General features: G+C 43.6%; 1 non-coding gene across 1 annotated transcript; it reads left to right on the top strand.

The window, feature by feature from the left end:
• Positions 1-52,417: 52,417 nt before the first annotated feature.
• On the top strand, positions 52,418-52,522 carry LOC113919064. The gene has a single exon (XR_003518802.1). It is a non-coding gene; the product is annotated as a U6 spliceosomal RNA (small nuclear RNA).
• The last annotated feature ends 19,567 nt before the right edge of the window (positions 52,523-72,089 follow it).

The raw sequence follows: 72,089 nt of genomic DNA, 5'->3' as shown, positions 1-72,089 counted from the left end.
CAGCTGCACTAAATAACTCCCACTGTCAACTGAAAACAGAATTGAGGGAATTGGGGAATGCCCCAAACAGTCCCATATATACATAGTGGAGTCTAGTTCCCACTTCCTAAGCATGTCTTCTGTTAATGCCGTTCTATCGCACATCATCTTTCAGCTGCCCTGTTGGGTAGAAATTCATTGGCCCCATTTTACAAATAAGGGAAGGAGGCTCTCTCAGAGGTGGAAGATCTTGCTCAATATCACACAACTAAGGAGTTGTAAAGTTGGGATGAATATCTCTTCCACCTGGTTCCAAATAAAACTACTCCACGGTTCATATCATCCTCTATAATCAATAGCAAATGTTTTAGCTGGTAACCCCTTCCCAATATGGCCAGACAGACTGGCGGAAAGCAAACATTTGGCCTGAACATCTCCTTCTTCCCATCTGGCTGCTCCAAAAAGAAACTGTTACCCCTCATTCCAAGTGCACCAGCTCATCCCTGATGAATAGAGACTACCTGGACAATTCCAGTCTTCTTTTTGGCCTTAGTGGTATGTGCCATGCTGTTTTTCCATGTGATGAATAAATAACAATAATAAAAGTTAATAGTAGTAGTGAAAAAAAAACTATCTTAATAATGACAAGACAATTTCTTGCAACATTTATCTAAAGGGAGAATGGAATATCGTATATTAAGTACCCAGTGATATAGCTTGTTGCAAGCACAGTTTAAGAGGAAATTAAAAATGCCCTTGAAGCAACACAGTGAGGGTCATGACAGCTCCTTCCTTTCCCATTGAGGCAAAATTGAAATATCATTGGAAACTAGACAAATTAGTACCTCCCCAAAATTTTGGAGGAATTCCCTCTACTTACAATGGGGAGATGAGTCCCTGTTCCTTAATAATCCCTGTAATAAATCCCTCTTGCTCATGGTGCATGATCCTTTTAATGCATTGTTGAATTCTGTTTGCTAATACTCTGTTGAGAAATCTTGCCTCTGTGTTCATGGGGGATATTGGCCTATAATTTTCTTTTTCTTTCTTTCTTTCTTTCTTTCTTTCTTTCTTTCTTTCTTTCTTTCTTTCTTTCTTTCTTCTTTCTTTCTTTCTTTCTTTCTTTCTTTCTTTCTTTCTTTCTTTCTTTCTTTCTCTCTCTCTCTCTCTCTCTCTCTCTCTCTTCCTTCCTTCCTTCCCTTCCTTCCTTCCTTCCTTCCTTCTTTCCTTCTTTCTTTCTTTTTCTTTCTTTCTTTCTTTCTTTCTTTCTTTCTTTCTTTCTTTCTTTCTTTCTTTCTCTCTCTCTCTCTCTCTCTCTCTCTCTCTTTCTTTCTTTCTTTCTTTCTTTTTTGTAGTGTCGTTTTATGATTTTGGTATCAAGGTAATGCTGACCTCATAAAATTGGTTTGGAAGTGTTCCTTCCTCTACTATTTTTTGAAATAGTTTGTGAAGGATTGGTATTAATTCTTCTTGAAATGTTTGGTAGAATTCACCAGTGAAGTCACCTGGTCTTGGACTTTTGTTTGTTAGGAGGTTTCTGATTACAGGTTCGGTCTCCTTACTAGTAATCAGATTTTCTATTTCTTCATGATTCTATCTTGATAGGTTGTATGTTTCTAGTAATTTCTTCATTTCTTCAAGGTTGTGCAATTTGTGACATATAATTGTTTGTAGTAGTTTCTTATAATCTTTTGTATTTCTGTTGCATAACTTGTTAGCAAAATGGCAAAGATAGACAGGAAAAAAGTGAGCAGAGGTGTTTATGTATCCTCATGCCAGAGAACAGGGTCAGTGCTGATCAGAAAATGGCTTTCTGAAGTAACCAGGATTTCTGCTCCATTGTGTGTTAGTCTCTCTCTCTCTGTCTCACTCTCTCCTCTCTCTTTTGTGGGTTTGTGCTTTTTATTTATTTGTTTGTTTTATTGAAGTACAATTAACATGTAGTGTTATATTAGTTTCAGGTGCAGTATCTCTTTGTATTGGTACTGTCCAATAGAAATACAATGCATACCAGATAAATAATTTAAAATCTCTAGAAGCAACACTTTTAAAAAGGTAAAATGAAACAGGTGAAATTAATTCCAATAGAATATTTTAATATATCCAAAATATTATCATTTCAACATGTTGCCAATGCTTTTAAATATAAATGAGATATTCTACATTCTCTTTTTTGTACCATGTCTTTGAAATCTCACACTCACAGTACATTTCAATTTGGACTAGACATATTTCAGGGGTTCAATATCTACAGTAGCTAGTGGATTCCATATTGGACGATACAACTCTATATTCAGCAGAGATGGTAAATGCACTGGCCCAGAGTGGAAGTAAACAGGATATGGAGTGTTCATCTTGGGATTTTTTTTAGGCCGCCATTGGAAAAGAGAGAAACCAGAAAAACTGGGAATAGTAGTTGTTCACAGTCAACTTCTGATGTAAGAACTACACATTGCTTCAAATTACTCAGAAATGTTTTTCTTTATCTATTCAGGACAGAAAAAAATAAACAAAAGCAGATAACCCAGAGAAACTTTCTCAGGTAAATGTTTGCAAGACATGTGAAGTTTGGTTAGGAGCTGTGCGTATCCATTCACTCTGCAACTGGAGACAACTTGCCATAAGGATAATTGTGCCATCGTATAGGTAGAAGGTAATGGGATGAGAAAGAACCCATGTGCCCATTTGTTTGAAAATTCCAGAAATACACACACACACACACACACACACACACACACACAGTTACAAAGTTCTGCATCACTCAAAAAGAAACAATGCAAAAGCAAGAGCACATAATTGAGAGAGTTATTACAGGTAACCCAATATAAGAAGTTATAGAACCTATGAAACAAGAGATGAAAGAAGATGTAGAAGAAAAGGAGGTTGAATTTTAGTCCTTAGATAAAAATGGAGCTAATTGAAAAAAAGGAAAGTGTTCAAAAAATATAAAAAAATCAATGAAAGATTAGAAAGATGAAGGAGAAATTAATAAATAGGATGGAGATAAGAGACCCAACTTATAAACAATTGGTGATACCAAAAGAGAATCACAATTTAACCAGAAACAAAAATCAAACCCTAACAATAAAAGACAACAAAGCAAACCTATAAAGTTTTGGGGCAAAATGTATGACCCAGTGATTCTCTACCAAATAGGTTGTCAACAGAAATATTTTCTTAGACAGTAAACCATACCCATTATTATTGCCACAATGATGCTGCAAAACAAGCAAACCACAAACCCTTGGTAAGATATAACAATAAACATTTATTTTGGTTTGCAAGATCATGAGTTGGCTGGGGAATTCTGCTGATGTGAGCTAGGCTACCTCACATGCTGGTGGCCTCGGCAGGACACCAGGGTCCGCTTGACTGATCTCCATGTGTCTCATCCTCCAACGTGCTAGCTTGGTCTCACGGTAGTAGCAGGGGTTCCAAAGAGGCAACAGACACACATGTGCTTTCTAGCCTCTGTTTGCATAAAGTTTGCTCTCGTGCCATAGGTCAGGGCAAGTCACGCGACTGAGCCAGAGTCAGAATGGGAGGGGACTACAAAATTCCTGGCAAAGGAGGCCAGTTAGTGGAGCCATCAACGCAATCACTCCACCTGTCGGTGCCCTGCAGCCACAGACCACCATGAATTCACCTGGACAACTTGGGTTTATTACTCATCTCAGTGAGGGTGAACACAGCCTGAAAAACCTTGAAGGGTCTCAGCAAGAGGGTATCAGAAAAAAAACTTGTGATAAGATTTGGGCTTGGGTTAAGTGATTTTGGGATGTGGGGCTTTGATGTGGATTGATGCTCTCGGGAAGCAGAGGTAATGCTAGGACTGGGTAGCTTAATAAATCTTATCTAGAAGGAGGAAAGACCAGACAAGGCTAAAACTAAAGAAATTGGTTAAGAAGCAGCAGTCAATCATATTAGCCAAGACAGGGAGATGTCTGGTCATCTTTGCGGTGTGGACAGTGGTCATGTTTTGTGTTCAGACATGACCGTGAAGTGTCTAGATCCATCAGTCAGAGAGTGACCTGGTCAGATACTTATTTTGTGCAAAATCATTTATGGTCCAATAGGAGAACACTAAGCCCCACTGCAATGCCAGCCTACTCCAGAAGGTCAGCAGCTCCTTTTCTTCTTTTTATATCACACACACTACCAGTGATTGCGGAAATGTTACTTAGTGCTTTCCTCAGTCATCCCAAGAGGTGATTCAAAATAAAGAGCTCCAAAAAAGCACCAACAGTGAGCACTGAACTCAGTTAAACACAGAGCTATGTTCAAATAAATGTTATAAATATGGCGACAGAGAGAGTGACGTCACCAATTATGGCGCTATAGGTGTTTCCCGACATCGCTCCCCCCTCACAAGAACAACTAACATTTATGCAAGAACAAGGCACTGCTGAAAGAATGCTAGAACACCAGGGTAAGGCTTAAGCACCCTCCTCCACCACTGAGACCAAGACAGACGGCATTAGAAGGGTAAAAGGAACGGGTACACATTGGTAGCATTGCCCCTCCCCCAGGCCAGTGCAGCCGCATGCCGAGAGGTTTCCCTGAGCTTCTTGTCCCTCCAGCGGGAAAAGAGAACACAAAGGGGACAACCGGCCTCTCCAGCACTGTGGGTTACTGTGCGGGAGCCACTACTCTGATCTCACCCCACAAGGATTGCAGGGGAATCTTCAAGCCCCAACCATGGGGAGTCTGTGATGGAAAAGTGGGGGAGGGGCCCGCAATAACCAGCACACAGATCTTGGCCGACCAAGTGCATACCTGCAGTCCCGACCAATGACTTTGTTCATCTGCAGATCCAAACTGGGGGTGACTCTGACCAGGGAACTCAGTAGGGTGCCGCTCTGCCTCATCTGGATCCTCAGGCAAGAAGTTCTGCCAGCCAGCCCCTGAGCCAGTTTGCCCATGCCCAAGCAAGGTGCTGAGTCACAGCTCCAGCCACGGTGGAGAGTGCCTTCCTGCCCCATCGGACCAGAGGGGCTGGTGACAACTCCTGGAAGCTGTGCTCAAGTCAAGAGGGGGACGGAAAGGTGATGACCACAAGAACCAAGCCAACCCAGGGCATGGAGGCTTCCGCTGCTATGAGGACTCAGGATTTACTCCCAACTTTCCCTGCATACAGCTCACTACACTGATTATATTGTACATTACATGCCTGGTGCTTACTTACCTTACAACTGGAAGTTCAGACCCTCTGACCCCCCTTTCTCCCATTCCCCCTGCCCCCCACCTCTGCTAACCACAAGTCTGATCTCTTTTTCTAGGAATTGTTTTGTTTTGTTTTTAAGATCCCACATATAAGTGAGATCAGACAGTATTTGTCTTTCTTGGACTTATTTTGCCAGCATAATGCTTTCAAAGTCTATTCAGGTCATCACGAATGGTATAGACTTTCCTCATTTTGCATGGCTGAGTAATATTCCACTGTGTATCTATACCACCACTTCTTTATCCATTCATTCATTGGTGGATACTCACATTGTTGTTTCCATGTCTGAGTTATTGTAAATAATGCTGCTATGAAAAATGGGGGTACAGGTATCTTCTTGAGTTAGTGTTTCATTTCTTTTGGAAATATTCCCAGAAGTGGAACTGTTGCATTATATGGTAGGTCTGTTTTTAATGCCTTGAGGATCCTCCATCCTGTTTTCCACAGTGCTTGTACGCATTTACAATCCCACCGACAGTGCCTAGGGTCCCTTTTCCCTCTCTCAATGCCAGAATTTTTTATCTCCTGTCTTTTTAAAGATGGCCATTCTAACATGTGTGAGGTATCTCATTTTGGTTTGAGTTTATATTTTCCTTGGATGTTTGGAGAATTATAGGTGCCAATTTTTTTTTTTTTTTAATTTCATGAACACTACTCAGAGTGCCAAAAAACAGAACAAACACCTTCCAAATGGTTGGGGGAAATAAAAGCAAAAAGAAAAAAAAAATGTAGCATAAAATAAAAACGAGGAAAATAACTAAAAAGCATTTTTTTAGTCATAAAACAAAATGGGTGAAGTAAGACCAAACATATTGACTACCCTCCGCCTCCTTTTCACACTCCTGCCGCAGCATTAGCTGGTGCCCTGGGTTGCTCTCTGTCCCTGCAACCTTGCAAGCAGCCTGCTAATTGGTCTCTCCTCCCTCTGACCAGATCATGGAGGGGGGCCATCAACACACTGTTGATGACGGGTCCTGCAATAACGTAAGAACAGGACTTGAGTGAAGCATTTGAAATTTAAGCAAGTTGGCAGGGCTATTTTATGTCTGTTAAAACTACTACTTAAAAACTGATGCCTGTATTTTGTACGGTTTTTACTGCATTTTTCCAGTAAACCACTTTTATTATATTTTCTAAAAATATCAGTCTGTAATACATTAGGAAAAGAAAATGGGCGTCGGCCCCTCACCACAGATGATTCAAGGAGCCCCCATGTAGACCACATCAGAAGGAGTTCTCCAGACCACAAGTCAGAATCTGCCTGCAACGTTCAATAGTCCCCTCTCTCCCCTAACAATGATTCTTACCTCTTTTTCCTGCCTCCACACCACTCCTAGGAGCATAAGCCTACCAATCTCGCCTCTTATTGCACAGGGATTCTCAAAGGAGCTAGGGTAAAGTGGGGGCAGGAGTCCTATCTACCAAAGGGAGAGAGGAGAGAGAGAAACATCTCAGACCTGGGAGGGAGGGGCAGGGAATGTACCCTTGGAAAGAAAAGGGGAATGTACCCCTTTCCCCTCTCCTTGAGACTCCCTGGCCCGAAGGACAATGACGTCAGAGCTCCTTAGCTCTGCTCCCACTGTGCTTTACCTTCTTCCCCCACTACCTTGGGCCTCTCCCGGCCCTGCCCACCGCACCCCTGAGCTCAGGCCCCCCGACACTGCTCTCCAAACACCCTCGCACTTACCCACTGGCACCTCTCTCCCTCTTCACAGACCACCCTCCCTTTCCCCTGAACCACCTGACTGTCCCAGCCTGCTCCTCCGGGAAGCCCCACCTCCAATGTCACACTCCCTTGTTCCCTCCATTCTCCCCGCGGCGACCTTCGAGGCAAAAACTCTCAATACACACCTTCAACGTCAACCCTGAGACTTCAATTTTAGAATTTTTTTCTAAGAGCAAAATCGGGGATTCCTGCACAGATTTACCGGTAAAATTCTTAAATTCAGAATAATAAGAGATTATCTGAATAACTAAGGTGTATCTATACAATAGAATATATATAGCTGTCAAAAATGATGAAAGATACAAAATACCATGAAAGTGTGTTTACAGTACACTGTTAGGTAAAGAAGCAGACCACAAAACAGAATCTGTGTGCACTTAAAGAGGATGATCTTGTTACTAAAATATAGTGATAGATACAGGTGCAGACAGAGGCAGAGACACAGATATGGACCAAATGTTGTTTCCGTGCTATGGGATTTTAGGCAGTTTTCATTTTTATTCTTCCTATTTTTTTTTTTAGCAGAAACATTATTTTTTCAATTAGAAAAAAAATGTTTAGAATGGATTTAATTGTGGCCCAGGTGCGTTGCCATGGAGCTGTGCAGTGTTCTAGAAGAGCGCTCCCCTCTTGCCTTTGACAGTTTAGGTGGCCGGCTCCACCCCCACCGTGTCTGTAGAGCTAAACTAAACGTATCCAATTGCCAAAAGACAAACACTGGACAAATAGGCTTCTATACCACTTCCCGGGAAATGGAAAATTAAATTGATCCTAATGACCAGGTTGGGCTGGCCCATGAAACTGAGGCTTCAGGACCCTGTCTGGATGAAGTGTGAGTTGAACCTGGTCAAGGGAAAGGTGCACCAGCCCCACTGGAAGCGTTCATTATGCCTGATGGACCCTTCGCTAAGCAGTCGTCCCCGGTTCCCCCAGTGCAGGCGAAGGCTGTGATGATTTATCCAGTTGGTATTGATTCTTTCCAGGTAATTCAGAGAGAGAGTTTTTCTTGAAACTGTCTGGGAAATGGAGCAAGTCCCCGAGATGGGCATATTAGCAGCGATGATTTTTCACTTAGTTGCTATGTGTTCATGTCTCTCTATAATAGTAATAGTCTCTGAAATATGTACCCTGGCTTTCCCCTGAAGAGGACACAGTTCTTTCACACATATTGAGCCCCATTTTCCCATTTCTCAAGTTCTTCTCCAAGAGCATGAGTACTTCGGAAGACACATTAGTTCTGTAAAGCATCTAGACTTCTATTTACTGACAGATGGTTCTTGCTGAAGAAGGGGAGGCAGTTTCACACCAGCTGACTGTTTTGGCTTCCCAAGACTCTCATTTTTCTGCATAAATCATGTGTGAAAGAGCTGATGGCAGGTGTACCATCACATAGTTGTAGAAATGGAGGAGTCGTGAACCACACCAGTAGCCTAGCACTGCAAACCTATGTATTTAGTTGAACGGTGGCTTCCAGAAGATGCACCCAGAACACGTCCTCATTTGGAAGAAGGGTCTTTGCAGATGTCATTAAGGTAAAAATTTCCAGATGAGCTCATCCTAGATCACGGTGGGCCCTAAATCCAATGACAGGTCATTAGATGGCAAGAGAAAGTGAAATTGACACGGAAATGAGGGAGGAAGAAGCCCGTGGAAAGGCAAAGGCAGAGACCCAAGTGATGTGGCCACAAGCTAGTGAAGGCCAGGAGACACCAGAAGCTGGAGGAGGCCGGAAATGATTCTCCCCTAGCACCCCTGGAAGGAGCGGGGCCCCACCAACAACTCCATTCCGGCCTCCAATGCTTTAAGAGAAAAAATTTCTGTTATTTTAAGCCACCAAGTAGATGGTAATTTTTTATAACCGCCCTGGGAAACTCATACACTCATTAAATCATGATTCTAGAGTACAGCAGACAGATCCAAACACATCATAGGCGTTCATGGAACTCTACGTGTGTTCACAAGCATGTGTTTCCGCTTAATTTTTCAACCCTGACTTTTCTTTATACATAGGCCCCCAAACTTGTGGCCTGGACAAGACAGAGCTAAAAAATGTGAACCTAAAAATGGTTGCCTGTCTTAAGCAGGGTCTGAGTTTTGAAACGTAAGGAGATAGGATGCTTTTTCTCTCTCCCAGCCCACCTCGCCCCTCACTCACCTGAGGGACGCCACCCCCAATATTCACCTGCATCAACCAGTCTTGGAGGGCAGCATGCATAGACGTTGAGGACATGGGCTATGCAGTGGACCAGACTTGCCATTCCCTGAATTGTGTGACTTTGACCAGGTTGCTTAACCTCTCCGAGCTTCAGTTTCTTTAGTTGTAAATTTGGATGACGTGCGTGAGAAGCTCAGCCTAGGGCCAGGCATACAGTACTCAGCTTTGGAAGTGCCCCATCAGCATTAAAGTAGATCTGTGAAGGCGGGATAGACAAAAAGATGGATACAGAGACTGAAAGCAGTACACAGCTGGAAGAAGTGCAACACAACACAACACAGCTCTGACCACAGCTGTGGTGGTTCTTTGAGGCTTGGAGGTAAGTCAGGGATTTTGGGAAGTGAAAAACAGGAGGAGTTGGAGGAATGGCTAAAGTAGATAGGGAAAGCAGGAAGAACCGCCACCAAATGGAGAAACCCAAGGAAAGGCATCTAAGGACTTTGGTATTGATAGGAAGGCGAAGCAGAGAGTCAGGACAAGCTATTGCCCTTGGTGTCCCTGGGGGATGTCACACTGGGGTGAGAAGATACCAGATGTCAGGAGGAAAGAGGGAGAGCCATCGGGCAGTTGTCTTATGCCCTGCAGCATATGGCTGCCTGGGGAGGCCAGGAGGGCTCTACAGCATGAAGCTAGAGGTGTTCCCGGGATGTTCCAGGGCTGAGGGAGAAAGCTCAAGGGACAATTAGGCAGTGACCAGACTCAAGGGAATCCTAGAAACAGGCTCCTGCAAAACAAAAAACAAACCAAAACAGAAAACCTACCAAGCCCACAAGAAAAAAAGGTCACCATGAGAGAAAGCAAGCTTCAAGGATCTGTCACAGCACAAAGCCCCCCAGTCAAGTGAGAACTAGCCCGATCTTCTACATCCTTTCCCCCACTCTCTCCAACACCACTGGGAAGTGAAATGTCACTTCTGGGTGGCAGGGAAGGAGCACAGGATGAGAAGAGCAGGCTGGGACCCCTCACCTTCCCCACCTGGCAGCTTCTTTGCGGAAACAGCCCAATCCAGGGGAATAGCAAAGATTTGCTGCCAAGCCAAGCCAAGTTGGGATTTGTTTATTTCACAAGGAGGACCATTCTCATCTCTGAATCAAAAGTGTATGTAGGATTTGAAGTGGCTTTATGACTATTATCTAAAAGATAATGTTGCAGCTTTACTACACTGCTAGTCACAGTTGTGCAATATACTTTTACCTTTTCTTAAAAATAGCAAACATTTCATAAAAGCTCAGAAAACAAAGTAAAAGGCCACAAACACCCACCATTCAGATTTAACAGATGTTAATATTTGTATAATCTGCTTCATCTCTCTTTTTTTTTTGAAAGATTTTATTTATGTATTTGAGAGAGAGTGCACGAGGAGGGGGTGAAGGGGGAGGGGCAGAGGGAGAGGGAGAAACAGACTTCCCGCTGAGCGTGGAGCTGGATGCAGACTCCCCACCCACACAACACCACCCCCCATGGGCCTGGGCCAGATCCCTGGAACATGACCTGAGCCAAAGGTAGATGTTTAACTGACTGAGCCCCCCAGGAGCCTCTCTCTCTCTCTCTCTCTCTCTCTCTCTCAAGTAGATAGTTATTCCTAGTATAGCCAAGGCCCCTTTCCCGTCCTTCCCTCGCCTTTAGTCCTTGAGACGGTAATCTCTATCCCCAAGTTGGAAAATACAATTCCCATGCATGTTTTCATAACTTAATTGTGCATGTGTGTCTTTTATAAGTTGCTACAGAGTGAGTGGGTAGGAAGACATAGGGCGCCTGGGTGGCTCAGTCGTTAAGCGTCTGCCTTCGGCTCAGGTCATGATCCCAGGGTCCTGGGATCGAGTCCCACATCGGGCTCCCTGCTCGGCGTGAGGCCTGCTCTCCCTCTCCCACTCCCCCTGCTTGTGTTCCTGCTCTCCCTATCTCTCTCTCTGTCAAATAAATAAAATCTTTAAAAAAAAAAAAAAAGGAAGACATAAGAGAAGAGGGGGACTGGTTGGAAGACCAGCATAGTATCCTGAAGGGTAATGTTCACGGCCACAGGCAGGGACAGGCCGTGTCACCCAGGATGATGTGGAGTGGGGAAGAGGGGCCAGCCCAGAATGAGGAGACCTGAAGGAGCCTCCAGAGGAGCTGTCTGCCCCCACAGGAAGGTGCCAGGAACGAGTATCATCAAACCAGGGGAGAAGAGCCCTCCACTGATTCCCAGCTCCAAGTGCTGGCTCCAAGCACCCATGGGATTTGTTGCCCCAGACTAGTCTCACCTGGGTGGGATTTTACCATCCCAAGACGTTTGACAATGTCTAGACACAGTTTTGATCACCACAACTTGGGGGATGCCGCTGTCCTCTATGGGGGGAGACTGGGGCTGCTTCTACTCATCCTACAAAGCACAGGACAACCTCCACAACAATAAATCATTTGGTCCCAAACGGCCCTAGCGCTGCAGCTGAAGAGCCCTCCCTTATGCTAATGTTTACCAAATTAAAGATTTGAGCTGGCAAACTTTATTTTTGAGGGCTGCTGAGAATCATTTCATCGTGTTGAGTGGGATAGAAGTTGTGAAAAGGAAGAAAAATTCCACCAAGAGTTTAAAGCTACGGTATTTACAGAAATCCCTGGGATTCGCTCTATGTAATTGGAAGGGTTGGCTGGCGACATTTGTATTTCCTCATCCCCAGTTACTGCGGAAGGAGTTGCTGGTGTGGGTTTTAGAGTCAGCCTGCTTTGGGTTCAAGACCTACCTCGGTCTTTTACCAGCCGTGGATAGCAGCCAGTTTCCGTCAGGGAAGGAGACCCACTGTGGCATTAGGGATGAAGGCATCGGGAGAAGCCTCCGACCTTACACAGTTGTGCGAGTGGCTGGAGATGTGAGGGTCCAAGAGGGTGAATGGGAGGATGGGTGCCAAGTCACTGACCGAACCGCCCCCCACAAAGCGCTGGCCTGGGGGGACTGGTCAGGGCCGGGAGTGAGAAGCCCAGCAGTTCCAGCTGCAGGCCTGGGCCACCAGGGAGTACCACAGGTAGGCATGGCACGTGAAGGCTTTGTCCTGTCTCCAGCATGGTACCGGGGCTGCCGGTGGTCAGAGGGACCAGCAGCAAGGAAGAAGTGGACATGGACCATGCATAGAAGAGGGTTCTGGGAATCCGATTCCAGCTTGGCCAAGTGGTCATCGTACAAAAACCACCCTAGGTGTGACCTTGGGGGAGTTACTTGACTTCTGTGAGTCTCCGTTTCCTCTTCTGCACGCTGGTGAGAATACTATCGTAATATTAATACGTGCCTCATATGTATTCTCCTTACCTGTACAGGTAAGGAGAACAGCCCCTGATGCATAGTAAGTGCTGGACAATCTTACCTATTGTCATTGTTGTTGTTGACTCAAGATATACTTGGAAGCTGGTGTTCCTTTGGAGCGTTCAGCTTGCAAAGTTTCATGGGCTGACCTTGACCTCCACAGAGAAACTCTAGTACAGCTCAGTAAAGCAGCTCCCTCCACAGGCAGAGCTAGTAAAAGAGGGAAAATGGAGACCAAAAAAAAAGCTTGACCTTGAATGTAGCATTTTGGAAGTGACAACAAAAAGGACTAGGCTGGGAGACCCACTCTTGCCTCCTAGAGGCTAGTTGGTTGACCTTGGACAAAGTCATAACCCCCGCTGTTTCAGTTCTCCCTGTTTCCGTGAGAGGGGGAAATGCATCTTGTTCCTCCCTCTCTCCTGGGACAGATGGGAGCAAAGCCAAGAGAGGACTCTGTGAGACATGACAGCTTTTTGAGAGAACATTCTAGCGATGCTGGGTAATCTTCAACTTTAGAATAGTGTTTCAGCTCCAGGGCGCCTGGGTGGCTCAGTCGGTTAAGCGTCTGCCTTCGGCTCAGGTCATGATCTCAGGGTCCTGGGATCGAGTCCCACGTCTGGCTCCCTGCTCAGCGGGGAGCCTGCTTCTCCCTCTCCCACTCTGTCTCTTTCTCAAGTGAATAAATAAAATCTTAAAAAAAAAAAAAAAAAAAAGAATAGTGCTTCAGCTCCACAATGAGAAACGCTTCCTTTAAAGAGCTACCAGGTACGGATTATCACAGAGCTGGGGGTTCTAAGGTCCTTTCTCTCTTCCGGTATCAGGTGCTGATCAGCAAATAGGTTCATGAAGAGGGACCGCTTGCCTGCTACTATTTGTGACTTCCCATGCAGGAACAACAACCAGAAGTGACAACAAAGCCTCCCAGGAGAACTGCTGAGTTCGCCAAGGAGTGAAATGTGCCATGTAGTTTACATATTAAACCATTACGCTTACTACTGTCACCATAGCCACTTACAGACCCATGGTGCACTTGGATGCTAAGACCTTCTCCAGTAGCCTTCAGGCGGCAAACCCCTAACAGCTCCTCCCTCCCCTTCCTCCCCACGCTGCCAAAAGCATCAGCCACAGACAACATGCTCTGCCACATGGAAAGTCACAGAAACTGAACAGTGGAGCAGCCATTCCAACCCCTTCACTGTTCACATGTGGACACTGGGGTCCGGGGACAAGAAAACTCGATCAAGGTCACAGGGTACATTAAAAGGCAAGAACGACAGTGAGTCCTAGGATTTCTCATCCAATGCTCCCCTCTCTACACCGACAGAAAATGACACTTGTCATTGAGCTTCATCTCCCATCCCTACCCCTTTCCACTGACAACATGAGCCAATGTGAGAAACTCAGAGCTCAGCCAAAGACCAAGTCTTCCAAATATGCCTGGGTGATCCCAGAGAAAAGCTGCATTTCAGTGATTTATTATTTAGTGACAGTTTCCTGTTGCCCAGCAAAATCCATCATAATTGCATTCCCTTCCCTCTCCCCTTTCCTGTAAGTCAAGGTGAATGTACAGACCTTCTATAGCTCTTTCCTCATGAAATATGCCCTTGGGCTGGAAGATTCCAATTATATCCTTTGGTGAATGAAGTGTGATCTTTTGGAGAAAGATTAAAATAAACTGGAAGAAATGAGGACCATCTGTGACCTCAAACTTTCTTTTTCCCAGGTGCTCTCTATCCGAGACAGTGAGGTCTGGGGTACCTACCTGGGGTCTGCGTCCCAGTGACCCTACAGTCACTACTAGTGACCCCTTTTTCTAACATCTGATGGGCATTCAGTTGGGCCTGGCCCTTCCCCCCTGAAACCCGCAGACCTGTCACCATGCCTCAAGGCCAACAAAAAGAGTATCTTTTCCCACTTAATTCACAGTTTTTCTTCTGGATTCTTTTGTCTTGTGCTTCTCATTCTGTCTCACAACCCACCCCTGCTCCCCTACTGGTGGACCACTGGACTGCTGGACCACTGGAGCCTCATGCCTGGTACCAGCTCTTGGAGATTCAGCTCAAACAAGTTTTATTCAAGTAGCCAAGAAATTGTGATCATTTGCCATGTTACGCATGGGGCTGGTTAGGCATGTTAGGCATGGGTACTCAAGGGCAAGCAAGACAGATGTGGTCCCCATCCTCCTGGGCTACTTAAACTTGGTCAAGGAAGTTAACCTCTCTGTGACTCCTCATCTATAAAATAGGGGTAGGTAACCAGAGTACCATCCTCACTCTGGTGCTATGCAGATGAACTGAGTTAATCTGACCTTAAAAGGGGACCCAGCAAGAGAAAGCATCCAATGCATGTGAGCTGTTATTGTTATCATTATGACAGTTGTCTAGGACAACAGACATTCACCAAATAATCACAAAAGCAGATGTCAAATTCCAAGCAGTTCTATGAAGGAGAGCTACGCTGTGCTAGAAGGGTGTCTGATGGGGGAGTGCCACCTGCTCAGGGAGATCAGGGAAGACCTCTCCAAGAAGTGACACTTTATCTAAGATCTGAAGGAAGAGCAAACAGAGGCAGACCCAGAAGGGGGAGGAAGGGCTTCTAGACAGAGGAAGTAGACTATGCAAAGGTCCTAAGGCTGGAAAGTACACGACGAGTTCAGAGGAGGCCAAGAAGGCACGTGTGGCTAGTACAGAGAGAACATAAGGCAAATTTAGACTAGAGAGTCAGGTAAGGTCAGAGCACACAGAGCATTTCAGAGCATTTTCAGAAGTCTTCATTAGCCCTATAACACTAGGAAGCACTGCATGATTAAGGTGACCTGATCAGATTTGCATGTTGGATTAAAAAAGGTGTTGTTCCTAATCTTTTCCGGTATTGATCTTGGAAGCCCTCCCCAGCTTCTATTTCTATTTGCCCAAGGCCATTATGTATGGTTGTGGAGGTTGGGCACTGTACAATTCAGAGATGGGAGGGAGGTCCCACTCACATAGACTTAGAAATGCACAGTGTCCACTGTGCATATTTACATGCAATGGCCTTCCATTCGCTCCTTTGGATTAAATTTCTCCCATCCAAGTACTAACCAGGATTAAATTTCTCCTTAAAACTCCAGGTAACACCCTAACTCTGAAAACTCCATGCTTTTGAGGACTCATAAGGCCTGCATTGCTGATATTTTTGTCTGTCTCTCTATCAAAGACATCTATGGCATGTGCTGCAGGGTTTTGCATATACGACACTCATCTGCTATTCCGGTTTATAAGATTTGGGAGGCTATAGCTTTGCCTAGCATAATGATGGGCCCACGTAATGAGCACTCCAAAACTGGTCAGTTAAAGCACATCTTTTGAATAAATAAATGACTCAGTAAACTCCCTTAGAAAGTAACCTCCGCCTTTGAAGAGGCTGTGAGTACTTCTCATTGAGCCCCCCGTCCTACCCCATAAGATCTTATAGCCATCAGGGCCCCAGTAGGAAACACTCTCCAGGGCTTGGTTCAAGAAATTTAATGAAGGGGCTACATAGAGAGGTATTTGCAGGCTTCGGGAGCCCATGGGCCATGCTGGAGCACAATACCACCCACCTCATTCTCTGGGTTCCAACACTGCATGAGAAACATGGACGTCAACTGAAGTTTCTTGCTGCCTGCCTCCACTCTTCTCCTCCCTACCAAGTGCTAGCCTTCAGAACTCTTTTCATGAGGGGAAGATTCTCTGATGTCCTATCCCATATCCTTTCATACTCTAGTGTTAATTCTCACATCTGAGTCCTCCAGGCTCAAACTAAACTTACTTCAAGCTGTGTCTTCTTGGAGACTCGGAATAAAAGTCCCTTTTATCTCAAGTGCCTAGTTCTCACAAATCAAAATCAACTTGGCTTTCAGACTATTGTTATAGCCATGGACTCTCAGAAGTCTGAAAAGTCAAAGATAACAATGATGTCTTTGTTCTACACTGTATCCACCCTCCTCCTAAAGCAAAAATGCTATTGATTTGGGGCTGGCGGGGGGAGGAAAAGAAGGATAACTAGAAACATCTGGGGATTCCTTGAAATGAAAACATATCCATTTAAAAAATACCATCCTGCTACATTTGTTAAGCCTGAAAGGTGCCGCTCCGTGGAGAGGCAGGGGGAGCTCAGCAACTCCGCACTGACCTCCCCCTCCTTCCAGTGAGCATGTTTGGTTTCATAAGAAGTGCAATGCAAATGCTTGTTTAAGCTCTCTTAGTTATAATTCCACTCCAGTTATGCTTACTAAAGAGGGATGGCCAACTGTCACCTTGGCTGGATCAGAATGTCCTTGGAACTTCTAAGCAAAAAGTTTTATAAGTAGTCTCTTGAATTACACTTAGAGTTGGCCAATGCCTCCAAAATGTTTAGATTGTATTTATTTTGTGGATAGTAACTTCTTCTTGGTGTGCTGGGAGTGTGTGATGCAAATGGCCTCAAAGTTAGCCAGAGAAATTATGGGCAAGGAAGACAACTTACCTGAGAATCCTTAGCCCTTCTACACGGGATGTGATAGACACCTTCTGGACTCCAGTCTTCTATGAAAGGAAATGAGTCCTATCCACTGCATGTAGGCAACAGGTAATTTCAACCGGTGGCCAAGCGGGGAGAGTCTCACAGTTCTGGTCGGAGGTAGTGGGTCTTCGGGACAAACTTAATGAAGAATCTTGGACCACGGTCCAATAGGCCATGGTCCCAGTGGGCACACAACCTCAATGGGCACTGGGTCGTGGCCCACGGAGATTATTCCAGCAATGCATAGCTCACAAAAGCTCCACACTTGTCCATTTCCCCCAAGGGTGTTATATCAGAATGAGAGACTTATTTCTCATTGACTAATTAGCTCTTAAGACCCACTCCTTAGGAGTAAATGACTAATTATTATTGACTCAACTGCTTTATTTTACTCAGTGAGACAAAGTTTAATAACTCCAGGAATTAAGACCATGTTAAGCTCTCTCTTTAATGTCTGCAGGGCTTTTGTGTGTGGAAAGGAACATGCACTATTTGTATTATGTTTAATGCTCAATTCATTACACTTGTATATCTAATAAAAGACACTTTGAAAGCCTTTTTTCTTAAGCATTTAGTCATTGATTACAAGTCTGATTAATTCAATTCCCTTATACAATTTAAACTGCAATTACAAATTTAGTATGGTTGATTCTTCTGAAAGCTTTCAGTGCCTTAAAAAAACAGACAAAACAAATGAAAATAAAACAATTTCAAAGCTATTTAAAAGTCTTTCACCAAAAAAAGGCTCTAAGCATGCTAAAATCACGGATTTAACCTTTTTTTTTTTCTTTTCTTTTTTCCCCCCAAGTGCTTATCCTTTTCAGGAGTTCCAAGTTCCATGGCTGCCTGGGGTTTCAGTAATCCTACCCTATACCATTTAAAGATTTCCTAGCGTTTTAGTAATTTTACTAGACCAAGAAAGGAGAGAACTCCATTTCAGAAAAGCTTAGAAGGCAGATGCTAGATTGATGACCTGTTGACTTTTGGCCAGATCATAAGATTTAATTTAGTAGGACTCTGATGACGACGCTAAATACATTTTTGTCATAAGGTTTTGCTAATGGAATTATGGGACACTTATAGCCAGGTCTTTCATTTCTGAGGTTAGGTGCTCTTTCTCAGAATGAGAGTTTCTTGAAGTTTTGACTTACTGACATACCATACCTATCATCCTGTCCTTCTGAAATATTGACCTAGTTTGTTGGCAATATTAAAAACATATACATATGCAACCACATTGGAAAATTAGTTGGTGTTTCTTATAGAGTTAAACCCACATCTACAGTGTGACTCAGAAATTCCACTCCTACATATTTACCCAAGATAAATAAAAATGTATGATCACAAAAAGACTTGTAACAATAACGTCCATAGCTACTTTATTCCTACTAGCCCCAAACTGGAACCAGTGTCCATCAGTAAGAAAACGGAATAATAAATTGTGGTACAATAATGAAATTATTATAATGAGTACTTACAAATTCAGCTAATTTCACCTGGCTATCATTATTATTATCATCATTATCATTATCATTGATAATATGCTATGTCCCTTTAATCACCTTTTTAACTTCTCTGGTGTTTTTAGAAACATTCTTGTTTCTTGGTAACCATAGTATGTTCCAGAGTTATCCTTACTGTCTCCTGCTCCAAGACAGTGGTTTTCAGCCAGGAGCAAGTTTGCCCCACCAAGGGACATTTGGCAATGTCTGGAAGCATGTTGGATTGTCACAACTGAGCCAGAGCGCTGTGGAGTGGGGTGGGGTGGAGAGGGGCTGGGGAAGGCAAGGATGGTGCTATTGGTTTCTAGAGGGGAGAGGTAAGGGATATTGCTAAACATCCTACAATACACAAGACAGCCCCCAGAAGTTGACACTTTGCCTCAAATGTCAGTAGTGTGGACGTTGAGAAACCCTGATCTAATATCAGAATCAAATAACTTCCAAAGAATTCTTGATCTTTTTCCAGGTGTAAGAGTTTGAGAGATCAAAATCTGAGTCTTGAGGCATCATAACAGAGCTGCTGATGGTTGAGCGTGATCCTGCCACTGTTACTAGACCGATAAATTTTATTTTTTGAAGGTCAAGTTCAAATGTGTAATTCACAAGTTATCTCGCCATATTGTTACACACCACCACCTTTCTTATATTATGTAGTTTTCCCAGCTACACTTTCTCCTACATTGGCAAAAGCATTCTTGTGATGAGGTCGCGTGTGACCCATTCAAGGTGGCTTTTGTGGAACAGTTCTTGTGGCTTACACAATGACACTATTTGCTCCCCCTTCCTCATCCTTCAGGGAAAGATCATTACAAAGAGAATTTCAAGAACTTTCAGAAAATTCTTTCTATTGCTAATCTTTCCACAGATAAATACCACTGGTACTAACTTCTTGGTCATAAAGTAGCCAGTTTCAAAACTAATTGTAGCTTTGATCTTTACAGTAAACAGAGGAACATGAGGTGCCAACCCAGAAGAATAAAAAAAAAATAATAAAATCTCTCTCAGACTAGGTCTGTGAAGTCAGTTTTGGGTATTTCTTCAAGAAAATATCACGTATTAACAAATTCCCACCATTCAGATTCTGATAAAGGAAATATGGCATTTCCCTGCTTTCTGAAAGAGACTGGAAGAAAAGGGAAGCTCAAGAATTTTCATTTGTGCTGCAAATCTCCACCCTAAATAAATTTGCCTGTCCTTCTCGAAGTGCACAAATACATACATTCTCACGTGCACACATTCTTCCCCATGTCTCAAACACACATGCACACAACACACACTCCACTTACTTTCCCGGTCTTTAAAGTTTTTGAGTCAAACGTCCTGTAGAACAAATCTTCTATAGAACATGTTTAAAGGGGAGGCAAAGAACCCAGCTGGATTCTAATCCACTCTTGAAAGCTTATTTCAAGCCAATTAACTTGGTAACCAAGTTACTGCTACAGTCTGGAGCTCTCTTCTGAAAACATCAGGGAAACAGAATAAGCCCCCAATGAGAATCAGTATTGTTCCTTTGCAATTGTAGTTTGGAATTTGAAATCTGACGTCTGTGTTCCTTTACTTCCCTCAGATATTCATTTTTTCCATCAGAAAACTGAAGCAAATCTTCATCAGCTGCATCTTCAACACATGACACGGAGAAACAATGGCCACAGATGAAAATGATCAGACACCTTGCCGTGAAGAAACATCAAATATTCACCTACAACTTCAGGACCAAGGTGACGTCTAAAAATTAGAGCCACTGAATTGTAAAAAATATTAAGGCCAGGAAACAAATCTAAGCTACTCTTTGTCGGTTATATATCATGCCGGTGTGTACTCACAACGGCTGTTTGCACAGGAGGAAAACCTCGATTCAATGTGTGTGTTAGGTAGAAGATAATTAGGGTGAGAGGATCAGACAAGACACATTATAGGTCATCAGCTCCAACCAGAAAAAAAAGTGAAACCATTTTTAAGTAATTATGTGCCATGGACGATGATGTCAAACAGTTTGATAGATGAAAATAGATAGATGATAGATAGATAGATAGATAGATAGATAGATAGATAGATAGATAGATGATAGATAGATGAGAAAGAAAGAGAGAGAGAGAAAGAAAGAAAAAAAAATAAAAAAGAGAGAGAGAGAAAGAAAGAAAGAAAGAAAGAAAGAAAGATAGAAAGAAAGAAAGAAAGAAAGAAAGAAAGAAAGAAAGAAAAAGAGAAAGAAAGAAAGAAAGAAAGAAAGAAAAAAGAAAAAAGAAAGAGAAAGAAAATCTCACTGAATCCTTACACCAACTATGTAAGGTAAGTGTTAATATCCAAACTTTAAAGATGGGCCGGGGAAGGGGTGCAAAATGAGTGAAGGGAAGTGGTGGTACAGGCTTCCAGTTATAGAATGAATAAGTCACCGAAATAAAAGGCACAGCATAGGAAATAGTATTGTAATCATGCTGTATGGTGATAAATAGGCACAGCATAGTCAATGGTATTGTAATCATGCTGTATGGTGACAGATGGGAGCTACACTTGTGGTAAGCAAGCAGAACATACAGAGTTGTTGAATCACTATCCTGTACACCTGAACCTAATGTAACAGTATGTTTAACACCTTTAGTTTTAGATTTTAGTCACTGACAGCATGTATCTGTGCCAAGATTTGCCACATTGTACTCCATAAGCCATTACTCTTAAATCAAAATGGGACTCCAGTATTCAAATCATTTGGAGAAACACTGATTTAACAACATGGGGAATTTCCTTATTGCATGTATATAAACATAAACCTCCAAGAAGACAAAGTACGCTGGGATGCCCAAACTTCCCTGTCCATGGGATGCCGTGGGAGCACGTAGCAAGCCAAGTTGTCCATAAGGAAGAATTTGGGAAATGCTTGTCTATGAAATCGTTGGCTAAGAAAAAAATTTGACAGGAGTTAAGAATATGCAAGTTGGGAAGAACAGTGCCTAACTCTACAACCTTCACAAGATACGTCTTATTTTATTCTTTCACCTTTGGGCCTGAGCAAAATGGGCTAGTTCTCAAGAACCATTAACCTAAGATTCTCATTTTCTTCACTGTCCACACTCAACTATTTTAAACTTCATTAGAATTAAAGCGTTCAAACTCAGGACAATTGACTTCATAATTACATATGGTTTAATGTTTCCTTTTCCCCTCAAATTAAAACTAGGATCCCATTCCTTCGACCTGATTTCATTTTAACAACTTCCTATCGGTCTTTGGGGAAATATGAGGAAATCATGGGGAAAGGATTTTAAAGCTCAGTTGGCATAAGTGTAAATTTAAATCTTCTCATCCTGATAGATTTGGGGCATGTTCTATGCATTTGATTTTAGTTCGTAGACTGAGTGTCCAATAAATGATTTGGGGTAACTTCTAAAGTGGACAGATACTAAAGTTCTCAGGAAATGCTTGAAGAGATATGAAAAGATAGAATCGTGCTTTCAGATTTCCTTGCCCTCATCATAACCTTGAAGGGATTCTTTGCCCTCCATGAAGGGTTTTTATAATTCTCAGAGGGCGGTTGGGAATTGTTTCCTGTGTTACGCAAGCAAGATAATGAGCCGAATGTCAGAACAAGAGTGTCCATACAGTTGGGAAGGGGACTGTGGGAAAAGCAGAGAAATGCTGGAAATTCTGCCAGGTCATCAGGTATGCTAACTCTGATTATGGAAAAGAAGACAAAAGATGAGAGAATTAACACTGATTGAGCACCTACTATGTACTAGGTGCACTGTGTCATAATTATAATTTTAACCTGTATCATAAGCCTGCAATGTAAATGTCATTGACCTCATTTTGGATTCAGAGAGACAAGGTGATTACCTGAGTTAGAAAACTAGAAGTGGTAGAGCTAGGAGGCTTACTGTATTTCATTCGAGAGTCCGTGTGTTTGTGGTATAAAACACATCCTTTTCCGGAAGCCCCTAAGAAAGGACACAATTTGAGAAGCAAAGCTACTCATATTCTAAAAGGAAGGAACATGTTAAAAGCCATCCACTTCACCTCAACCTGGGTGTCCACCAGAAGCAGAATCCAGGGCCTCAATACTCAGTGAAGTTATTCAGTGGGCATGTCATGTACCGAGGCACTGTGGCTTTGGCAATGAAATTGAATACTCTCAAGAGCTCACGGTATAAAGGGAAGACATAAGCAAGTCTCCTTTTCCCAGAAAATATCAGTAGAATCTAATTTGCAGTAATTTAGAGCCAGATGGATTTGATTTTTTTTTCCTTTTGAACTAACATATTTGATTGACAGAGTAAGAAACACAAAAGTATAAAGCCTGATAAAATTTTACATATTGTTTACACCTGTGTCACCACCACTTAAATTGAGATATAGGTCATTTCCAATTCTCTGGAAGGTCCCTTCATGCCCCTCCCAATCGTTCCCAAAAGTAACCACCGGTCTTATTTCTACCCTCATAGGTTAATTTGGCTTATTCTTGAATCTCATATAATGGAATCACATGATAAATGTTCTTTTGAGTCTGGCTTACTCAACATTATATTTGTGAATCATCCATGTTACTGCATATAGCCACAATATATTCTTTCTTCTTGCTGTGTAGTGTGTAAATGTACCACAATTTATTTATCTATTATACTGCCGATGGTCATTTGAGTTGTTTCTGTTTGGGGCTATTATGAAGAAAGATGATATGAACAGTCTTATACACGTCTTTTAGTGGAATTTCTAGGCCATCGGATGGGCATATGTTTAGTTTTGATATACCTCCAAGTAATATTCCAAGAATATTTGTACAAAGCCATTTTACCAACACGCATCTCACGAACATTTGGTGTGGTTAGTCCTTTACATTTTACCCATTCTATTGGGTAAGTAGTGGTATCTTGTTGTAGTTAAAATTTGCATTTCCCTGTGGACTAATGATATTAAGCACCTTTTCATAAGCTTATTGGCTATTTGGATTTCCTTTTCGGGGAAGTGCCTGCAGAAGTCCTTTGGAGTAATTTTGATGCAGCTTGTGATGAGCCAGCTTTATTTCCAACTTCACATTACACTAGATTTACTAAAAGACCCTTCTCTCTTTTAGTAAAGTACCCCCCCACCCTCAATGTCTCTCCCTCTCCTCAGCCCCCTCTATATATGCATCCTTCCTCCCCTCCCACTGTGGAAAGCTTGTGTCAGCTAGAGATAGAAAACTATATTTTAGGCTCACCAGGAAAACCCAATTTCATTTAGCCAACTGAAATAGATTATGACACTTCAGGAGGGTTCATCTCTGCCTGCTTGTTTTTTGCTTAATGCCCATTTCACATCTCTATTACGGCGCCGTGATTTACCATCCTCGTATAAAAGAACCGAGTGGATTCTCTATCTCCCAGTGCACTAGAAATACGGCATTACATATATTTAAAAAGCCTAAATCACTGTGAGCCCCGCAAAAAATATCCCAAGTATTGATTTCAGCATGTATTTTTGCAACATGCCTCCCTGCACGCTCTGGGGAGCATAAAGTGACCCATAAATATTCGGGAAGGGCCACTTGTTTTCTATTCTTCTGTCACCCTGAGCCACAGAGCCATCCTTCCCTGTGTGTTCCCAAGATTTCAAATCAACAGGCGGGATGGCTGAGAGAAGAACGCTCCAGTTTAAGTAGATAGCTGTGGGCCTTTTGCTAACAGTGCTGTCTCATCCCCCTTTGGACTCTTTCCAAAAATACTTATAAGCAATGCTTTCTCTACATATCACCCTTGTCCCACATTGGAGAGTTCAAAGGGGTACCAGTATTAATCCATTAATTCCACAATAGCCTTCTGAGGGAAGGAAGGGCATCTACTCCAGTCTCCAGGAAAGACGTTAGGACCCGGATGTATATGTTCCAGGTCATGGAGAAAAGTTGACTGAGAGTGGCTTCATGAAATCCATCCACTGGCCTATGGAGCCATTTGATTTTAGAGCTGGAAGGACCCACAGAGTAGAAACTACTTATTTTCAGATGAAGAAGCTCAGACCAAAAGAGTCTGGGGGCTACCCAAGGCTGCACAGAGAAGGGGTGGAGGGTCCCACCCAAGACCATGTGGAGACTTAATGAGTGAATAAGACAAGACCAAGTTTTCTGACTCTCCCCCTAATGATACGAGAGATTAAGCAAAAACAACATCAAGAAAAAGGGGCATGAGAAAAGAAAAAAGCAAACCTTTTATCATCCTTAAGATTCCAGGGGAGTTAAATCAAAATTTGATTCAAGATTTTGGAGGAATTTTGCCTCTGGTAGGTCAAACATGAAATAAGTAGTGGATTAGAACACCGAACTGACTGATGCCAAAGCCCACACTCCAAACCACCCCCTTTCCATGGGTAAGTAAATATTTGAAGTGCTTTATGATGATCTAAGAAAGTACTTAGGAATCATCTTAAAAAAATTCTAGAAAACTAGACAAGCGGTTTCAGCATAAGGTGGGGAAGAAAGCTTTATTCTTTTCACTCCATGATCTTTTTACTGTTTGAATATTTGTTAACCATGATGCACATATTACTTTAATTATTAAAAAAAAAAGAAGTCATTGACATATTGTGAGGATTTTTCTAAACCATAAAATGTCATCTAATTAAAAGAAAAAGAAGAAAACACAAATTCTTCTCCTGGTTCACAACTTGTGCTCTCATTAGAGCATGATTTCATCTCTTTGGAACCTCCCTACTGTCCCCTCACCCCATATTCTCTGACTATATTTTTCATGTATCCTGTGGGTTTGCTACACGACAATTGCAGCTAAAAATATGCTTGCTTCTGCCCACTCCCAGTTTATTATTTCTGTGAGCTCTCACTCCATACAATAACTTTATTATCAAGAATTTGCTTAGGCCTTTGTAGTCCTTGTTCTCTTGAGAGATGTTTATTGATCACCTACTATGACCTCATGACCCTGCCAACCTGAAAGACGGATATTCAAGCAAAGTATTACCACACAGTCAGGAGAGCACAGAAGGTGAGGTTGTCTAAGATATGCTTTGAGGACACAGAAGAAAGTGAAATGAGTCTGCAGAAGGAGTTGGGAAAGGGCTCCTGGAAAAAGTGACCTTTGACGGAAGCCTTGAACGCTGAAATGGCGTCTTCCAGGAACCAAAGAGGAAGTGGGTTACTCTAAGCCGGCACAAAGCAGGAGGCCTGGAGAAGGAGACCCAGAACTGTATTCACCAGGATTTCCAGAGGCTGCGCCCAAAAGGAAAAAAGGCAGTCTACACGGGAAACCAGAAAACACAGGCCATTGGCTGTGGGAGGCAGGGAGCCGGAAGGGCAGCCTAGAGTTTGCAAAAGCAGAAGCAGCAACAAAGCAACCAGCCAGCCAGAGAGCCAGAGGAAGGAAAGGAAGGAGAGACCGTGGAGCATTTTACTGTCTAAATAGACCCCCCCGCCACCCTCAAAGAGAGAAATTCGCTCTAGGGCCCAGGGAGGCACACTTCAGTGATGAAACTAGACAAAGTTACTGAAGGATGTGATTCCTGTACTAGCGAGGGAGTGTGGATGCTCTGGGGAGGACGAGGCTTGGTGATGGCGGGGCACATGAGGGCCTCTGGGGCGGTTGGCAGTGTTGTTTCTTGACCTAGACAGTAGTAACAAGGAGGTTTGCCAGAAAATAGTGCACTAAGTCGTTTGTTTGGGGGTTATACTCTTTTTTTTTTTTAAGATTTTATTTATTATTTGTTTGACAGAAGAGACACAGCGAGAGAGCGAGCACAAGCAGGGGGGGGAGAGGGAAAGCAGGCTTCCCGCGGAGCAGGGAGCCCGATGCGGGGCTCGATCCCAGGACCCCAGGATCATGACCTGAGCCGAAGGTAGATGCTTAACTACTGAGCCACCCAGGCGCCCCGGTAGTTTTACTCTTGATGTTTGTTTTACAATGTAAAAGATTACCAATATCTGAATTAAAGCCATGCCCATGGAGGGTCTGGAGGGACTGCGGAGCATGGAGTTTGGAGGCGAGTCTCCCTGGGGCTCAGCATATCCCAGTCACAGGTGAAAGGACACAGTGTACTCAGGGCACATTGCAGAGGTCACTGTGGCAGGGAGGGCGTGTGACATCCAGACCTATGACAAAGGAGGAAGGTAGGCAAGTGGGGAACCTCAGGGGAAGCGGGGGGCTCATTTCCACAGCTTCTACCCGGTGGTCAGCATCCAGGCCTCCTGAAGCTACGGGTGGTGACGGGACCCCTGCTCAGAGGTAGGGTAATGAGAGCCACGCCATCTGCGCAAAGGAAACCCTGAGCCTCCCCTCCTCCCCCTACACATGGAGCACCTCAAGGGCGCCTCTTCAAACAAAAGACTGATCCTCTGTCACAAAGAAGTAGGAGAACACAACAACCATATCTGCGCATCGGCGGTGGCCAGAACAGGATATTCGTTCTTGTTTTCTGGCTCAGCACCCTGAAGGCACTTGTCCGCAGGGAACAAAGGACAGGTATCTAACGGCTGTGGAAGCAAGCACACGCAGTGGCCGGTGGTGAGACCAAGAACTCGTCACACAGGAAAACCCCAAGGGCAGCTGCAGGACTCAGCGCAGCCTTACAGCTCTACTGAGGTCACCATTTCCCCCCCCTCTGTCCTCAGCCCTGCGCTGTCAACACCACAGTGCAGTCAGAAGGGCACTTGGGCTGCCGGATCGAAACGACCTGGACCAAACGAGACCAGAGCCTTGCCGCGCATGACCTCTGTGGCCTTGAGTAAGTGCTTCAGTCTCTCTGGTCCTCACTTGTAAAATGAAGACAAGAACACGTCACTCAGAGGGTTCCTGCATGGACTATCCACAGTAGTAGCTATGAGGCACCTGGCTCAGTGCCTGACACTTTGCAGACTCTCAGAAAATGAGGTGTTTGCTGTTAAAATTCAGTAGAATTCGTGAGCTTTTCCTTTTAATTTTTTTAAAGATTTTATTTATTTGACAGAGAGAGAGAGTACAAGTAGGTGGAGCAGCAGAAGGAGAGGGAGAAGCAGACTCCCTGCTGAGCAGGGAACCCGGTGTGGTGCCCAATCCCAGGACCCTGAGATCATGACCTGAGCCGACGGCAGATGCTTAACCAACTGAGCCACCCAGGCTCCAAGCATTTTTTTTCCTTAAACCCAGAATGAGATAACCTCCAGAATGACTAAAATCAAAAAGACCTACAATGCCTAACAGGGGTGAGAATAAGGAGCGACCAGAATTCTCCTAAATCCTAGTGGAAGAGTGAATTTGTCCAACAACCATGGGAAGCTGTTCAGGAGAATCTAGTAAAGCTGAAAAATGCACCCCCTCTCACTCAGTGACTGCCCTCCCAGGCAGAATATATACCCAACAGAAGACACACTTGCACATCCTGAAACACAGGAATGGTTAGAGCAGCGTTGTTCATAATAACCAGAAACTGGAAGTTACCCAAATGTCCATCTGCAGTAGAATAAATAGATAAGTTGTGGTGTACTCACACAATGGAATATTACATGGCAATGAGAATAAATAGGTCCCTACTTGAGTCAACAACATGAATGAACAACCAAGTGTGGAATGAATGAAGCCAGACACAGAGGAACATATCTAGTATCCGTCCATATTTCAAAAACAAGCAAAACTCACCCATGGAGGTGGTAGTCAGGAACATTTGGTTACTCCGGGCAGAGGCCATGGTGGGTAATTGGGAAGGGATGAGAAAGGCCTACTGAGTTCTGCAACATTCCCTTTCTTGATTGGGGTGTTCTGGATGTGCTCAATTTGTGGTAATTCTGTAAGCTATGCAGTTGTTATATGTACATTTTTCTAGGGTTACTATACTTCATTTTTTACTGAAGACTGAAAAGAAGATTTAAAAAGTTTTAAAAAATCAAGCAATTAAATCCTGATGCACCCGGAGATATAAGCTCCATCTCACATAATCAATGGTACCTCTTTTCCTAAAGTCTCCGGGAAGATTCTGTTGCTTCTGAACGGTAATAACTAACCTTTACTGAGCACGAATGTGTGTCAGGCATACCTCTAAGTGAGTTACATGTATTAATTTCTTTAATCTTTTTAACGCTTTCTGAGTAGAATGACCATAACTTTCCGTGTGCTGGGTATAGTCCCAATTTACTCCTGTTATCCCAGCAAAGATTGTTAATAGCTCGCCCGCTCTTTACTCTCAAAAGTGTCTGGAGTGAAAAAACAAATTATACATTCACCCTGATGTAGGTACCATTAATAGCCTCTCTCCCCCTCCCCCTTTTTTTAATGACACTCAAAGAAGTTAGGTCATTTGCCCAAGGTCACAGAGCTTGTCAGAATTTCAACCCAACCTCTGGCTCCTCACCACTAGGGGCATACGGCCTTTCTTGTCCAAATTTCATTATTCTTGAAATTGAGATAATTTTTCACGTCTTTTGACTTTTCTTTTTTTTCTGCAATTTTAACCTATTTCCTGTTGCCCAGCACTTGTGGAGAACAGGAGAGCGGCTCATCTCCCACAGTGACCCCCACAGCTCCCAATACAACGGCCTCCCCACATGTTCAAGTGGTGAGCAGAACTCATCTTCTCCCTTCTCTTTCTAAAATGGCATAAATATGCTCCATTTCCCAGTAATCGTTTCCTCATTCAATATATTTTCCAACACTTCAGGAGTGCCCGTGCATCTTCTTCCCATTTTTCCATCTACTCATTCAGCAAATTATTCGGTGAAGTCCCACTAGGCGCCGGGCACTGCGGGCCTAGCTGGCAATAAAGGGTAGTTAACCAGATAAGCACAGCTCATGTTCTCAGGAGCTTGTAGACCGGTAGGAAAAATGACCCTCAAGAACCGATGACAGAAACAACTACTCATTGGCCTCATGGTAGGGGCTGTGAAGGGTTTAACAGAGGATTTGACCTGAGGCATCAGCCGAGGTTTCTCAGAGAGAGTGACATTTGAGTCAAGCCTTGTAGGATGATGATGGGTGTTGGACCAGTAGAGCTATCAGGGAAGGGTGTTCCAGGGAAGGGTACAGGCAGACACTCTTGAGGATGGAAGGAGTCTGGACAGTTGGAGGGGCCAAGGAACAGTCCATGTGGCCAAAGCCTAGTGAACAGGGGAGAGAGTGGTGCTGGGGAAGGGTGGTAAAAAAAAAAAAGGACAGGGACCACTAGGTCTTACGGCTCACAGTTGCCCAACTGAGGCATCCACGTGTCCTGGGAAACATCTGGACTCATTTAGCAAGAGAACAGCCTGATCCTGCCTCCCTGCAATGCTTTAATTCCTGGCTTTCAGATACTCTAAGCTAAGTGAAGAAGGAGGCCACCTCCATTCATCCATGTATCCCAAGAGTGTAGAACATTTTTAGAATGTTTTAAGAACAGTTTTACAAATGAACAGCCTACCCCAAATGCCCTTGGTTACTAGAAACTTCTTCATCATTTTCAGTAATGCATTGCCAACTAGTCTACAGAGACTAAATTTGTCCAAAGCCCTGGACCACAGCCATCACTGCATAATTTCACTATTCACCTTGTGGTCTATTGTGCTCAACAGGCACATTTACATAAACAGCAAGAATAGTATCCCCTGCAGCTGTGCGATGCAATGGCCCTGCCTAGGTTCAGCCCATGCCTATGAAGACATATTTACTTGCTCTCAGATTTGTGTCTTTATTTATAAATCTGGGCTCCCACCTTATTCTAAAAATGATTTTAAAAGGCTTATAAGGATAGAGAAAATAGAACAAGATAACATAAAAGGAAGAGCACCTAAATTTGAAGAAAGCAGAAAATAAAAGGAAAAACAAGAGCAGGGCCACAGAAATGATCCAGGAATGAGGTTAGTACAAGAATGTCTTCCTAGACTTTTATACACTGGGCACTAAGTTTTCTAGTGGTCCGTATTGTTGGGCCTCAAGGGGACTAATTAAATCTTTCTTCAGAAATTTTGGAACCAATTAAGAAATAGAGCCAGGGAAAAAAATTAAAATGTTATTTCTGTTCCGATGCTGGTAAACCTGGATTGGGAACTGAACTTGGGTCAAAGATCCAAAATATTCTTCCCTATGAAGCATATTACTTGCCCCCAGCCACAGGTTAAACAGTGGACAACTGCCAACTACCCCCTTCCAATGAGCAGAGCCTCTCCGTCGGTCCACCCATCACCTGAAGGAGGCAAATACCGAGAGTGAGAACACTCTTGTCCAACAGTAGGTGATCCTAAGGGGGCACTGAGAAGCTATATACAACCAGCAGTAGCCATTGCCTGATGCCACAAATCAGTTAAATTATCCCTCACCCTGGAAAAGAGGTTATAAAAGGCAGAGAGAAGGGTGGAAATGAATCTACAATCATATGCTTTCAATACTGATCAAGTAGTCAGTTCTTTATCGGTTTGACCGAAGCAAGCATATATTTTGTGTTGCCTCTCGAATTTTACGCAGACTACCCAAAGATCTTGTTGAAGAACAGATTCTGATGCATGGGTCTGGGGTGGGGGTTGAGATTGTCTATTTCAACAAGCTTCCAGGTGATGCTGATTCTGCTGACCCACATCTGGAGTATGTAGAATAGCAGTCCTCAATCTGGGACCCACACAGATTCTTGAATTTAGAGGGGGCCTGTGAATTTAGATGATAAAAAATAAACATCTTCATTTTTGCTAATTTCCTTTTTCTTTTTTTATAGGCTCCATGCTGGGCATGAATTCACGACCCTGAGATCAAGACCTGAGATGAGATCATGAGTTGGATGCTTAACCAACTGAGCCCAGGTACCCCCATTTTTATTAATTTTATTAATTTCTAACTGAAATTTACCACTTCCTTCTAGTATGAACCATAGACAACAAACTATAAGAGCATGAGCAGTGCCTGTGACTTTGCCTCCAATAGAAATCTCAGGCATCTTCAATATCACTTTATTTTTATTGCAAATGTCTCCAAATTCACTTTATGATCTCTCCAAATACTACTTATGAATATTGGGGAACTACAGTAGTTATTAGAGCTACTACTAGCTCTTGTTATTTCACATGTTAATAAAGAGGTGTGTATATTACCATCTTGCAAATTAACACATTAGGATATTTTTAATATTTCAATAGCTGTATTTCATTATAATTGGTTTCCTTTGTAATCCTACGCATTTTATTTTTTAATGCAGTTAAAAGTAGCACTCTGGGAAAGAGCTCACAGACATCACCAGAATGCAGGAGGTACATAAATGGTTAAGAATTCTTGATGAGGGGTGCCTGGGTGGCTCAGTCGGTTAAGCTTCTGACTCTTGACTTCAGCTCAGATCATGATCTCAGTGTCGTGAGGTCGAACCCTGAGTCAGGCTCCGTGCTGGGAATCGAGTCTGCTTGAGATGCTCTCTCTCTCTCTCTCTCTCAAAAAAGAAAAAAAAAAAAAAAAAAAGGAATCCTTGATGAGGAAGGAAAGTTCTGCCAGAAGTGATCACTGACCCCATGGTGATCACAGGATGTTCTGTGGCTGAATTCTGGATCTGAACCCTCCTTCCTATGAGGTGTGAGACCCTGGGTAACGTGCTGAAACTTCCCATGCCTTGACAGCAGGTTAAAGAATTAAATGAGTTACTACTTTTATGGTACAAAGAACAGTGCCTGGCTCAGAGTGAATACCTTATAGTAAGTGTTGGCTAATAAAGAACATGAGAACTGTATTCAGAAACTCAACAAAACAAGCATGTATTCAGCACCCACCAAGGAGACAGATGGATACTGCAAAACCCCTGCTCTCACAGCATCCACAGGTCCAGTAGGAGAGATGGAGAGCAAGCCAAGTGAAACATGAGCTCGGTCTCAGGACACAGGTAGGCACTGTGGGGGAAGGGAACTCCCGGCTGGGTGGGAAGAAAGAAAGAAAGCTTTGCAAGGTGCTCATCAAAAACCTCCCCAAAGCATTCCGAGGTAGGCAGTGCATCCCATTTTCTCCTGGCTACTGCTTCTGCTGATTTCTTACTTAAATCCCGCCCCCGCCACACCAAGCTCAGAATGTGTTTTAGAAGCTCAGTAACCAGGTTCCTTCTAAGCATTTTCCTCTTTTCTCAGTCATTCCCCCCTGGGCGCCATTACCCAGACGCCAGCCTTCCCCAGGGCCGTAAAGACTGTGACAGTTTGTGCACAGCGCCGCGACTCTGCAGGGACAGAGAGTGTCTCTCTGCATGCCAGCACCACGCACTGCCCACTCTGCCCATGTACACGGACCCTCCGGCCTGCCGGGCACAGTGGGCAAATGATTCCTGCAGGAAAGCAGCCCTGAGCCAGATGGGAAGACCACTATTTCCTCTTGGCCACAGTGATGAGTATTTGGGGCTCCCTGGATATTTTGGTTAAACAATTAGCACTGATAACAACGATAGCTCCCATTTGCTGGGCTCCACTGTGTGCCAGGCACTACATGCAGTGTTTCCCATCTGTATTAGTTTGCCAGGGCTTCCATAGCAAAGCCCACTGACTGGGTGGCTTAACCCACGGAAATTTATTTTCTCACAATTCTGGAGGCTAGAAGTCCAAATTCAAGATGGTGGCAAGATGGCAGTCTCTTCTGAGACCTCTCTCCTTGACTTGGGGATGGCCACTTTCTTTCTCTCTGTGTCCTCCCGTGGTCTTTCCTCTGTGCATGCATCTGTCTGTCCTAATCTCCTCTTCTTGGAAGGACACCAGTCATACCGGATTAGGGCCCACCCCAATGGCCTCATTTTAACTTAATTACGTCTTTGAAGATCTTGTCTCCAAATACGGTTGCATTCTGAGGTACTGGGGGTTAAAACTTCAAAATATGAATTGGGGAACTCACAGTTTAGCCCATAACACTCTCTAACCCACAGGGAGCTATTGTACATGACGACTGGTGACTTGCCTAAGGTCACACAGCCAGGGGAGCTACACTTGGAACCAGGGCACTTTAAATCCAAAGTCAACACTCTGTGCACTCTACCAGCTTTCTCCTGGCCCTGGCCCTGGATATACCCTGGGGGCTTGGAAATGCCCAGACTCAGAGTCCCAGGGAAGGGATCTTGGGGTTCTGCATTTTTACAAACTCCCCGGTACAGCGCATATAAGAACCTCTTCATGACACCATGTAGACTCCCATTCATGTCCCGGTCCCAGTAACGGCTCTCAAAGAGTGTGGGCACTCCTGTGCAGTCTCCATTCCCAGGGGCACATACATTCCCCTAGTTGAGCTTCTCTAAAGTAAGACAGGATGCTGATGTTTGGTTCCCAGGCAGGTTGTAGAAGACCCTCCAGCCTTTCCCTTGCCCACCCCTTCCTTCCTCCCAGGTGCAACCTCCCCAGGGCCTGGCTGTGGCCCCTGAGGCCTGCTCCTCCAGGAGACCCTGATGGCTTTAGCAGTGGCCTAAACACTTGAGGAGATCCACCAGAGACCTAGGTCAGTGAACAGCTCCTCTGGGGAGGAACAGAGTTGGAGGCCAAGCTCGGCCAAACTGTTTCCCCTGACCACTGCCCTTAGCCTCCAGTCTCAGAAGCCCTGGGAACCCCAGGGCTCCCCTCCAAACTCAGTTTAAAAAAACCAATGTTGGAAGCCCTCTGCTTTATCCTGGACTAGCCTGTTTTGTTGTCTCACAGTTCCGACGAAGTATGAACGAAATACCACAAACTACGTAAAGAGGACAGTTTCCTAAGTGTTGACATATGTAGACACTTGTGGAACTATCACCACAATCGAGGGAATGAACGTGTCTGTCTCATCCAAAGTTGCTTCCTGCCCCTGTGTCGCCCCTCCTTGTCCCCCTCGGCCCCTACCCGCCCCCTACTCCTCCAGCCTCCCCCCGTGTGCCAGACCACCATTGTTGGCTACCTAAATTTGTATGAATTACAACTAAATAAATTAAAAATCAGGTCTGCTGTACCACCAGCCACATTTCAAATGTTCAATAGCCTCAGTTGGCTACCTCCCCGGACAGCGCAGATAGAGAAGGTTTCTATCGGCACTGTGTTCTGTTGGACAGCGCTGCTCTAGATATTAGATCCCTTGTCCTTTTATAGTGCTAGAAAAAAGCAAAAGTTTTCCCAGGCTCTCATCTTTTAAGTTACTTGTGGTTACTGAGAGCTTTCTAGGTGCCAAACTACTGAGCATTTGGCATTGATTTCATGGAATAATCACAATGGCCCTATGAGATAGGTATTAATGTCTTCATCTAAGAAATGAGAAATAAGAAAGCTGAGGCTTAAGGAGGCTAAGCAATGGGAGAGATGGTCTGACTTCCAAGCCTTGCCCTTAACCTTGCATTATTTCTGAGGCAGTGAGGTCCTGTGCTCAAGAGCATAGACCTGGGAGTCTTTCTACAGGGTTTCGGTCCTGGCTCCACCACTGGCTGTGTGATCCTGGGCAAGTCATCCACTAGCGATGCTTCCAGGTCCTCATCTGAAAAACGAGGATAATAAGAAAATCTGCCCCATCTGGTGGTTGTGAGGATTGAATGAGTTAAAATACACAAGACACTTAGGATGGTGCCTGGCACACAGTCGGGTCTAAGACATGTTTCCTATTTTATACCCTGTTCCTCATTCCCAACCTAAACTCTTTTGTGCAACACACCAGTTTCACAAAAATAGAAGCGTAAGCGTCCTGAATAACGAGGCATTTACTCCTTTCCTTAGTCCTTCTCTCAACATCTCCTGAGCCCCCTTGAAGCACAGGACTCTCGACTCCGTGGTATGTCACCTCCAACGATGAATGAGGTCCCCGTGGTTTCAGACTTGATATTTCTGCTCTGACTTTTCCCTAGTGATCTGTAAGTCCCTTCCTTTTCTTTTAAAGTGAAGACAAGATTATTTGAGGAAACAGAAGCACAGAATCATTTTCCCACTCCACTGGCTTTTTGCCAGAGTTAAATGGTGCTAGATTCATAATCTGTTCCTATTCTTCCCATCCCTGACTTTGAATGCTTCATGTCCCAGTCAGAGCAAGAAAGCAGGTGCTTTCTCAAGGAAACTCAGATAACATATTATCACGGCAAGGACCATCATGACAGATTATCATTGCAAGAATCATTAAGTCTTAGTGTTAAAATCCATTAAGGGAAACTTAGTTTGGGAAGAATAGACTTACAGAGGAATGCAGACTTTGTCAGACAGAAGACTGCCTTTCCTAATAGACAAGACAGTAAGAACCCATTCTCAGGGCTTTTTTGTCCCTTAGGGAACAATTTCTCTGCCTTTGAACCTCCACTCTCAGCCCCTTGCCCACACTCAACGTTTGGCTCCCAAGAAAAAGACTTATTTCTTTGATAAAAATGGAGGAGGAAGGTCCACGTGACTCTAGTCTCTATTGGCGCCCATGTCCCCAGTGCAAGGGTCCACTGGCTGGACGACTAGACAAGGAGTCCTTCTGGGCCCCAGTCAGTACTGCAACATATAAGACCATGTTCCACGGCCAGAAAAAGCTCTAACAACACACATCCCTAATCACATACACACAGATATGTATACATAAGTGCACACACTCATACACACAGGCACTTCTTCAACTTAGTTTCGAATTAGCTAGTTTCCATTCCAAAGTGACAAAATTCTTATCCCGCCTGAAAGCATTACGGACCCCTTCCTAATGATGTAAACCAACATTTTTTAAATGGTTAAGGTTTAGATTCGTGAAACCACAGAATCTGTCCCATGAGTACGAAAAATTTTCCTCAGGTACATATTGATCCTTAGAAACACAGTTTTATTTTCTCGCACAATTAAAGGGAGATTATGCCACCGGGCCTAAAAAGATGGTATCATTTCTTATCACCAGCATCCAGCAGATAGCTATCTTAATTTAAAAGACCCTAAAGGTCAATGCTTATTTAGTTCTTTGCAATAATCTGTTTTGCCATAATTCTGCTTTCCTACTTAATTCCCTTATCTTAGAGCAGCATTTTCCAATTTGTGTTTTACAGAACAATAGATCCACAAGGTGTTAATAAGTATCCCTGGGGTGGTGAAAAATAAGTGGCTCTATAAGCAAATAAGTTTGGGGAATCCTAGGCTAAAGAAAATTAAGTTTCTTTACTATAGGACTTCTCAGGACCTTGAATAGGCTACTGTGTGTTATAACTGGGTGGAGCAACCAGGATTAAAGAGGTAAGTTTGTAATGTGCATGGCATGGAAGCTGATGCCCAGTAACAACCAATCGATGTTAGCTTTTATAATTACTAGCAGTCATGATTAGAGGTTTCCCCAAGCTGACATGTTAAGGGCGCCTTCCTTCCATAGACCAGCACCCTGGATTTAATGTTCCATGGAACACATGCCGGGGAAGGCTAACCTAGCTCACTCCCTATTAATATTTAATAAGTATTGTACTCATTTCTGTGAGCAAAGAAATAAGGTAAAATATAGCACCGTGTAGAAGTGCACAATATAAAAAAGGATGTTACTACAGATTTTGGAAGCATTTAGTCCTAATTACTTTATGTCTACCTAAAAATGGGTACATCCATGCATATGGATTATTTATTAAGGGAAGGACTTTTGGAACATAGAGAAATCCACGGGTTACATCCGTTAGTCATTCATTCATCCATTCATTTATTAAAATACACACACACACACACATATATATATATACTTATAATCTATAACAGGAGGGCTTGTTCTATATAAAATATCATTCTAGGCCCTAGGGCTAAAACCATGTATCAAATACACTACATCCCTGCCCGCGTGGAGTTTTACATTCTAGTGGGGAAGAGAGATAACACACAGATAAATAAGTAAATATATAATATGTCAGTATGAGTGCTCTGGAGAAAAATAAATCAGGGTAAGAGGATTAGGGAGTGCCAGCATGGTGGTAGTGGTATGTTATCTTAAATAAAGGAGCCAGGAAGCCTTCACTGATACCATGATGTTGCAGCAGAGACCTGAAAGTAACAAAGGACAAACCATGCTGGGGATGGAACATGACTGGAGCCTCTGAGTAGTATTGGGAAGAGTTTGGCTGCAAAAAGATCACACTCTCTGCCGAACTGAGATTAAACATGGCAGCCATGGAAGGCAAAGGTGGGAGCAGGGACAGTAATCCAGGCATGAAGCACCCACAGTGGCTTGGACCCAAGACGTAACGGCAGAGAAGCCTCCAGGAGTGAAATTCTTTATGGGAGAAGTAACACCTGTCACGCTGCTCATCCTTCAGCATACCTGCAGAGAGGACGGCTAACACATGAAGGAAGTCTGTCTGTCTTTCTACAACTGAGATGTTCAGCAGCCGTGGGTGATCTTTGTTCAGTGGGTAAGTCAAACTTCAGCTTATTAGCAACCTGCCATTTTCTTCCTACCCAAAGAGATCTGTGCAATCAAGATCTAAATCGAGATGCCGAGTGGATTACCATAGCTACAGGTGCCTGGCAACCAGGATTAGACTGATGGCCATTGATCTATGGGCTCCAGATTCTCCCCAGGGATGTAATGCACTGTAAAGGGCATCCGAATTCCTGAAATAGTCTGAGGCAGAGAGGAAAACATTCAGCTGTCAACTTGTTCTGTCTGAGTGGCCTTTGCCTCCCACTGGGAAGGGGCCAGCTCACAAGCCCGACACCAGATTAAAGCTCTAGGGGTCACTCCTCAGACAGGGGACTACCGGAACTAACCATCAGCAGAAAGTCCCAAAAAATAGAGACAAAGAAACTGGTTGTGAGGACAAAGGAAATGAAGGTAATCAAAAGGATATTTGGCAGGTCAATGCTGTAGTAGAAAGAAGGGAGCAAAGAGTGAGCAAGAAATAGAGTGACAGGGTATAATTCAGGGGTCAGCGGACTATGATCCATGGTCCAGATTGGCCCACTATGCATTTTTTGTAAATGATTTTCATTGGAAAACAGCCATGCTCCATTCATTTCCATATTGTCTATGGCTGCTTCCATGGTGTCATGGCAGAGTTGAGTAGTTCTGAGAGACGATGTAGCCTGCAAATATTTAAATACTTGGCCATCTGCAAAATATCAGGCCTAAGTTGTTCCCAAATGGGCTGGAGGACGGTTGCTTTTCTTTGCTCACCAGAGCAGTGGGCCTGGTTTATGGCACTGAAGCATGGTGGGCCATGAGGAATGCTGAAGAAATAACTGACATGTTTCTTTTTTTTTTTTTTAAGATTTTATTTATTTATTTGTCAGAGAGAGAGAGAGCACAAGCAGGAGGAGTGGCAGGCAGAGGGAGAAGCAGGTTTCCCGCTGAGTGGGGAGCCCAATGTGGGACATGATCCCAGGATCCCGGGATCATGACCTGAGCCGAAGGCAGCTGCTTAACCAACTGGGTCACCCAGACGTCCCAACTGATTCGTTTCAAAGAGATAGCTAACATCGCTTTCATAGTGAGGAAAGATGAGAAGTCCTACAGCAAGGGCCTCAGCGTTTTATCTTGGCTAACAAGAGAGGAGACAGCATCTACGCCTCAGGACCTCACACCACACACAGAACAAAGGAATGACAAGAAATGTGGAAGAGAAAGGAGAAGAAGTGGAGAACTGCATCAGGACTTCACCCCCATCTTAATCAATGTCACTGCTGTGGACTGAATTGTGTCCAAAATTCATATCAAGCTCATGTCGAGGCCCTAACCCCCAGTGTGATGGTATTTGGAGATGGGCCTTTGGGGGTGATTAGGCTTAGATGAGTCATGAGGGCTGGGCCCTCATGATGGAATTCATTCTCATTCCCCTATAAGAAGAGACACCAGAGAGCGCCGCCCCCCTCCTTCTCCCATGGGAGGACACAATGAGAACGCAGCCGTCTGCAAACCAGGACAAGAGCTCTCACCAGAATCTGACCAGCTGGCCCCCTGACCTCAGACTCCCAGTGTCCAAAACAGTAAAACAATACGTTTCTTTCTTTTTTTTTTTTTTAAGATTTTATTTATTTATTTGACAGAGAGATAGAAAGTGAGAGAGGGAACACAAGCAGGGGGAGTAGGAGAGGGAGAAGCAGGCTTCCCGCGGAGCAGGGAGCCCGATGCGGGGCTCCATCCCAGGACCCTGGGATCATGACCTGAGCCGAAGGCAGACGCTTAACAACTGAGCCACCCAGGCGCCCCCAAGACAGTATGTTTCTGTTGTTGAAGCTTCCCAGTCTATGATATTTGTTATGGCAGCTCGAGCAGAGACTAAGACACCCAACTGTCTGACCCTGTAGAGTGACTCTGGGAGCAACTGAGCAAGAGTCACTGCCAAGAGATCACAGAAATATCATATTTCTTCCCCTGTTATATGACTTTCCCAGTCTCCAGGAAAGCCAAATTTCCTTTTATTCTCTTCCAAGCACCCAACCAGGAGATAACCAGGAAAATGGAACAGGTACAAGATGCTGGTTCCAGTTTTCCAAGAAACTCTTCCTAGTTAATTGTCCCTGGACAGCATCCAATGTCCTCCAGGCTTTCCTGCAGTGCTCCCATTTGCTGCTAATTATTTTCTGGAACCAGAACGCTTAGAAACAGGCTCCAAAGAGCTTAAAATAGCCAAGGTATAGAACTTCAAGGATTCTGGTTTCTTTCATTCTTGCAACCTCAGCTTATTAGAGAACAGTGGTGACCACCTAAGTGGTCATCTCTCTTGGGTTGGAGGGTTTCGAGAGATTTTGGACCTTCAATAACTCAAAAAACTGCCCAAGACTTTGGGGGGCGGGGAGTAAGGTAAAATAAGAACCAGATTGTAGCCTCTCTTCCTGCCAAATTACTTTGACTGTACCAAGGGAAGACAGTGAGACACCTGTTATCCCCATGACCTTTCATTGGATAAGCCTCAGAAATACTCTGAAAGTAAAAAAATATATATATTGAGAAGGACAAACATTTTGTTCTACAAGATTCCCCAAACCCTGTGTCTCTTCTGAAAAGCTCTATAGTCAAACAGCTTTTTTATCCTTCTTTGAGACATGGAGTTGAGCTTGGTAAAAATGGCAAAATAATTAAAGACCTTTCTTGAAAAATGTTGGGCCAGGGCCTGAAAATGCACATGACAATGCTAGAATTGTTTCTTGATGCCTTGGTGTGATAGGAATAATTCACCTCTAAAAGGCTGGAACAATTATCTCTGGGGTCTGCAGAATGACCATCTGTCCCCTTTCTGCTCCTAGGGCCACAATGCAATAAGATTAGCCCATCCCACAGGCAGCTAATTTTTCACTTTTGAAGCTCTGTTGGTAATGGTGGTATTTTTGTGTCATAGGTTTTGCTTTTTTTTTTTTTTTTGAGAGTTTTCTGTCCTTAGATCGTTTATTTCTCACACTTACTGTTGTTAAATCTGAAATGGGTCTAGTGGGAGAAGAATGTGCATAGGTTCTGATTTCCCCATGGGGAAAGTAAATGCTGGGCTCACAAGATTGTCCTTTCACTGAGCTGTAAATCAGCGCTGTTTGGAACTTTGCCTCTCCTTTTGAAGACTGGTCAGATTAAAATATATATTCAAATTTAACTGGTCTGAAAGAGGCTAATAGAAAAATTGGCAAACCATGAAGAGGTCAAGAGGCAAGGGAAAAATACATCTGGTCAATAAACATGCTAATAAATGCTAAATTTCACAATAATCAAAATGCAAATGCTAATTGAAATACTAAGATGCCAATTTTTGGCTATCACATTAGCAAATCCTCTTTTTAAAGACAATACCTAAGGTTCATAAAAATAATATCCAAGGGGTCATGAAGGTATGAAGAATTGTAGAATCATGTAATCTCATACAGTAGAGTAAAACTGAAAATTGTTTTATAAAAACAACTTCCTGGAAGGTAACTTGGCATTATATTTAAAAATCTTATAATTCTACATAAAATTTTCACTTTAGACATATATCCCATGAGATTTCACTTTCATAAATGTATCCCAAGGAAATAATATGGATACACAGACTCATAGTGGTGTGGTGGTTAATTTTGTGTCAGCTTGACTGGGCCATGGTGCCCATATATTTGCTCAGACAACATTCTGAATGTTTCTGTGGTGTTTTGGGATGAGATTAACATTCCGATCAGCAGAATTTGAGTAAAGCAGCTATCCCTCCATAATGCAGGTGGGTCTCATCTAATCAGTTGAAGGGTTTGACTGAAACAGAAAAGACTGACCTCCCCAGAGGAAGAAGAAGTTCTGCCAGCAGATGTCCTTTAGCCTTGAGCTGCAATATCAGCGCTTCACTGGGGCTCCAGGCTGCCAGCTCACCTTGGATATTTTGGACTTGCCAGCCTCCATAATCATGAGAGCCAATTTATTTTAAAATCTCAAATTTTATAGATTAGATAGATAGATAATAGGTGAATAATGGGTAGCTAGAACAGATAGATGGATGGATAGATGATTGGATGGATAGATAGATGATATAGATAGATAGATAGATAGATAGATATCCTATTGGTTCTATTTCTCTAGAGAACCCTGACTAATTTAGTAGGCAATAAAAAAAAGTAGCTTTATTATCTTCAACTCTGCACCTTCAAACCACTGCATGGGGCTGATTCATCCTGTCCCTTGAGGGAAGCTGGAGTGAACTCCATGATATTTGTGGTCATTTTTATGTAATAAAAAATCCTCCCATCACTCCTAGTCACAGAATAGACTAGCTTCCATTTTGTGTTGACTCTCAGGTCATAATAAAAGCTCCAAATGTCATCTAAAATTCAAATTCCTTTCCTCCTCCATCCTGGCCTGCTGCAGCCTTGAAGTCTGCAATATGTAGAGGTTGTGGTTGGCTTCTTCTCTGTTTCCCCAGTCCTGCCTTCTCGCAGCCTCCTCGTTCACTAGGCTGCCTCCTGTTCCTCCAGAGTTGGCGTGGGAGGGAGCAGAGGGAGAGGCCAGGTGAAGGAAAGAGCTCACCTGGGAGGCATGAACACAATGGCACATCAGTTTCCACGCTCTGGAAGCTGTTGAGATTGTCCTCCTCGTGGGGGCACATTCATGGATTCTTCAGGAACGGGACAACTTCTCCTCCACCTCAGCCCATCATTGAGATCATTTGCCTGCTTTTCCTTAGCATGGACAGTGCTTCCCCACTGCACCCCCAGGCGACCCCTACAAGTCCCTGCCTTTCCATAGGCCATTCCTCACGGACTTCCTCTTTCCCTTCCCGCTGCCCCTCCTCACGTGGCCTTTGGCTGCTTCTTTCTCCCAGGTGGCCTGAGGAGGTAGACATCATTCATGCCCTCAGGGCAGTTAGGCAGCCTTTGCCTCTGGCCTCTAGGTTTTTCCAGGTGAGGTTCTGAGGGCAGCACACACACATTTCTAAGCATTCTCTCTTGGGTAGGTCTGCACTTTCTTGCAAGTCCTGCTTAGGTGGCCCTAGCTAGCACCTCACTCTGGAATGCACCCCCTCAGCTGGAACACAGAGAAGACCAGCACTATACCATATTTGTATACAACCTCCAGACACAGGAAGGTAATCTCTGTTCCATACATGTTGGAAGTTAAGTCTCAAAGAAATTTGTTGCCTTTTCTAAGATCACACAACCCGTCGATGACAGAGCATGAATTTGAACGAATGATTGTCCGACTCCAGCTCAAGCTCTCGGTGCCATACCACTGTCATCTTCAAGAAAGGGTTTCCGAGGAGAGTTGGCCTTATAATGACCCCCATTCTCTCCCAAAGCATTCCTTTAGTTCATTGATCCAAAATATGGGGCTTGGGGTAGAGTGCACCCCCACGTGAGCCCATGGGAGCCCTTGGGAGGTAGACAGTATGCTCTCCATGGGAGCCTGCAGATCTCCAGCGCAGCCCAGAACCCCATGGCTTGGCAGTTCCCCATCAGAGCCAGGAATGGCATAGTCCACACACCTCAATCTCCTGATGGATGCGAGGAAGGCACGATGTGAGCCCCGAACATTAGTACGTGTTTATAAAAGTCATTATAAGCATCTCGGAGAATGAGAAGAAAAACAAAGCCGCTCTATTTACAGTGGGGGAAAGAGGAAGAAAGCCCTTCCAAGACTATGCTTAATCATACTTCTGTATAGGGACGGGAAAATTACCCGTAAATCTTTCCTTCCTGTTTGATACAAAGCTGATGGATCTTCCCTTTGGAGATGGATGCCTCTAAGTCCCTAATGGCTGCAGGAGAGAGCGGGGGGGGGGGGGGGGGGGGGGGGGGGGGGGGGGGGGGGGGGGGGGGGGGGGGGGGGGGGGGGGGGGGGGCCTGCATTCCGGTGCCCGCCCTGCTGGGAAGCACATCAAAGCAGCTTTGTTTTTAAGTGGGACACACCCGCCCAACTGACCCAACCCCAGGCCCTTTTGGATCCTCTTTCTCTCTCTGTGGAATCTGCAGTCAGCTCTGCAGCTGACCCCGGAGGTCACCCAGGCAAGCACTTTCCTGTTGGAAACTTGTTCGGTTGGTGCATTTCCACTGCCTCTGAGTCATTATCCTCCAGCCCTGACATGGACACCCCCATTAGATGGAAGAGCTCTACTCTCCCCGCCATCCGAAACAAAGGCGGCAGTTTTTGTTGTTGTTTAGATCTGCTTTCAGCTGTTAAAAATAAAAACCTATGTTGTGCTTTTTTTCTTATGACAAAAGCAATACGTGCTTGTCATGAACATATTCAAACAGTGCAGATAAGCAGGATGAAGAAATGAAAAGCACCCATTATTGCATCAAACGAAGAATAAGCACGGTGAGTCTTGTTGGAATACACCTTTCCAGACTTTTTTCTCTGCAGAGATCTATCCATTTAGGGTCGCAAAAGGAGACCACACTGAGCACCCTGGTGATGAACTTGCTTTTTTGCATTTGGCACTACGTTGAGAAAATGTTCCCACGTCATTAAGTATTCTGCACGATTTTAAAAATGTTTTGCAATATGAATAAAGCTTGGTAGTTTGAGTCTCAATATAAAAGGAGTTCACATTTGAAATTTCATAGCCTTTGCTCTGGCCGCTGCTCTCCTGGGGACACTGCAGAAATATTACAGGTCAATCAGAATGATGCACCCTTGATTTTTTTTTTCCATTGGAAAAATAAGGACATTGCTAACGTTCTTTATTTTATTTTATTTTATTATGTGATGTTAATCACCATACATTACATCATTAGTTTTTGATGTAGTGTTCCATGATTCATTGTTTGCATATAACACCCAGTGCTCCATGCAGTATGTGCCCGCTTTAATACCCGTCACCAGGCTAACCCATTCCCTACCCCCCTCCCCTCTAGAACCCTCAGTTTGTTTCTCAGAGTCCACAGTCTCTCATGGTTCCTCTCCCCCTCCGATTCCCCTCTTCATTTTTCCCTTCCTACTATCTTCTTTTTTTTTTTTCCAACATATGATGTATTATTTGCTAACGTTCTTTTAAACAACATGTAGCAGTTATGACTGTTACTGGTTCAGGGAGCTTCACAACACTCAGGTACAAATATGTTCCCATCTCTCTTCTGCCTTCAAATCAAATTAGAAGAGGCCCAAGCCCTTGCCACCAGCATCTCCTGCTCCCACTACCATAACGGAAGTGATGCTGATTGTCTCTGCCCTACCTCGAGAACCTGCCTACCTGTGAACTATTGAGACAAAACACAGACCTTGAGGTCACAGACCTTGGAAGACAAGGGTCAGCCTGAATTCCCCACCAACTCAGGAAGTACTAGGGTCTCCCCAGCCATCCCCACCCCTGCTGTCTTTGCTTCGCACCATGACCTTTGGTGCTCCAGTGCCAATGGATGATACTAGCCGATTGGTGGGATGCCAACCCCCAGCATGGGCCCACTCCCAGCATGGTGGCCTGTGAGAGAGGAAGCATCCAGTCTCTCTCCTGCACCCTCAGCAACAGACACCCCTTGCTGTCCTCAACCCTTTCACTCCTGCAGAGAGCCATTCCTCCCATGGCTCCAGGCAGGGGAACCAGGTCAGAAATGGGTTCAGGCGCCCATGGCTTGCCAACCAGAACCATCACTTATTCCATTTTCCTCCCCCAAGGAGCCATAGCTGCACATCTGGAATCCATCATCTTCCTTCTCAACACTGGAAGTACAGAAGATTTAGTCCACTCCCCTTCTGTTCAGTAGGACATCGGGGTAGTGATTGAGGGATTCAGGCCCTCAGAACAAAGAGCCACACAGGCAGCTTTGCCTCTGACCCTGGAATATGAATGTTGCTGCCTCTCTGCCTTCAAAACGTTGGGGAGTGCTAACGCAGAAGGAGAGACCAGACCTCCCTCCAGCATCCGGGAGGAAGAAAAGGCTGTTTATTCATGATGGGGAAAGGAATAATCATCCTACCTCACTTTTTATTCTCTAGCCCAAACACAAGCAAGGAAACTGTTTCGAGCTTCTTGCTAAAGCAGTGAAAAACAAAACCCTAGCTACATTTTAAGTGGGTCACCCTGCTGTAGAGCAAAATTAATCTTCAATGGATCACTCCCTTTTGCTTTAAATGAACAATTACTGATTGTCTTCAGGAAAACCACCTGGTGCCATGGAAAATCCCCCCGGGGCTGGAATCAGAAAACCCAAGCTCTTCTTTCCCTGTCACTAATTCCCAGGAGGACTTTGAGCCAAGTATTAAACCCTCTGAAACCCCATTTCTCTCTCTCCCTGAGACTGGACTTGATGGTGAACCTTAATGGCCAAAGTCCGTTAGCCAAGAGTCTCTGCTTCCCTGGACAGCGCTTAACAGTTTTACTACCAACATTCGCCGGAGCAATTCATTTTTCTGTGCATTTTTATTTTATAATTTCCAGGAAAACCTAAAAATCCAAATACTTGCTCAATAATGTGGGACTCACTAAAATACTGTGGTTAAGTGACACAGTGGATTTACTATAATTTACTATCTATATGACCGAGCAAGCTGTTAGCTTCTCTGAAATTCAGCTTCCTCAACTATAAGAATAGTTAGCACAAATTCCATAGGCCCTCAGTGTTCAAGTATATGAACTCGATAAAACTTCACAATTGCTACTCTAGAAGGTAGGTACCATTATTATCATCAGTCTTATGAGTGAGGAAACAGGCATGAACAGGTAAGTGACTTTCCCAGGGTCACACAGCTAAGAAGTGACAGAGCCAGGATTTAGCCCAGGCACCTGGTCCCAGAGTTCACCTGCCTAAATGTTTGTCACACCACCTGTGGCATTGAGACAAGGCGTGGTAAGCGAGGCTGACGTCCTATGATTGTTGAAGGGGTTAAATGTATACAAGACACTGTACCAGACACACACGAAGTCCTCAATTTATGAGTCAGTATTACTATGTTATTATTTTCTAGATGAATCTGATAAAGCATTTTGCTGCCAGTTGAAAATTATAAGAACTCTGTGGCGACATAGAGAAACCCAACTACGACACAACGCATAGTGAAGAAAACGTTAATATAAAGGGGTGTTATGGGGCGCCTGGGTGGCTCAGTCAGTTAAGCTTCTATCTTCGGCTCAGGTCTTGATCCCAGGGTCCTGGGATCGGGCCCCACATCAGGCTCCCTGCTCCGCGGGAAGCCTGCTTCTCCCTCTCCTGCTCCCCCTGTTTGTGCGCCAGTCTCTCTCTGTCAAATAAATAAAATCTTTAAAAAATAAATAAATAAAAAATAAAGTGGTATTATGTTTGGACCGTGCCTGTGTACAAACTACGTTCACATTCATTCAGCCAGTTATTGCTCTACAGCAAACAATAAGCACATACTTCCCCTAGGTTAGCAGATCCACGCATTGAGACAGGGCTGACCTGGGCAGTTTGGCATCATGCTGCAATCCTCTGATGCAGACTGGACTCAGGTCTGCTCCACCATGCCCACTGCCAGCCTCATGACACCCCAGTAATCAAAGTCATCATAGGTCGGAGCCCAAAGGAAAGGAATGAGAAAGAAGGCTCCACACCCCATGAGGCCAAAGCAAGGCACGTGGCCTAGCCCTGTATCCACTGAACAGGAAAGGTGGCTTTTCCCATGAAAGTGGAGGTGAGGAAGTAAATATTTTTAAACAACAATTTGTTACAAAAAGGACCAGATGGAACCAGAAGACAAGGAGAATATTTTATCTTCTTGTCTTTCCAAAATCACGTTTACTTTTTTGTTGTCTTTAAGACCAAAGGAGGAAAACAAAAGGAAACTTCAAGAGTCTGTCCTAAAAGAAAAGGCTAAAAGGAAAGATTGCACTAAGTAACATTTGTTCACTCACTCAGCAAATATCTGGGGCCCTGCTTTGCTCCGGGAAAATCATGGCCCCGGTCCTCAAGCGACTCACAGTTCAGTTCATGAGCGATAGTGGTAATGATTATGATAATTATAATAATAGCCAGCATTTATTAAGTGTGCCATATCCCAGGTGCTGTGCTAAGTCATTTGTATAGTGTAACCTCTTATAATCCTATTGCAAAAAGTCTATAAAAGAGATCATTATAATCCCTTTTTATCGAAGAGAAACTGAGGCACAGAGAGGTCAATAATTTATGAAAGGTCACCCAGCTAGCAAGTGGCACAGCTGGAACTCCAAAGGGCAGTCCAGTTGTAGACCCTAAGCCCTTCGCTCCTCATTCCCACACGGTGCCCTAACCCGCCCCAGCAAGCCCTCTCCCAGTCCCTGAATTAAAGGATCACCAACACAAAGTTAGTTGGCAAATGCAAAGCCTCCTCTTTCAAATGTGGACTTAACGCATTAGATCTCCCTGGCAGAGATGGGCAAGGGGTGCCAGGCTTCAGCAAAGAAAACTTCCGGTGAGCTTGGAGAAGACCACAATGTTCATTTTCTAAGTGAAGGGAAGCTGAGTAAAGCCACTGGGAGGGCGGTAATCAGCTTTTCTCAGCCTCAAATGGGAACAGTACAAATAAGGGCCTGCCCCACAGCATCAGGGAACTGAGGCAAAAGATAACAGTTCCAGGTAACAGGGACTTTTTGCATGGAAAGAGCCTACCAAGGGGGGGTGGGTGGCTGGGGGCAAAGGATCCCTTTCACAGAGGCAGTGTGGTAAAGCAGGTCAAGCAGCGGGGGCAAGGTACGGATGGATGAGATACGCTTTCAAGACAACACAGAATTCCATAACTATTTTACTCCGCAGTTTGAGGAATCCACCAAAGCCCAGTCCAGACCACCAAATTATACCTTCCTTCTCGACTTCCTAAGCCTGTCCAGACCACCCTGGAGCCCGTTCTTGCACAGCCTGGATCTGTGATGGCAGGTAAGAAAAAATTCGCCTCCCACCTCCATCCCCCAAAACCAAAACCAAACTCCGGAACAGGGAGCCACCTGAACAATGCCATGGAACTCAGCTATTTCAAATACAATGACAATATTTCATACCTCCGTAGCTCAGCCTGGGAATGCAAATAAAATCCAACAGCCAGCAAGGAGAGCGTTTGATGAATCAAGGAGGAAGGAGCTTTTTTGTTTGTAAGTGTCCGATTCAACCCATCACAAATGACCTGACAAAAGCAGCTGATGAAAGAAATGGCCCAGTGGAAGCTGCAGACAGCCCTTCCAGAGAAATCTGCGAGTAGCTCACCAACAGTTCCCTTCCCTCAGAAATAATGGCCAATCATATTAAGTACACTAACAGAAAAATCAGGGTCTGACTCTCCCAATAAAACTGGGTCACTCTTCACCTGAGCGGGCCCTGCGAAGCTGCTAACTCCCAGCCAGGATACCTGATTAACAACCTGGAGAACCTGGCAAAAATCCCATTAGCCTGGACGAATGGATTTCCAGCTATATCAGCCCTCGCATTACTGACAGGAAGAAAATGAAGAGATTAAAGAAGTAAGATTTCTGAGAGAGTTTTGTAATGCTCCGCCCCCCCCACACACAGGCTCAGTACCGGGAAAGGCACTGATATTTGTGGAGCCCCCCCCGCCCCGCTCTGGTTCTGTCGTTTCCTAATGCGGGAAGCCCTGGACAATTCCAGAAAGGTGGGAATGGAAGGCATCTGGGAGAATGAGGAGAACTTCCCTGGAAAAGGCTGTGGAGGAGGCATCAGGGGGTGGCCCTATGAATACCTCCCTCTTGTCTCCTGGTCTCTTTGTTTTACTGCTTCCTCTCTTCTCTCTTGATAATCTTATCATAACTCCTGTCAGGATGTGACCTTACAGTCAATTCTTGCAAAGGTACCACTTTAAAAAAGAATGGGATCTGGGGCCCCTGCTCTAGGTTAAGCGTCTGGTGAAAGATGGAGGCCACATTCTGCAATGAGTGTAAGGATTTTGTTTACTTCAGAGTGAGGGTGTCCAGGAGTACACGGAATAAGGAGTGGGGGTGATGTGGGGTGGGGGTGGGGGGTGAGAGGAGAGAGCACAGAGCCTACGGGGATGAAACAAAAACCAAAGACAGGGCAGGAGGCGGGGCATTCTACATGGTGTACGTGATAGCTAAGTGAGGTGAGCCAGTCACAAAAGGACAAACACTGTATGATTCTCCTCATCTAAGGAACCTAGAGTCCAATTCATAGAAGCAGAAAGTAGAAAGCTGGTTGCCAAGGGCTGGGACTGGTGCCATGGAAGTTAGTGTTTAGTGAGTATGGAGTTTCATTTGGGAAAGATGAGAAAGTTCTGGAGATGGATGGTGGTGATGGTTGCCCAACAATGTGAATGCACTTGAAGCCACGGGTTGTATCCCTAAAAATGGTTAAAATGATCAATTTTGTGTTATATGTATCTTATCACACATGCAATTTTTTTTTTTTTGACAGTATGGTGTGGGGGCAGGGGTTGGTCTGCTTATGTGGAAGACCTAGTCTGACAAGAAGCAGATTCAGGGTCACTCTGAAATTCAGGGGCCAGGGGAACAGGAGGCAGGGAGGGGTGGGGTGCCCTGGACCCCGGGGACTCTCCAGGAAATGCCCTTCTCAATGGTGGCTGAACTTGGGAAACTGGACTCTTCCCAAGTGACTGAGGGAGGATGAGTCCTTTATTCTAAACCATCCTGAGTGTACAGAAGACATCCTCCATTCCTACTCATCCAAGAGTGGGAATTAGTAACAAACACGAATGCCCTTCCCTAGAGGAACCCCCTCAAGGCCATTCTAGGAAGCCTGGGAATAAACACGGACCATGTTGAGGTTGAACTGCGGTGATGCTCCCTCTTTCAGATCAGCAGGGAAACAGCTAGCAGATCTGACCCGTGGAGGTCACTCAAACTCTGTGCAAGAAAGCAAAAGAGATTGTGGGACCCAGCACTCCAGCTGCGGATGAGCCCTGATGAATGAGGCTAGGCGGAGTGCGCGTGGCGGGCCAGCGGGGGCTGCCCCAGGTCGGGCACGGTTCAGACGTAGCCTGGGAACCGCTGTCCAGCCTCGAAAAGGAGTTTGGGCTGGCGGCTCCCGGAGGCATCCTGTTTGCTACAGGCAAGCATCTTTTCTGTGGGTTATTTTTGGCGCCGGCCTTGGCTTGTTTTTCTTGGTGCTGCTTCTTGGCTCGTAGCATTTCTTCCCTGGTTTATTAAAAACTGAGATAAATCACCTAATAAATCTTTGTTCCGTTTTTCCCTTCCACCCTCTTCGACAGTTGCCCAAGTCACGAAGTTGTATCTTTCCCTCAGCAGGAGGCTAACAAAATAGAAACATATAGATCAAGCAAACAAAGAGAAAAATCTTTAATTATTCAAAAGCCTCCCACTTCGGGGACTAAATTTACTTGCCTCGGTTTGACTTAAAAAGGCACAGCAGCCCCTGACATCAGCCCCTGCAGGCAGGTCGGTCTCGCTTTGCGTGATGGACGGGAGCACAAATCAACAGCCTTCCCTGATTGGCTGGACAGTTACTGGGAGCACTCCTCACCCTTCGGTTTTAGAGCTTCCCTTCCTCCACCCATATACACAAACCTCTGCTCCCAACTATCCTTCAATTTCTTAAAATCATTGAGTCCCAGAATTCGGGCATTTGAAAGGAACTCAGCATCCGCAAATAGAAGCCCTTTTTTCTTCATCACACAGGATTCTGAGGCTACTAGTCTGAGGCTATCTCAAGGACATCTAGTCTGACAACGACTCTCCCCATCAGAGGTCTTCTAATTCACACAAAAATCGATTTAGGACCCCACTCGTATTATATCCGTACTTGCATGAGGACTTTGCTCATTTAATTATATATTTTTAAAATTTTCAACTTTTATTTATTTTTTGAAAAGGCAATCTGTTCACCTGATTGGTAATTTGAAAGATAAAAAGAAAAGATAATCCTATCTAATAGACATCGAGTTCCCTTCCCGAGAGGCAACAGTTAATTCCTCGACTATCCTTCCTGAGATAGTATATCCGTGTGTGTGTGTGTGTGTGTGTGTGTATACACACCTAAGTATAGGAAGTATATATGTTATATATATACAAGTACAGTGAGTCTATATATTATATAAATATGCTTATATTTATATACTTATATATTATATAAATATACTTAAGTGTATCTATATATAGTATATATAGTACTTACATATAGTATATAGTACTTAAGTATATTAAGTATATCCATATATAACATATAAAATAGATATATATAGATATAAGAGATATATAATAGATTATATAATACATATACTTAAGTATATTAAGTATATCTATATATAATATAAGATATATATAATAGATAGTCTTAAGTATATTCCTTTCTTCCCCTTTTGTACACAAATGCTTTTATGCTGGTCTGCATCTGCACCTTCATATATTTTGCAGATCTTCCTGTACCAAGCTTCATTCTTTTAGCGCCATGGTATTCCATTATATGGATGTATTATTAGGGGAAATTCTGGTTGCTTCCAATCTTTCTTATTACCAATAATGCTGCAGTGAATAATCTTGTGCTCATGATATTTTGCACCATTATTACTTTAGGATGGACTCCCTGAAGTGGAATTGCTGGACCCTTGGGTATGTGCATTTGCCATTTTGATTGCTATTGCCAGGTGTCCTCCACTAACTTATTTTCTTACCAAGAATGTATAAGACTGCCTGTTTCTCTATAGCCTCACCAACAGTATGTTATCAAACTTTTTGACTTTGGCTGTATTTATTTATTTACTGGTTTCTCTCTCTGGTTTCATCCCCTCACTAGGATCGGAGCCCATTATGGTTCCTCAGAACCTAACATGATATCTGGCCCATAATAAATTCTCAATAGATATTTGATAGTGCTTTTTTAACAGCATATACTATACACTAAATCAGAATGATACAGAGAAGATCGGTATGGGCCTTGTGCAAGGATGACACCGAAATTCGTGAGGCATTCCATGCTTTTAGAGAATATATCATTTTTTTTAGATTTATTTATTTATTTTAGAGAGAGAGAGCACACAAGCAGGACGGGCAGAGGGAGAGGGAAAGAGAAAATCTCAAGCTGACTCTACGCTGAGCCGGGAGCCCAACACGTAATTCAGTCTCACAACCCTGAGATCATGACCTGAGCTGAAACCAAGAGTCAGACGCTTAACCAACTGCACCACCCAGGTACCCCAAGAATATATCTTAAATGTTCTCACCACCCACACACACAAAAAGGTAATTACATCAACTGGTGGAGGTGTTAACTAATCTTATCGTGGTAATCATTTCTCAGTATATACGTGTATCAAATCATCGTTGTACACCTTAAACTTAGACAGTGTTGTAGATGAATAATATCTTAATAAGCTGGAAAAAAGTGAATCCCTCCAATAAATAAATAAGCCAACAAACAAATATTTGAGAAATACATGAATGAGCAAATGAATTATAGTTCTATGTATATGGATTGTAATTATATAATTATAATCTTTAAATCAGAATTAGAAACCATGGCCCTCAGTTCTTCTGTTCTGTGAGTTTGGGTATGCTGCATTTTCTTTTATTTAAATGCGGCCCCCTTGTACACATGCCCTGAAAGCTTTACAAATTCTTAGAGACAGAAGATTTATCTCATTCCTCCTCCTCCACTGCCCATGTTATTGGAAGTTCAGAACACTGAAATGTTCTCTTTCAGGAGTATTTTGTTTCAAACATCTGGTGATGACTGCCTTGTTAAAACAGAAAATAAAATCAAACGTGAAAAGTCTCATCCACCTCCAAGGAGAGTTCTAGAGTGGGATGGCCCTTCAGAGCAGTCCCAAGTAGGGATGAAGGGGCCAGGCTTGTAGACCGCCATGGGTCAGTCACTAGATTTGCCCTATCCCTAGGAGAAGAGAATGTCCCTGGGCAAGGCAGCCCTCTTGGGTAGAAGTCATTCCAGCTGGAGACCATCTGCCGGCATCATTCCCAGAAGCTGGAGAAATAGTCCTTCATTCCTGAAGGGGGATCCTGGTCATGGTTTGCCTGAAATGATGGGCAGGTTTTCTCCCCAGCTTGGCCAGATGCTACCCTGAATCTTTCCTACTTTCCATTCATGACAGACCATAGCGGTACTTCAAGATGTTAATCCTCAAATGATAACGGCTGCACACCCTCCCCTCACACATCCTCCAGGTGGATCATTCTCCTTCCTTCCATTGCACAATGGCCAGCAAAGAGATTCATCATCCAAAGAAGTGGTTAAGCTATAGGAAATCACGTCTGGAGATCAAGCTTGAATCTGTAGCTGCAGCTTTCGGGTGGTACCATGCCAACAGCCAAAAACACTATGGCCATGTGAGGAAATGGCCCACACAGATATTCACTCTCCCTGTCACAGGGCTCGGAGAATGGCAGAAGGTGTCCCAGTGTCCTTTGAGAGCTAGCCATTCCCAAAACAAACACTCCCATAAAATCAGGACACCTGCCCAAGCATGTAAAGACTCTATGCTAGGAGAGGTATAGGGGAAAAAAATGTTTGGGAGAGTATCAACTTGGACTTGAAAGAAATACATCTTTCCACGAGATGGCTTTCAAAATCATTTTTTTGTTTATTTTATTTGGGGTTTGTTGCCGTTAGTGTGGGTCTAACCATGTTTATGATCTGGAACTTTAAGATCCAGAGAAGTTGTGCTTAAATACACAGCAGGAAGAAACCAGAGCCCTGCCTCGGGTTTCCGTGAAGAAGGTTTCAGTAAGTGCTCAACGTCACCTCTATCTTCCTGTGTTCACAGATTATCTGACAGTTCTTGACCCACACGTGAAACTTGTCCTCCCCCTCGATGTCCATAAATTAAAACTCTCACACAAGGCCTTGTGGCTTCTCATAGACAACACTGAAGCTCTGGGAGGAAGATGAGGGAAGAGGTGATATTTCAGGAACTCAAACAATTTGATTGAACCTGTGTTAGTGCACTAGAGCTGTCATAACAGAGCACCACAGACTGGGTGGCTCCAACAACAGAAATTTCTTTTCTCCTAATTCTGGAGGCTAGAAGTTCAAGATCAAGGCGTCAGCAGGGTTCACTTCTCCTGAAGCCTCTCTCCTTGACGTGTGGATGACTGACTTCTCTCTGTGTCCTTACATGGTCTTCCTCTGTCCATGTGTCTGTGTTCTCATCTCCTCTTCTTATCGGACACCAGTCATATGGGATTAGGGCCCACCCTAATGACCACATTTTCACTTAATTACCACTTAGAAGGACCTATCTCCAGATACAGTCACATTCTGATGTACCAGGGGCCTGGGATTCAACATATGAATTTCGGGGGACAGAATTCAACCCCTAAAATACCCTGCCTAAGCTTGTCCATCCTTAAATGGTCCTCCAGTCACTCTGCCACCATGGGGTGGCTGCCTCTCCCACACTCTTCTCCAGCCCGAACACATCTCACTTTTTTCCAGTGTCACAGACTTTGCCTGTAAAGGGCCAGACAGTAAATATGTTAAGCTTGCAGGCCATATGGTCTCTGTCCCACTACTCAACTCTGCCATTGCAGCAGCAAAGCCATAGATAATATGAATAGATGGATGTGGCTGTGTTCCCATAAAATTTTATTTATGGACACTGGAATTTGAATTTCATATAATTTTCCCAAGTCATGAAATATTATTTTGATTTTTTTTCCAACAGTCAGAAATTTTAAAACCATTCTTGGATCATGGGCCCTAGCAAAATAGACAAGGGGCCATATATTTTTGGCTGGCGGGCTGTGGTTGGACAGCACCGCCCTATGCTCTTTCTCTCATGTCACTCTTCTTCAGTGTCTCCTGCAGTGCCTAACTCTCTAGACACACCCCAGTCCCTACCAGGTTCAGCAAGGTCATTTCCAGCACAGAGGCAGTTTCCTTCCTACTAGGAATTCTGGTGCCAGCCGATAGTAATAAATTACTTAGCTCTGATACCTCCTCTGGATTAAAAACATGTCTTTTTCTTGCTGTTGTAGAACCAACCAGACCATGACTCACATTGCACCACTAAATAATTCACTTCATGCACTGTTATAGAGAACTTTCTCAAGTGTTTTCTGGGTGCCACACACTGTGCTAAGGGCTCTGCAGAACCAATATATTTGCACAGAAACCTCATGACATAAAATATTATTATCTACATTTTGCAGATAAGAAAACTAGGGCTCAGTGAAGTTGAGTAAATATTTCGGGGTCACACGGCTAATAAGTGATGGGAGTAAATTTGAAACCAGGGCTCTCTGTCTCCAAATCCAGACTCTTAGCCAATGATGCTACACTGTTTCCGAGTGTTTCCTTTCTCCTTTGGGGACTATGCATGGTGATATTGGGGCATAAGAATTCTATGGCAGAGACAGCAAATTGCCCACAGAGTATCCAGCCTTTTTTCATTACTAATAGAACCCTAATTCTATTTAGGATAATAATATGCCCAGCCAGAAAGGCACATTTGCCAGCCCCTCTTGCCCAGGGAGATGTAAGCAGGTCATTAGATGGCATTTTCTGATAAATTCTTTCAAGGGGAATGACTCACCTGGTATGCACACTCTCCCATTCTTCCCACTTGAGATATGAACATGATGGCTGGTGCCTTGGCAACTATCTTGAGCTCCTATCGGGGGAAAAAGATCACATTATAAGAATAGACATAGTGGATTTCTAGGAGCCTGAGTCTCTATTCATGGAGTTATCACTTCAGCCCTCAATTGCCCACCTTAGGACTTCTTTTTAGGTCAGAAAAATAAAACCCTTAATTATTATTTATGTCACTATGTTTCAGTTCTCTATTACTCATGGCCAAAGGCGATTCTTATCTGATATAAGCCCTCTCTAAACCTCACTTCCATAACTACCCTTAGAGGACTCACTCTTTAGCATCACTCAATACTGGGCTTCTTGCTTTAGAAGACTCAGAGGGCCATGCTGGCTGGCATTATCATGCCCTGCTACATGGACTAATGCCACTACATGGACTCCCCATCCCTGTCTGCCAGCCTGCTGTGGTCAGGTTCTGGTTACTGACCTGGTTCTGGTTCCTGAAGAGTGGCTACTAGTTCCTGACTAGGCCTGAGAATTTATTACTCAGTAACTACCTGAACACTGGTTTGCACTGACTTCTTATCTTCTCCCAGTCCTCCCTAAAAGTAAGTTCAATATCTTAGCATCTGTCCTTATTTCTTTGCTCTTGTATAGTTCTTTACAGTTTACAAAGCATGTTCAAGAGCAATATTTCTTTTGATTGCCACAGCAGCTTTGACCAACGAACAGGGATGGTATTTGTTGTGTCCCATTTAAGAGCTCAGGAGACTTGAACTTGGAGAGGCTGAGTAATTTGCTTAATGCACAGAGCCAGGATGCAAACTCAGCCTCTGGACTCCAAAGTTCCCATTTTTTCCATTATGCCAATTGCTCCCAATAGACTTCTTAGATTCTAATGAGAGAAGCCAGAGACACAGCTCAGTTCAGACAACCCCCTTTAAAGTAAATTTGTCTGGCCACCAATTGCCATCTCTACCCAATATCTGAATTACTCGCCATCATCAACAGGCTGATGTCCTCACCTAAATCAAGTGAATGACTACATGGTATTCCAAAAATCAATTAACTCAACACCATCTGTGTCCACTGCACATTTAAACTCTATAATGGGTGATGTTGACATGAACAAACACTGATGATTCTGTAAACACCCGACAGATGAATCACGTATGTGAGAACAACGGCAGTGGTTTTGCTGTTGCTCTGAGTCTGGTGGAAGGCAGTGACAAGGCTGGGAAGATGCTGGCACACAAAGAAGAGAAGATACGAGAAGAAATTGGCACTTCCCAATTAGTCAGGAGAGGCTTCTTCGGGAAGACAGAGTGTCAGATGCTATTTAATTCGCGAATGAAGCAAGGTTAGGAAGTAAGTGCCAGTTCAAACAGACACAGAGATGGGAGAATAATAATAAGAGCTAGCACTACACTTGCATAGTACTAGACAGAGTTCCAAAGTGTGGGAAACAGAAATTGGCTCTGGCTGATGCAAGCACAAAGGGAATTTGCTGAAAAGATACTGGGTAACATGCATAATTGCCAAGAACTCTGGAGGATCAGGCTCTGAAAATAGACAGGAACAAAGATGCTAGACAGGACCACTCAAAACCACAGCACACACCTAGTCTAGCACTAGACACGGTGTATCAGTTAGAGTTAGCTGTGTCTACAATGATGCTAACACACAACCACAAACACGCAGGGACATACGATAATACATGTTGGCTGCCTGTGTACTTGGGGTCACTTAGAGGCAGCGTTGTAATCTTACCAAGGCAGGATTGTAATCTTGACAGGGCCATTCATGATGCTCCACATTGGCCAGCTATTGGCTTTTCTAGGCTAGCCTCACTGGGGGTGATAGGCGTGAATCTGCTCTGTTCCACCTGTCTCTCATCCTCCACCATGTCTAGACCAGACACATTCTCATGGAGATGGCAGAGGAGCAAAGGAATTGCAAAGACATGTAATACCTCTTGAGGCCTAGGTTCAGAACTGGCAACACCATCATCTACTCTATCGGCCAAAGTAAATCACAAGACCAGTCTTGGTTTAAGGACTAGGGAAAATAGATTCTGCCTTTTTAGTGAGGGAACCCTAAATAAAGGCCACACAATAAAGGTCCCAATACAGGGAGGGTGACAAATTGGGACCATTGATGTAATCATTCTGCCTCTCATGAGAAACCACTGTGGATACATCTGCCATCTTGCCCTGAAACTGTATGTGTCCTCCACCAACCACCACCTGTGTGGATTCCCCACTTCTTTGCATCCCAGCCCCAGATTCAGTGTTTCAGACAAAGATATTGGGGTAGCTGGGACTAGATTGTGGTGTTGTACAGTAAAGGCCAGAAACACTGGGAAACCAAGTATCTCCAGTTTTTTCACCTTGGAGGGGATGGGTTCTACCTCTCACCAAGACCTATGAGGTGGGGAATACCTCACATGTAGGAAAGAAGTTCAGATGCTGGATAGCCAAAAATCTGACAGCTGTTCTTTAGAACCATCCGTTGTCTCTTGGGGTACAATATGGACTGTCTCTAAATCTTCACCTCTCCTTTTATCCATGCCCTTTGCCATATGGCTTGCTTGAAAGCCATGGGCAGAGTGACCATCTCACTCTTAGACGCTAGACTCAGTCAAAATCATTCTTGTGTTCACATTGGCTTGTGGCTTATGGGATGTTAGCAGATGTCCCATAAGCAGACACTCGCAATGGGCTTGCCCAGTAAAGCTTGTTCTCTTGCTCCTCTGCCGCCTCCATGGGAAAGTGCTCAGGCTGGTCAGACAGAGAATGAGAGACATGTGGGCCTGAGCAGAAGTTATCTCAACCTAGATCAGCCAGCTGACAGCCGGGCAAGCTTCAGACATGTGCGCAAGCCCAGCCTAGATCAGTAAAACCATCTTGCCAACCCCCAGCGGACCCAAATGCATGAGCAACAAACACTTATTGTCACATGCCCCTGAGGTTTTGTGGTCATTTGTTACAAGGCATTGTTTTGACAACGGTTAGTTGATACCATCTGCCAGCACTGTGCAGATAAATAAGCTCATTTCATTCTCAATGGACAAGTTAGATATTAGAATTTTCATGTATGTGGAGAGATTAGCTAAACTGTGTAAAGTTACCCAGGATGGATGTGAGAGTGGTTTTCCTACAAAGGAGGCCACTCTCTGGATAACTTTATCTTGGAACATAGTTAGAAAGAAGTGAGTTCATGACCCTGTGCTGAATTTCTGGGACGGAGCTTGTCCTCACCTTACAACTCTAAATAAAATGAGCCAGGAAGACTTGGATAATAACCAAGAAACTATTCCAAGGCTAATCCCATTAGAGTGGATGCTGGGAATAATACAAGGTCATTCACTGTCCTGGAAAGTTCTTGAAATAAAGGAACCACCAACAAGAACCTAGTAGTACTTCAATTACCTATGGTTTCTCCTTATAACTGGCTTCGCTGTAATAGGATTTGGTCTGTTTCCCATTCTTTAAAGATTTTATTTATTCATTCATTCATTCATTCATTTGAAAGAGAGAGAGCATGAGCAGGAGGAAGGGGCAGAGGGAGAGGGAGAGGGAGAAGCAGACTCCCTGCTGAGCAGGGAGCCCAACATGGGGCTCGATCCCAGGATCCTGAGCCAAAGGCAGGTGCTTAACCAACTGAGCCATCCAAGTACCCCAGTCTGTTCCCCATTCTTAAAGGGCTAAGAGTATTCAATGAGTATAGATAGCTCATAGTACCTAAGCTAGCACCATAGACGTAGTATGTTGTCTGTGACAACAAGGATCAGAATGCTCAGCACACAGTAGGTGCTCACTAGACACTCAGTCCCTCCCTTGCCCTCTCATACCTCATATTTAAGGAATCATATCACTAAGCCTTTTCAGGTCTGCAAGTCACAATTCTTGGGACCTGACGGACCTAAAGTTACCTGTCGTTTGTTCAACATATATACTATAGGCCTACTATGTACTAGATGCCAAGGATACAGAGGCCTGGAGCTGACCTTGAGAAATTTAGAATCTGGTGGGAAACAAAATTTCTCAGACCCGATTTAATTACTAACCAAAGGTAATATCACCATAGTGCCAAGTGAGCTATCCCAAGGACCACATTTAGAGAAAAATAATGAAAGTGCCAACTTTTTGTGATGTTAGAAGTTTATTTTATTTATTTAATCTCTATTACAAGATATAATGGCTGGTTTTCAATTTTTATAAAGATAAAGATACCATTTTAATTTCCTGCATTGATGAATATATTATAAATTTTCAATTTTTAATACATAAAAGCTGAAATCTATATTAGCTTGGATGCACATCTACTTTTGCCTAAATCCACAAAACGATAAAAATCCCACTTTACAGCTGAAATTATAAACTTCAAATATCATAAAAGCCAAATTTATTCATTCATTTAAACTCTAATAAAGATATCACAAATTATTATTTTAGTGCCTTAGAAGATAAATAGCCCTAAAAGGTGAAGGATCTTTTTCCAGGCAACTTCCCGCCTATGATGCCACATTCTGGGGAAAAATTGGCAGAAAGTTCAAGGAAAACATGAGAAGGCCAGATCTAGAGAAAGAGTTGTTATAATCACAAAGTTGAATTGCCAAGAAGACCTTTACGTTATTGCTTACAGGCACCAACCAGCATTTAACAGGGAGACCCAGTTGTAAGATCCCTATCATCTCATTCCAGGGGTAATTTTGAAACCATTTGAAGAGCTGTCCAACTTCATTCTCGCTTTCAAAGTCTTTTCTTTGAAGAGGGAGTTCTGTTTGTCCAGACATGTGCTCTCAGCACAAACCCTACCATAGAGATCCATGGATTAGCATTCACAGGACCAATTCTTCATCAAAACAGCCAGCTGTCCTGCAACAGAAAGGAAGCAGGGTTCCGAGGGAATGAAACAGGAGAAGCTAATTTTGAATTAAGGCAAAGTTTTGAAGAAGAAGGTTAGTGAGCACGGGACAGTGCAGCAGGTAAGGAGGCGTGAGTGTGATTCCATCCATCAGCTCCCTCAGGTAGCACTCATAGGTCCTGAGTGTCTATAAAGTGGGAGTTGGGGTAAGAAGGAGACCATGTCTTGTACATCCCGAGGACTGAATAAAGGACCGTATAATGAAGGGCCCACTTTACTGCATCAGACTAAGATTTGCCTGTGACTCTTCCACCCATAAGGTGAAACTCACAAAGCCAAAATTACTCTTGAAGATCTGTTGAATTATGCATAGAGTAGAGGAATTTTTCTCTCGCATATTGATGGCTAGATTTGTTGTGGCCATATATTCTTGCTTCATACTGGAAACCAACATACTGGTACCTCTCGCTGAGCCCATCACAGGCAGATTTTCTTCCAGTGATGGAACTCATGACTATTTCTTCAAATGAATGTCATATGAAGCAGCTGGCTTGTGTTAGAGGTCATGTCGTAAGAAATAATAAAAATCGTTAAACACCAGGAATACACTAAATGTGGCAAGACACGCATGTCATAAGAGGCATGTGGGGGCTCAGGGCAGGTAGGAGAGATCCAGTTTACCTCTGTGGAAGTATACCCAGTCCAGGATAGAAACTCACAGAGCAGAGTGTAAACTGAGCAGTCCACACTACGTAAATGACTTTTTTTCTTTTTTCTAGAGAAATGGGGAGGTGACATTCATATGTTTGAATTTGCATAAGTTAAATTGGCATATGATGTAATTGAGCTATGCTTTTTCATTTACCTGGACTTGTGTTGTCCAATACTACAAGTACACTGTAAGTCTAAAATACACACTGGATTGATTCAAAGACTTCATACACAAAAATGTAAAATACCTCATTAACAACTTTGATGACATTTTGAAATTGTAATATTTTAAGTATATTGGATTAAATTTAATCTCACTAAAATTAATTTCACCTGTTTCTTCTTACTTTGCTTAAACATGGCTACTAGAAAGTTTAAAATGACATATGACTCCTATTATATGTCCACTGGATACCACTGGCCTTGACGAAAGGCCTAGATTTAGCTTGGAATTCTACTGGATGGAAACTTAGAATTGCTAACACATGTTAAACTTGATAAAATTATTTGAAAACCGTCCCTTTCTTTAACAATCCTACAAGATTTAAGGAGGTGCTGGCTTAAACTATTGTCTACAGTCAAGTTGATAATCCAGGACTCCCCAATCAATTTTTGTCTTAGCAGGATTGGGTCAAGTCCCAGAAGCTCTCTGTAAACCTACGGCACTTAGGTATTACATAATCTTCTATTGATCTTCAAGTCTGAACCCTTTGAATTCAATAGAACTACATTAATTTTTAAAGTTTTAATTCCTTCTCTTTTTTGCCAGATGCCACATATTTTATTCATATATGTAGAAATTGCTTTTGTTCCAACATTTTATCATAAAAAAATCAGAAACATACAATTAACATGCACACAATAAGAGGAGGAAAGACCTAGACATTCGGCTCCACCAGAGTGATTGTGCCATTTGAAGTAAAGCGAGTGGGATCCAAACCATAGATTGGACCCTTGTTGCATTGTCCCATTGTTTAAATACAAGGTGTGCAGAGTATTATATGCAGCTAGGAGAAGAAGCTAGAAGAGATGTGGCGGGAGGTAGCCAAATGCTGATTCCTCCAACCTAAACAAAGCACCCTCCATCTTCATTGTTCTTCTCAACAAGCAAAGGAAGGGCTCCTGGCTGATATGTGAACCATATCTCCTGGAAAAAAATAGTAAGTTGAAAAATATTAAATAGATGAAACAAACAATTCACAAGATAACCAATGTGTTGCTGAATCACCTCAATAATCATTCTGTTCTTCACATTTTTCATTAAGGTTTTTATAAACGACACAATAATAGATTTTTTTTGTCTGACAACTCTCTTGTAGGAATTAAGATAAATTCATAAAAAGTTTTCAATTCTTAAATACAAAATAGAGAATATTATTTTGAGAGGAAGGACATAACTGAAGGCCAATGGTAGAAAAATGTAGGTTCTACCAAAAAAGATTTACTGGTGGCCGTTGGGTCAGCTATACCAGCTGGATAACATTGTGTAACTTCCCTTGTCCTCAGCATGGACTTTCCAGAAAGATGTCTTTTGATTCCAAACTTCATTATAGCAGATAACGTCAGTGCCCCCAACAACCAGGTCCCTTCATATCAGATCCATTTTATAATCCTGCCTTCAGCATGTTTTTTTGTTTTGTTTTTTATTTGTTTGTTTCCCCCAACCGGGAGCACCTGGAGATCTTTTTTGGAAGACTGTTCTCAGGCTACTGCCCACGTGTACGGAATGTTGGAAGTTCCTGGGAATTTATTGGCCACTAACCAATGACTCTTGGGTGTGGGAGCCTTGGCTAAGGACAGCCCAACTTCTGCCCCAGAGCTTCTTGCAGGACTAGCCTGAACTTGGCTCTGTAAGCCTGTCTGATTCTTCCCTGTCCTTCATCCTCTCCCCCTTGCTGGTTTCTCCATGGAGCATTCCTTTAATGTATCGCTCGGCACCCAGATCCACAGCTCAGGATCTGCTTCTGGAAAACCTAAGCTAAGCTAATTATCAATCTGGGTCCTCTCACCACAACAGGCCTTAAAATTACAAACTTACTTCCCACTAATCCTAGTATTCATCCTAAACTCCAACTACACCCTGAATGACTTATACCATTCCCCAGCTCAATTGCCTTATCCCCTCTTCTTGCTGTTGCATCTCTTGCCCTTGCTATGTCGAATGCTCAGAGCCTGAGCTCTCCCTGTTCTGAGCAGACCTTCCTTGGCTCTCCCAGTTTGTCTCTCGGTCAGCAGTTCTCTCCTGGGTCTGTGTAGGCTTTGCTACTCGGACAGGCTCTGAAGCTACATTGGCTGGGTTCTAATCCTGGCTCCGCTACTGCCAACTGGGTGACTTAATTCCCTTTTGCTCAGCTTCCACATCTGTAAAATGGATAAAAAAGCCAAATCTACTTTCAATCATTCCTGTGAAAATGAATGAGATCATTGGCATGCAAAGCACCTACCAATGACGAGTTTATAGCAAATGTTAGTTGTTGTTTTTGTACTGTGATTATTTGTTTATGAGTCTGTTTTTGCTGTTAGTTCCTCAAGGGCAAAAGTCGTATCATATTCATCTTGATAAATGTGTGTTAAATAAATAAACACGCTCCATCAAAGAGCGGTTCTTTTTTTTTTTTTTTTTAAAGATTTTATTTAATTTGACAGAGAGAGACACAGTGAGAGAGGGAACACAAGCAGGGGGAGTGGGAGAGGGAGAAGCAGACTCCCTGCTGAGCAGGGAGCCCGATGCGGGGCTCGATCCCAGGACGCTGGGACCATGACCCGAGCCGAAGGCAGACGCTTAACGACTGAGCCACCCAGGTGCCCAAAGAGCGGTTCTCTTGAGAAGGGTAACACTTTAAATCGTTAGTGTTGAATCCCTTAGGACTCCATAATTTGCATATCACCTTTGTGTGATTTTTTCCTTCATAGCCTATACTACTATTTACACACTATGTGTCTTTAAGTTGACTTTACATCAATCATTTTTTTTAACCCTGGCTGGCCTTATGCTAAAAAAGAGAACCTATGAAGTCACAGGTTTAATATGTTCATTGTGGTTTTCTCAAATATTCATTAAAATAAATATGTAACCCCTAAAATAAAAGCTGTGCATCTGTATGTGTTCCCAAATGATCTCATCCACCCCTAGTGGTATCCCCATCTCACTGGGGAAAACTGCCTCCGGAAATTGGCAACCAGTCAACAGATGCCCAAGAATGTACCTGGAGTTTGGACAAATATCAGAACAGCAATAAATCACCGAACAAGACCTTGGACCGGATAGCTCTCTGTTCTGAGCCTCTATTAACTCACTCTGTGATCTCTGACACTCAGCTTCTTGTAGCTGTTCTCAGGCACAGAAGGCATGTTATACATTCTGCCTGGCACAGCAAAGGAGGGCCTTTGTAACCCCAAAACCCAGGCCCCCAAACACTTAAAAGCAAGTCAAAGCACAGGTAGATGGGCCTCCAGATAAGCACATTAGAACACGAGTCCACACCTAAACCTGCCTTGCCTGAACATGTTTCCTGTAGGAAGTGAGTTTGAAAGTGAAGCAAGAAAGAATTTAACAGGTAGGAAAGGAAAACCAGCCATTTCAGTAGCAAAGGGGTAAAGCCTGGTAAAGGATAAATGTAGAAGGACACGGGCGCCACTCCTCCTTTCAATCGTGGAATCGTGTTGGTCATGAGCATACTCTGAACTTGTCTTTCCATTGCTCTAAGATGACTGCACACCCTAGTATTTGCATGGGGTATTTGTCTCTGGAAAAAATTCCAGGAAGGTTTCCCTGGGTTTCCTTATCACCACCACTCCCCTGACAAAGCCCCACTATCTAAGGTATGTGGAGTTTCATTACCACATTTAAAATTAAACTTTTACACAAAGAAATTTTAGAACTTTGGTCACCAACTATGCTAAGAGCCAGAGATGAGTAAAACAAAGATAAGCAAGAGAAATTTGAGGCATAAGAAAGTGCAATTACCCTTCAGAAGGGAAGGATAGCTGAGTTATTTATGTTCCAGACAACCTGGAGTGGGGACCTGGTGATCAGGAGTTGAGAGAGAAGGGAGAATTGACAGACTTGGCCTGAGGGAGGTTGTTTATACCCTTAATTCTCACGTGATAGTCCTGGGATCGGCATCACCCAGGAGTTGAGTAGAATTTCAGAGTCTCAGGCCCCACCCCAGACCTACTGATTCAGAATCTCATTTGCATTCACAGTAAAATGTGATGTGGTCTCATCGGCCTCTCTGTCACTTTGTGTGGTTGCAAACACATGATCAGTGGGTTCCTGGCTCCCTGCCTTTCAGACAGGCCCCCCAAGCACCCACCAATTATCATTTGCAAAAGGCTGGTCTTACTCCACACCCTCCTCCACTCACATGGGCCTTTCCTTGTTGCCTCCATATTCAGTGTTGTTCTCATTGTTAACACAATTGTCGCCTCATGGCCTTTGCATGTGCTGCATTTTCTGTCTAGACACTGTTCAGTTAGGTAACATACCCCTTCCATCAAGTCTCAGCTGAAACATCACTTCCTCAGAGATGATTTTCCTGTCCCTCAGTCTAATGCAGATCCCTTACCATTCTCTCTGTGGCACATGGTTCTTTTCCTACACAGTAGTCATTACAATTTGTAATTACAAATTAGCTGTCTTCCCCACCAGACTGTTCAGGGAAGACCATGTATGTTTGTTCACTGCAGTACACCCAGCACAAAGACTGAATCAGAATAGATTCTCAATAAATGCTGTTGGAATAAATAAGTAATTGAAACCAGTTTCTTTACTGCAAGACTCTTGGATGCTAAGGAGCATCATCAATCTCTAAGAGAATGAGAAAATCTGTGGTATTTCTTAAACTAATTTGCCTCTCTGCAGAGCACCTATTAATGTTCTAGGAAAGAGGGTTCTATAGAACCCAGTTTGGAAAATCCTGGGATAAAGAAAAGTGGGAGAAGTGAGTGTTCCTCAAAGTCAGAGCTTCACATAAATCTAAGTAAGATAAAAAATAGGAATACTCACTTCTAGAGGTTTAGGAAACAAGCACCATGACAGATCATGCTGGTTCTCATCTTAATTGTGTGAATCTCCCAAACCTTGTTGTGAAGATTCATGCATCCATGAAAATGGCCAGAGGGGCATTACAGACTTAAGAACCATCAATGGAAGAATAAAATCCACAGCTACCACACTATGAAAAAGCAGCATTTTGGGAGAGTATATCATAATCACCTAGAAATTAACTTACTGAGTCATCTTTCCCTGAGATCACTGCACAGTACAATATAATGGAGTGATCCATCACAGCAGTCACTAAAAGGGCAGAAATAAATTATCTTTGAGGAGGCCACAAAGTGAAAGTGTTTTAGTTGCTGTTGCTGAGTAACAAACAATCCCAAAATATAGCTTAAAATAGCAATAGTCATTTATTTTGCCCATATGTCTACAATTTGTGGAAGACTCAGTGAGGAAGACTCATCTCTGTCTCATGTGGCTTCAGTCTGAGCAGTCAGACTATGGCCTGAAGGAATCCTTTCAAGACAGCCCACTTCTATGAATGGCAAGTTGGAGCAGGGTTGGAGCTCTCCCAGGGGTGTGGGCCCAGGGCCTCAGCCCCTCTCCATGTGAGCCTCGCTGTGGGATGCTTGGGCTTCCTCACAGCATGGAGACTGGGTTCCAACAGTGAGTGTCCCAAAAGACCCAAGAAACTGCATGGTCTTATGTAATCTAACCTCAAAGTTCACACACAATCAATTTTGCTACCTTCTATTGATGGAAGCAATTACAAGCCCACCCAGATTCAAAGGAAGTGAATTAAACTTCATTTTCAATGGGGAAATGGCAAGATTCTTGAAGAGCATAAAGAATGGGAGAGATTGGGACACCTGGGTGGCTCAGTCAGTTAAGTATCTGCCTTCAGCTCAGGTCATGATCTCAGGGTCCTGGGATCGAGCCCCACATCGGGCTCCCTGCTCAGCAGGGAGCCTCCTTCTCCTTCTCCATCTGCTTGCTGCTTTCCCTGATTGTTCTGTCTCTCTCTCTTTTTGTCAAATACATAAATAAAATCTTTTAAAAAAAGGAATGGGAGAGATTATAGTAGCCATCTTTGGGGAAAATGCCACAGAAGGGAAGATACAGAGAAGAATAATTAAAAAAAGAGAGAGAAAACTTGTTACATAAAACTCCTCTCTGAATCTGTCTTTATTATGGAGGGAGGAAAGATAGATGTCAATATGTGTCTAGATAGAGCAGGGAATTTGTTCCTAAAAATGTGGAGACTTGATCCAGGACAAGCCACAGGTATCTAATAGGAGCATTGAGACCTACATCTTGCCCCAGGGAGCTATGAACTTGATGAAGGTGAAAAATGGTCATAGTGTTAGGAAATGTAAAATAGGTTAAGGTACTGGTAAGGCCAAAAGAAAACAAAAACAAAACAAAACAAAAAAATTCTGGGGCACCTGGGTGGCTCAGTCTGTTAAGCCTCTGACTCTTGATTTCAACTCAGGTCATGATCTTGGGATGGTGGGATCAAGCTCTGTGTCGGGCTCCACACTCAACAGAGTCTCCTTGAGATTCTCTCTCTCCCCCTCTGCCCCCCACCCCCGCTTGGCCATGTGCATGCCTTCGCTCTCTCTTGCGTGCACTCTCTCTCTCTCTCTCAATTAAATAAATAAATCTTAATTTTTTTTTTTTTTTAATCTACAGAAAAGTCACAAGGCTGGCCAGCACTGGTGATTTGAAGGCACAGGCTTTCGAATAAGTCCCTGATTTTCTGGGAGAGTCCCAATTTCAAATATTTTGTCACCATGACAATCCTGATCTGAGCCTTGAAAGATAAGCAGGATTTAAATATTCTGCCAAGCACGACAGCCAAACAATAGACAACAAGGAGTGGGGAAGGGAGCAACAAAAAAAGCCATCTCTTCTCTCTTTTTTCTTCTTTTGCTCTAAGTGTCAGAAGACACATGCTTTGTGAAAGCAGTCAGTGCAAAGTAGGCCCTGAATAAATAATTTATAAACACTAAAGATTTCTCTCTCCTCAGCCTACCTTAAATACCTTAAAATGTCCACATTATACAATCTTTCCTTTGGTTAAGTCAACCGAGGCAGACACAGAGATGTACCACTCAGATCTCTCTCTGAGAAAGAATTCACTGGCCAGCTTCAAGGAGCATGGGCCACTGACAGACTTCAGATGATAATGTCTTTAGGGTCTGCCTACCCTTTCAGGCAAAGGTCATGCTCTTCTCAGGGTGGCCCCCAGGCATTGACTGAGCAAGATGGTGCTACAGGATCTAGCCACTTCCACCCAACACAGTGCTCCTATAATCGGCAGTCTTTGCTCTGGGGTTCTCCACTGGACTGGCAGAAGCTTTATCCCATCTGTACCATGGTCTGATAGTTCCCTCTGTACAATCCTGCTTCAGATTCTTTTGCTTTCACAGATATGACTCCCCAATAAACTCGTTGTCCTCTTAACTTTATCTTGGCATCTGCTTCCCTGAGAACCCAACCTGGGACAGGCAGCATCCTCAAGGGCTCTCCATGAAAAGGGCAAAATCCCAGTTTAGGAAAGTTTAGAAGCCACTCCATGCCTGACCACCTCAGACAAGCACCATGGTAATGGGACACTGCACAGATACATTTTGATGGTGAAAGAGAATAGATAAGAGAAGTTTGGAATATTTTCTTGGTGAAATGTTCCATCAGTGGCCAAGAAAGGAAGGGATAGTAGATAAAGCTTATAAGATATTATCATTGTATTAATCTTGAGGGCAATCTCTTTGGAGGGGTCCTGAGCAACTCCTACCCCTGCCAAACAAATACCACTGTAGAACAAGACTTTCTTTGGTCCCCAAACTCTCCCCTAAAGTAGTTGAAATTTATAGACCTTAAATATAAAGCTGAATAAAGCATCTTGACAATAATATAACTATTCCTTTTAGAAATGAATTTTACTTTTAAAATGTAAGAATATGACTGATTTTAGCTAGGTATTTTAAAAGGATCAGTGGCTTACTTGGGCCTGGGATATGTGGGTTCTGAATGCTCAGCCATCTTTGGTAAGAACGAGACCTACGCCCACCTGGCCCTAAAGAGAGCAAGGACCTCATAGCTGTCTCACTGGGCAGCCTAAGCAATACAACACACACCAGGGTTATGGTGTTGCTGCTGTACCTGTTGATATCCATTGCAAAAAGGTTCTTTCTCCCTCGTTAGCAAAGGCAGGACCCTAAACTTTGAAAGAACTGCACCCTAAGTGTCAGTGAGCCTCACCCCACAGCACCAAAACAGGAATGAGAAGAAACCATAACCACCTTGCACTCCCTTTTTGGGCAAGTGTTCCTCTTTCTTCCCCACTGGGTCTCAGAAACTCAGAAGGTAGTGTTAATACTTGCTCACATTTTACCCATACCCCGAGAATCTGCATGAAAACAAATTCATTTAGGGGGGAAATCTACTTCTAGTTTCTATCCTCTCCTTGAAACTAGGGATTTAATCTCTAATCAGTAATAAAAAGGTCACAGAGAAATTTTATCTACTAAAAAGCACTGAAGTTGCCTTGCAAGGTAGAGAATGGAGAAGAAAATAAGGGTCAATGCCCCTCAGCAGAAATAGCTCCTCCCTATCTCTGGATAAACAGTTCAATGACTAATCAACCACAGGACTAAACAGCTTCTCAATATGTATGTTTTCTCTGCTTCATGTCTTCTTGTACTTCTCAGCTTCTTGCACTATCACAGTATCAGTTTCTTGATTTTTTTTTGCTCACTTATGGGGCTTTCTGCTTCGTGCCCTTCTGTATCTTTTCTATTCCTTTACCTGTTTCTCTCCTTACAAGTCCTTGGAGATGCTATCAACTTACCTATTTCACCACAGCTGTGGTAGACAGTTTTCTTCAGCAGGCTGAGCTTCCCAGTTTAAGCAACTTTCAACTTCTCCATCTTGATCCATGGAAGCCGGCTCAGTGGTGGCAGGTGCAACCCAGAAGAGTGAAGGAGGTTAATGCTTTTGAAGGAACAACTGTTGAGGGACAGGACTCAGTGAGTAAATTGTCCAGCTTCCATGTCCTCCAGCAGGATGATTTCTACATGAGCCTTACACGGTTTCTCAAAGGGGTCTCAATAGAGCTGAGTTCCAGGTGCCGCATGGTGGTGACCACTCATTAACTTTTCTTTTTAAAGATTTATTTGAGAGAGAGAGAGCTCGAGCAAGTGGGGGAGGGGCAGGAGAGAGAGAATCTCAAGCAGATTCCATGCTAAGCGTGGAGCTGGACATGTAGCTCCATCTCAGGACCCTGAGATCATAACCTGAGCCAAAACCAAGAATCGGCCACTTAACCAACTGAGCCACCCAGCCACCACTCATTAACTCTTGACTAATTTTTCTCTCCTACATGTCCCACTTTCCCTAGTCTTTATTTGTGATTCCTGGGATCACCTCCTGTGTTATTCAGGTTCTCCAGAGAAAGAGAACCAATGTGATGGATAGGTAGGTAGGTAGGTAGATAGATAATACAGAGAAAGAAGGGAAGAAAGGAAGGAAGGAAGGAAGGAAGGGAGGAAGGAAGGAAGGAAGGAAAGAAGGAAGGAAGAAAAAGAAAAAAAGAAAGAAAGAAAGAAAGAAAGAAAGAAAGAAAGAAAGAAAGAAAGAAAGAAAGAAAGAAAGAAGAAAAAGAAATTCTAGGAATTGACTCATGCAGTTATGGAGGCCAAGAAGTCCCTCAGTCCGCCATCTGTAAGCTGGGGAACCAAGAAAGCCAGGTGGTATAATTCAATCAGATTCCAAAGGCCTGAGAACCAGGAGCTCCTATGTCTGAGGGCAGGAGAAGATGGATATCCCAGCTCAAGAAGAGAGAATTTGACCTTCCTTTGCCTTTTTGTTCCATTTGGGCCCCTGAGTAACCAGATGATGCCCACCCACATTGCTGAGGGTGAATCTCTTCATTCAGTCTACTCAATCAAATGTTAACTTCATCCAGAAACCACCTCACAGACGCATCCAGAAGTAATGTTCTATCAGCTATCCGGGCATCCCTTAGGCCAGTCAGGTTAATGCAAAATCAATCATCACACCTCCTATATAAACTTTCTATACCCAAGTTACTGTCTCAGCATCTGCTCCTGGGGGAACCTAAACTAAAGCAAGTTCTAGTTTAAATCCCAAGAGAATTGATTGACTTTTTTTTTTTTCTCCCCTCTTCCCCTTTAATCACTATTGCATGTATTTAGACAGAGCTTTTCACACATCATCACTGCATAGGCTTTTCACAGTCTATTATTGGCTACTCTTCGGTCTAGACTTCTACTCTAAATACCTTAGGCAGAGGTTTCCGGAATTATGTGGTGTAATTCATGGCTGCTAAGAGCTTCTTCCTTAACAGGAGGCCATGAGTGGGCCCATCACCCTTTGAAGAGCTATAAACAG

Source organism: Zalophus californianus, chromosome 1 (genome assembly GCF_009762305.2).
Source record: "Zalophus californianus isolate mZalCal1 chromosome 1, mZalCal1.pri.v2, whole genome shotgun sequence".
NCBI lineage: Eukaryota > Metazoa > Chordata > Mammalia > Carnivora > Otariidae > Zalophus > Zalophus californianus.
The sequence above is the reverse complement of the archived record's forward strand: the minus strand, read 5'-3'. Positions and strand labels throughout refer to the sequence as shown.